This window comes from Gorilla gorilla, chromosome 9 (assembly GCF_029281585.2).
Source record: "Gorilla gorilla gorilla isolate KB3781 chromosome 9, NHGRI_mGorGor1-v2.1_pri, whole genome shotgun sequence".
NCBI classification, from domain to species: Eukaryota; Metazoa; Chordata; class Mammalia; order Primates; family Hominidae; genus Gorilla; species Gorilla gorilla.
In genome coordinates this window covers 136,135,820-136,207,908 of record NC_073233.2, presented here as the reverse complement: position 1 = coordinate 136,207,908, position 72,089 = coordinate 136,135,820, and the positions used below count along the sequence as shown (strand labels likewise).

The 72,089-nt window shown below is 38.2% G+C and overlaps 1 long non-coding RNA gene across 1 annotated transcript; it reads right to left on the bottom strand.

The window, feature by feature from the left end:
- Window positions 1-32,315: 32,315 nt before the first annotated feature.
- Window positions 32,316-64,604, bottom strand: LOC115936185 (uncharacterized). The gene is made up of 4 exons (XR_004071746.1): window positions 64,428-64,604; window positions 61,653-61,734; window positions 59,271-59,385; window positions 32,316-32,479 (listed from the first exon to the last, which is right to left on the bottom strand). It is a non-coding gene; the product is annotated as an uncharacterized lncRNA (long non-coding RNA).
- Window positions 64,605-72,089: the final 7,485 nt, after the last annotated feature.

The following is a 72,089-nucleotide window of genomic DNA, read 5'->3' as shown; positions in this document are numbered from 1 at the left end:
CTTCTCTTCAGCAGGTGCCCAGTGATATAAACTTCACTCTGAGGATCTCAAAAAAATGTTAATTATAAAGAACAACTATAATTTTCATTTCCTCATTTGTCAAAATGCAAAGAACACCAGAGAGTTGTACAATGGTCATGGTAGTGTTTATACCTCCAGCCGATTTATGTCAGCTTAGAATTCAGAAGGGGTCCGTATATCGGAAAGTAACACTGGGAATCAATCTGCAGTGTCACTTTGCTAGATAAAGATCTTGGCTTAGCTTGAGCTGAGTTCATTTGCACAGAAATTTTTCTGCTTGAACATTGTCTAAGTCTGCTTGGGTTGCTATAACAAAAAAATCTCTTAGACTGGGTTACTTACAAACAACAGAAGTTTAATGCTCACAGTGCTGGAGGCTAGGAGGTCCAAGATCAAGGCTGTGGCAGATTTAATGTCTGGTGAGGGCCTGTTTCTAAGAGATTGCACCTTTTATGTGTCCTCACATGGTAGAAGGTATGAACAAGTCCCCTTAGACTTCTTTTATAAGGGCACTAATCTCATTCATGAGGGTGGAGCCCCCATGACCTAATCACCTCCCAAAGGCCCAATCACTTCTTATTAAGTGATCTTAACACATCTCTTTGGGGATTAGGTTTTAACATACGCATTTTGTGGAGACAAAAATATTCAGACTAGCAAACGTGATGTGTTGATTCTCTTTGGGTTTGTGGGGAAGGATACTTCTTTTGAGTGGTTGAGCAATTGATTTTCACATATTATCTAAGATGCCTAAAAATGTTATTTTATTTGAACATGAAAGGAAACAGGAGGGCATGTATAGTTTTTGAAGAGTAGGTATCTTGTTCGTCATTTCCCTTTGCCAGTACTGAAGTCAGTGTTCACTGCCATTTGAAAGTATACTCTATAACATAAGAGGTTATATTCTAAACCTTGGATTCTCATTTCCAGGGGAATCTTGCAGATGAGATATTCATGTGTCAGTGAGACTTGTTGAGAGACAAAGAATCTCCTTGAGGCTATTACTCTGTAGGATGCCAAGAATGACTTCCCATAACTTTATAGTTTGCTGTTTCTGCTGCTATCATGACAGCTTTCAAAACCCAGAAAGATAGAAAATAAGAGCCTGTCAGTGACTGTATTGGGTATTTTTTGTTTTAGTTATAAAAGCAATACAAGTTCATTATAGAGGAAAAGCACACACACACACACACACACACACACACACACTCTTAACAGGACACAGAGTATGAAATAAAAGACAGGTCTGTACAGGCCCCTTCACCACCCAACTTACATATATAAGTGAGATCATACTATACATTTTGTATTTCCACTTGCTTTTACTTCTCTACTTTTAAATATATTCTGGCCATTTTTCCATTTTAATTCATGTAGGTCTATCTCATGGTTAATATCTTTACAATGGTTCCATAGGACATTTGTATCATGGATTCAATACACGTCTTTATCTAGCCCCTATTCATGGAATCTGTTTTCTTCTAATTTTTCCCAATCATTAAACATATTTTAATGAATGCCCTTTCAGGGATCTTCACTGACTGAAGTAGGTATAGAGTAACCATAAAATTGGCAGAAAGCAGCAGTAGTCAAAAGCGATGATATTTTCAATCCCTTTCCAGTGAGAATTGAAATACAAACAAAAGTCTGAAGAACATTTGAGTGACTTGTTCTACAAACAAACTTTATGTTCAGATTTCAAAATGGGACAAACTTTGTAGATGGGAGAGAAATCAGACAGTTCTCTTCTCTACTACAAAAATAAGACAATTTCAGCTGAGAAGAAAAAAACAGAAGTAATGAATTGCTAAGCAACAGAGATCCTGTTTACATGCAAATATTGGTAGTAATAACAAAAAAAACAGGGTGCAGGAATAACACAGGAAATATGATCTGAAAGCAAAATTGCATATAATAAAATATTTGGGTCTTGTTTTGGAGTTTGGTTTTCCACAACAAGTCAACAGCTATTTATGTTGACACCATCTGAATTAACTGACCTCAAAGCTAACCTGACATTTTGCGATCTGCCATCTGTCTAGGAAGGAAGTTTATTCTGACAAAGACAAAGACTAAAAGGTGTTTGTGCATCAGCTTATCTCTTCTAAGGACCTTAATAAGAAGGTCAACTTTGTGGTGCTTCAAACTTTTCTTACTAGCAAGAACTGAGGCATGTTGGAGCATAAATATTTCTACTAGGATATGAGCCCTTTAAACTATAGTGGTTTATTCTTTTTACTAGGATGGATTTTTAACCTTCCAGTGGAATGTATAAAGGCTAAGTCACTTTTCCTAAGCAAAGTTTTAAGATGATTTTTAGAACAGGTTTAGGTTTACAGCAAAATTGAGAGAAAGGCACAGAGATATCCCATATGCTCCTGCCCCCATATACACACAGTCTCCCTCACTATGCTGTAGCCATATTTACAGCAACTTTTCCAGAAATGTAGGATTAGAAGTTAGGCTTTCTGTATTTTTTCCTTTAATTTGTTTTTAGATTTTTTAAATATGTGAAGACATTGCTTTTCTTCCGTTAGATATGTTAGGTTTGTGATTATAGAATTTTTTAGACTAAAAATCAATTCCCTCAGAATTTTGAAGGCCTTGTTCTAATGCCTTTTAGTTTCCAGTAACACTATTAAGAAATATAATTAAATTTTTATTTATGATTCTCACATTGTGTTTTTGTTCTTTATTTCCTCTTTCTGTAAGATGTTAGAACTTCTCTTTATCGCTGGTGTACGCAAATCTCATGATGATGTACTACATTTGTTTGGGTATTATTTTTTAAAAATTCATTTGCTGAGTACTTGGTGTTCTCTTTCAATTAAGTTACAAGTGTTCTTCAATTATTTTGAAAACTTCATTAAGAAAGAAGAAAGACCTCAATAATCTAACCTTTCATATTAATACACTAAACATAGAAGAGCACACTAATCAGAAAGCAAACAGAAAGAAGAAAATAATAAAGATTACAGCAGAAATTAATGAAAAAGAGAACAGGAGAACAATAGAGAAATTTAGTGGCACCAAGGAATGGTTTTTGAAAAGCTCAATAAAATTAACAAAACATTAGCTAGATTGACCAAGAAGAGAGACAGAGAGAGAGAAGACACAAATTACTAGAACCAGCAATGAAAGGAGACAAACTACTAAGCTTAGAAGCACAAAAAGAATTATGAAGAAATACTAAGAACTCTTGTACACCACATATTAAATCAATTAGATTAGCAGTCCCTAACCTTTTTGGCATCAGGGACTGGTTTCATGGAAGACAATTTTTCCACAGATGGGGGGTGGGGTATGGTTTTGGGATGAAACTGTTCCACCTCAGACCATCAGGCATTAGTTAGATTCTCATAAGAAGCATGCAAGCTAGATCCCTCTCATGCACAGTTCACATTAGGGATCCACTCCTGTGAGAATCTAATGCCACCGCTGATCTGACAGGAGAGGAGCTCAGGCAGTAATGCTCCCTTGCCCTCCACTCGTCTCCTGCTGTGTGGTCCAGGGTTGGGAACCCCTGAATTAGATAAAATGGACACATTCCTTGGAAGTTATGTACCACCAAAATTGACTTGTGGAGAAATCACAATCTGAATAAACCTATAATAAGTGAAGAGATTAAAGTATTAAAAACAAAACTATCCACAACATAAAGCCCTGACCCAGATAGATTGACCACTAAATTCTACCCAAAATTTAAAAAATAGAATTCATACCAGTTCTGTTTTCAAAAATTAGCAGAGAGAACACTTCCCAACTCATTCTATTAATCAAAACCAAAGATATCACAAGAAAACTACAGAACAATGACTCATGAATGTAGAGTCACACAACCTCAGCAAAATACTCACAAACTGAATCCAGTGTCATATAAAAAGAATTACACACGTGACCAAGTGGGATTTAGTCTTAACATCTGAAAATAATTAATGTGATACATATTATCAATATTTTAAAATCACATAATCATTTTAATAGACGCAAAAAAAGTTGACAAAATTCAAAACTCTTTCCTAATAAAAACAATAAATAAGAATAGAGGGACTCAATCTGATAAAGGCTATCTACGAGAAACCCACAGCTAACATCATATCTAACACTGGAAGACTGAACAATTTACCTCTAATATCAGGAACTAGACAAGGATGTTTGCTCTCAGCACTTACATTCAACATTATACTGAAGGCTCTTGCCAGGGAAATTAGGTAAATAATGAAATAAAATGCATTTAAATTTGAAAGGAAAAAGTAAAACTGTTTCAATTAACTGAATGTGTGATCCTGTGTAGAGAAAATTCTAAGGAATCTACTAAGAACTATTAAAATGAATAAATGAGTTCAACAAATGAACAGAATTACAAAGCCAATGTACAAAAAAATTGCATTGATGCATACTTGCTATGAATAGTAAATAAAATAAAATAAGCAATTTAATTCACAGTAGTATCAAAAGAATAAAATACATTAAAAATATTTAACAAAGGTAGCATAAAATTTATATTCTGACATGTACAAAACATTACTGAAAGAGATGAAAGAAGATATAAGCCAATGAGAAAGCATACCGTGTTTATAGATTGGGAGACTTAGCATTGTTAATAATACACCCCAACTGATCTGCAGATTCAATACAATTTCTATCAAAATCACAGATTATTTCTTCTTAGAAATAGAAAAAGTGATTCTGAAGTCTATATAGAATGCAGAAAAGCCAAAACAATTCTGTAAAAGAAGAATAAAATAGAAGGACCCTCATTTTCTGATTTCAAGATTAAATACAATATAACAATCATCAAAACAGTATGATACTATCCCCAGGATAGACATATATGTCAATGAAATAGAATCAAAAGTTCAGAAATAAACACATATGTCCATGGTTAACTGATTTTAAACAAGAATGCCAAGACTATTCAAAGCTGAAAGAATAGTCTTTTCACAAGTGGTTCTGGGAAAATTAGATATCTACATGCGAAAGAATGAAGTTGGATCATAATTTACACCATACATAAAAATTAAATGGATCAAAGACCTAAATGTAAAAGCAGAAAACTGTAAAATGTTTATAAGAAAATATAAGGGTAAATTTTCATGACTTTGGATTTGCAAAGAATGTATAAGATGCCACCAAAAACATGAGCAACAAAATAAAAATTAGATAAATGAGACTTGATCAAAACTAAAAATTTATACTTCAAAAGACACCACCAAGAAAGTGTAAAGACAACCCACAGCATGGGAGAAGATAGTTACAAATCATATATCTGATAAGGGACTTGTATCCAGAACATATAAATAGCTCTTACAACTCAATAATAAAAAGACAAATAACACAATTAAAAATAGGTGAAAGATCCAAATAGACATTCCTCCAAGAAAGGTATATAAATGGCTCACAAGTACATGCAGAGATGCTCAGCATCATTAGTCACCAGGGAAATGTAAATAATAACCATGGTAAATCAAGGAGTTACCACTTTACATCTCCATTAAGATGGCTAGAATAAAAATGTTAGATAACAAGTGTTGGTGACGATATAAAAAAATCAATATCTCTGTACACTACTAATGGGAATATAATATAGTGCAGCCACTTTGGAAAACAGTCTGGCAGTTTCTCAAATGATTAAACTTACAGCTACCATATGCCCCAGTAATTTAATTCTTACTAATATATCCAAGAGAAATGAAAACATGTGTCCCCCACCACATAGAAACTTGTATACAAATGTTTATAGCAGCAATATTCACAATAGCTAAAAGGTGGAAATAACAGAAACATCCATCAACAGACACACGAATAAACAAAATATGGTATATTCATATAATAAAATATGATTCAACCATTACAAGGAATGAAATACGGACAGTCCTCAACAATGATTTGACTTACAGCTTTTCAATTCTTTGACTTTAAAATAATGAAAAAATGAGTGATACACAAACAGTAGAACCTGTACTTTGAATTTTGATTCTTGATCTTTTCCCAAGCTAGTGAATATGCTGTACAATATTTTCTCCCCATGCTGGGCAGCAGCAGTGAGTCAAAGCTTCTGGTCAGGTACGTGCTCATGAGAGCAAACAAATGATACTCTACAGTGTGCTGTGTTGCCAGATGATTTTGCCCAACTGGAGGCTAATTTAAGTGTTCTAAACACATTTAATGTAGGCTATGCTAAGTGATGATATTTGGTGGTTAGGTATATTAAATACATTTTGACTTCACGATATTTCCAATTTACGAGGGGATTATCAGGACATGCCTCCATTGTAACTCAAGCAGCATATATGTACTGATATATGCCACATCATAGATGAACCTTGAATAAATTCTGCTAAGTGAAAAATGCCAGTCACAAAAGACCATGTACTGTACGATCTCATTCTCATGAAAGCCCAGAAAGACATATAGATACAGAAGGTAGATTTGTGGTTGCTCAGGGCTGAGGCAGCTAACGGATGGCATTTAGAGGCTACGGAGTTTGTTTTTGAGATGATGAAATGTTCAAAAATGGACTGTGGTAAAGGTTGAACCTATTGGTGATTATGCTGAAAGTCTACTGAATTTTACATTTTAAATGGGTGAACATGTGATATATAAAATATATCTCAATAAAGCTGATAAGGGGAAGAATGATAGGAAATGTTGCAGGGCAAAGAGACTTATGTTTAGGTAAGGCCTCACTGAAGAGGGGAACTTTAGGGAAAAAGATGAAGAGGAGGAGTGAGATATTTAGATATCTCTGAGAAGAGTATTCCAAGTGTAAAAATCCTGAAATACGAAATCCTGTTACAAATTATCTGTGTTTGTAAACTGACTTTAGTTTTGCCTTCTATGTCTGTGTTTAATGTGCAATATATCCAATTAACAACACTGTTTGGGTGATATTCATTCCCAGACTAGAAATGAATTGCATTGTTTTAGTTGCTAAGGAAAAAAAATAATGAACTAAATGTACATGATCTTTATCCAATAAGGAGAAAGGCACTATTTAAATGTAGTGGAAATTTGTTGGATGCCTCCTTAGCAACCATTCCTTACTTTCCCATTACCAGAGCTTCCAGTCACTGTTTAGAAATCCATTTGGTTCTGGGTAATTCGACCATACCTCCAGATCAACAGACGCACCCTATGACCTGGGATAAGCCAAGCAATACAATCTATTCCCTGTACACAGAGTAGGTAACAAGGTAGAGAAGTAATTTAAGTTGTTTAAAGAAAGTGAATCTCTGGATGTTTGCTGGTAATGATTGGCAAAGGCTCACTTTTATGCAGAGCTGAGCAACAAAAAAATGCAGCTCCAGCACCTATTGGCAGTCATTATAAGACCTCCAGAAAAGCCAGTCTTAGGCTAAAGCCAATAATGCTGAAGGCAGAAAAAAGTCAGGTCCTCATTAACTGCTGAATCAAGCTATACCTTAAGCCAGTATTATCTTTGGAAATATACTTACATGAATAATAAATTAGTTTTGTGTATAAGCCACCATTAGTTGGCTTTCCCAACATGTGCAACCAAAAGAAGAATAACAGTTTCAGAATTTTGTGCCAGGAATGGGCATTATAATTAACAGAAAAGTGTGAAATGGATCTAGTCAAAGAGGTAGGATTGAAAGCAATAGGAAACCTTGTATCCTAGTCTGGAAAGTATACAATTCTTGTTATATAGAATCAAAGCAACTAGTTAAACTGTGAACTATTGTTTCTTGGCATTTAAACTTTGCTGTCCAAGGCTGTAGTATTGGTTATTTAGTAAAAAGTAAAACTGTATTGGAGAGTGCTGTCTACATTTTGCAGAATTGTGGGCTTCTGGGATATCCGAATGCATAAAAGAAAGAAAATATGACTTTCTAAAAGAGGCTCTTTCTGCCTGTCAACTACAATATAAATTTATTAAGAGTATAGTAATTTGAAGACCTGCAGGCTAGATGAATGTAAATTCTATGCCCCAAAGGCAGAAAAATAAACCCAAGGTGGAAATAATATTGAGATTTCTGAGTCTTCAGGTCTCCCCCAAATGCCTCTTATTTGCTTTATCTCATGAGGAAGACAGTTCCACCCATTTGAAGGTAGAGCAAAGATGCATTTTGGGGGCAAGGCAAATATAGTCAGTGCCTTGGCCACTGAGGCCATTGTCGAGAGATAGAAGTATCCAGGTTTGTCTTGAAACTCAGAACTATGAATTTGGAATGTATGTGGCTTTAGCTGCTGGATTACGGATCCATATAGAAACTACTTTACTTGAAGGGAGTTGTGAGATGGCTTATCATGGAACTATATAACAGCAATAGCTAACTAATACACTTTTATTTTCATTTTTCTCATCTTCTGTTCAATAACTTATGTTCCAAGTATGAGAAACTACAAATCTGTTCATTGACTTTCTCTTGACTGTAACTATGGAGGCTCATGGGTAGGTCCTTTTAGAGGAAACCCTATTGTTCTTTTTTCCCCACTAAAGTTATCTAAGAGAAGGAGAAGTATTATTAATGTGTAACTCTAGAAACATATTTAGAAATTCCATAAAATCACTCTTATTTTATTTAAAACATGCAAGAAGTATTTTTGTTCACCCACTTGACTGTAAGCTCCTTAAAGCAAGGATGTGCTTTGCGTATGACCTTCTTTCCACATTCCTATTCCTGTTATATCAATTTCAACACTATAAAATCAACTGCAATCTTCTCATAATAATGCTAAGTTATATAATTGAATAAACACAGCTGGACAAGTGACTGAGAACTGACGATTAGAAGGGATAAAGGAGTTAACTTCTGTTGAGCACCTGCTATGCTAGATACACAGCACATTTAAACACCAATCCTGAAAGGTATTATCTTTCTGATTTTACAGAGGAAAAAACTGAGCCTCAGAGAAATCAAGTATGTTTCATATTCAATGGCAGACTTATGTTTTTAATGCGAATTCATCCAGCTTCAATGCCAAAAAATGTGCATTTTGCTATAGGTATAAATACATTGGGATTGGGATGATCTATGAGTCTCTGCCTTGATACTGCCTCTGAGATTAAACATCCTTATACATGTTGATGCTTCAATCACTATTTTTTTCTGTTTTTTTTTTTTCCAAACTTGTATAGAAATTATAACAAGAAGGCAATTACTTTTCGCCCTGGGGAATAGATATTGGCACTAATCATGCAAATTAATTCTAAAGGTCAGATGAGAGTGTAAATGTGGGTCAGTACAAGCTGTAAAGCAAACATTTTGGCACTGGAAGGGGCAAATAAATTAGTGTTAGAGAATAGAGTCTAAAAAGAAATCTGAAAGTACATGAGAAATTAATATGTGATAAGTGTGTCTCAAAATCACTGGGAAATATATTAAATAATGTTGGAGATATTGGAAATAAATTTAGAAGAATATATCCTTAGGTTTTGATATTAAATGCTATACATAAAGGAAATTCTGGTTGGTTTATAATTTAAATTAAAAAATCTATAAACATAAAAAATATACAATACATTTTTAATCTTGGATAGAAGGCAAAGGGGAAGACAATCTTCCTGCATATATGATATTCTTATATCTATTTTCCTATTATTCATCTGTCTATCCATCTATCTACCTGCCTACACATGCACACATTAGCATTTGGATGTGTGTTGCATCTATATCCATATTCAAAATTGGATTATTGGTGGCTTATTTTTTGTGTGTATTTGTACCTTTTTTTAGATAAAGTTAAATCTATTCCTCATCTATTTGCTCTTAAAAATTTTCTTGTTTAAAATATAATAGTTATACATATTTTGGGGGATAGATGGCATTTTGATACATGTGTAAATTGTGTGATGATCAAATCAGGGTAATTGGGAAACCCATCACACCAGACATTCATCTTTGTTGCAATATGGATAGACCTGGAGGTCATTATGTTAAGAGAAAAAAGCCAGGCACAGAAAGACACATACTGCATGTTCTCTTTCATGTGGAAGCTGACAAAAATGGATCTCATGGAGGTGCTGAGTAGAATGGCGGTTACCAGAGGCTGGGCAGGGTATGGAGGGTGCATGAAGAGAAGTTGGTTAATGGGTGCAAAAATACAGTTAGTCAGAAGCAATATGTTCTAATGCTCTATAGTACAGTAGGGAGACAATAGTTAACAATAGTTTCTTGTATATAAATTATCTACAATATAATTGTATTTGAATTGAAATATTCTCAACATAAACCTATATTTTTAAATGAACAAAAGTCATCGACAATATTCAGTCTGTGAACAGGTACCATGTCTTTATGTGCAGCTATTAAAAGTGGCCAAATACAGAGCCTCCTTTTGAACTGAAGTGATATTTTCCACAAACTGAAAAAGAACAGATGGCCCCAGCTTTCCTGAAGCAATTGAGCCCATTTCTGGATACACCAAGGGTGTTCCTCTGCCTACCTTGTTCTGTGTTCTTCATCTACCATCCCTGCAGACATAGCCAGAGTGGGATTCCCCAGGGCAGAACCTGACAATGTGCTTCTCATCAGTTAAAACTCGTGCAACGGCTTCTTTTCCATCTCTCTCCTTCCCCATTCTCTACTCATGTTTTCTCTGACTTGGCACTTTCATGCATAAAACACTGTAATGGTAAGCTCAAGCTTAGTATACCAAATCTGTTTCTAAGAAGTGTTGAAGCTCAGTTGGGTGGGTTTATAAGCGCTTTCTGAAAATCCAAATCTTGGGGCTTAGAATGTATTCATTCTGTCTGAAGAGAGTTCATTTACCCCTTCTTCCCTTTTTCTCTGTCATTAACCTTCCTTCCTCTAGCCCAGCCCCCCTCCCTATGTCCTGTTTCTCTTCACCACCTCTGCCCCCACTACTCTGCATACACAGAGATAGAAAAGGATGATTGTATTCACGTGGCCAGCATAGTCTGTTATTTCTATCGTGCGAAAGTCAGGAGTGAGCGATTAGAATCCAGCAGATCAGAGGATGCACAGAGAGAAGACGGTGACGGACTCATATTTCTGGGTCATGGAAGTGGGAGATGGAGAATAAGAGGCATAGCACAGCAGATAGGAGACAGTTTTGGTTTGGATTTAGGTCAGGATTTAGGCATTTCACACAAATGGGAAAGGGAAGACATTCTAACAAAAAGGATTCATTTAGATCAGGATTTGATCTTTTGGGTTGAGAATCAAAGAAGTCAAACTGTAGTGGCTGCCTGAAGGGATAAAGGGAGATGGAAATAAAAGCACTTTACTAATTCCTGCCACTGAAATGTGGTATTACTGTTTTTTCCCCATTGAGATCCTGTTTATTTCCTCTCAGGTGAACCTCTTGTGCTACCTCTTATCCAATGACTGTCAGCTTCTTCAGGCTGGAAGTGTCATGTCAATCAGAAATAAATGGGGGTGGATGAAAGAAGAATTTGAAGCAGAGTTGTCTTAAGCTTTACTCAAGCCAGACAATGTCCGAATCACTATGATTTTTTTTTCAGAAGAGGAAATCTCAGTAATAAGTGGAAAAGGTACAGCAGTATTAAACAGGAAGGTTTCTTGTCATCTTTTCTAATGAGTTTCTTTGATCCCTGGCTATGCTCTTCCCCGCTAAAACCTGCTACTCTGAAGGAACATGAGCTGTTGCATTTACCTCCTTGTTGTCCCATGGCTTCAGGGCCTGCAGTGGATGGAGCTAACTTCATTTCTTTCTTCTCAGTGCTAGGGATGATTTCTATTATGTACTTCTTGTGAAGTCTTATGCCCTGATGGATATCATGTATTTTCAGAAGTCTTCTGGGAACATAATTCCATATCCTACTGATGTTGCTGATACGAACAGAAGGCAGGGAGATACTGGGTAGAAGAGGGCAGTTCCCCAGCAAAGCCTCAAGCCTGGAAACCTACGGCCCTAAATGGGAACAGGCATTCCTGTTTCTGCACCCAAATGTTGCCTTTTGGCCTGCCACGCCGCCCTATCCTGTACCCATATAAACTCCAAACCCCAGGCTCCATGAGCAGAAGAGCAGAGGAACAGAAGAGTGGCAAGGCAAAGAAGGAGAGAAGAGAAGAAGCATCTGAATATCAAGAGGAGTTCAGCTGGGGGCAGTTGGAGAGAAGATCAGCCGCAGGCTGGCTGAACTCCAGGTGAAGATCATTTTCCCACTCCATTCCCTTTCATCCCGCTGAGAGCTACCTCCATCTGGCAATAAAATTGCCCGCATTTACCATCCTTCAATTTGTCTGTGTGACTTAATTTTTCCTGGATGCCAGACAAGAACCCGGCTACCAAGAGGGCACTGAGCTGGTTAACGTTTAAGCTGTCTGTGGACGTCAGAGCTAAAAGGAGCACTGCAACAAGCCCATCGAGGTTTCAGGAGTTGCAGGTACTCTCCCCAGACGCTACTGTGGGGCTGGAGCCCAAAAGTGCTCATCCCGGCTCCTGCGCCTGCCTGTCTGAATGGTCCCCCTCCTGTAAGGGGTTTGGGCGTGTGGTGGCCAAACAGATAAGCCACACCCCTCTAGAACTTCCTGTGAGGGGGGTCAGGGAACTCTCCCATCTCATTGCTTCTGGTTAAGATCTTCCATATGTAATTTGAATTCTACATTTTTGGAGTAAGCTCAGATCATGTTAATTTTGCTTTTGCTCTAGAATATTTTCTGTTTCCTATTTATGTGAGGAAACATTATAGCAGAATGTCCACATTCTAGACCTAAAGTATCTCCTAGCTGGTATGCCACAGTGGCTCATTTTCAAGGAGCTGAGTTACAGATAGGAAAAATATTGCCTGAGGAAAAATATTGCCTGACTATTACACCTTTCTCATAAAATCTAAGCATACCCTGCCTGGCCCTGTTTTTGTGGGAATGCAGCAGCTCATATGAATATCATTAGAAAAAGAATAAACTCTCTCTACATCCCTTTCACTCTCATGGCATTAAGCAAGATCAGGCCTTGATTATAAGGCACGGGGGCTTTTGTCCAAGGAGCAAATTAAGTAAGTGACCCTTTCAAGGAAAAAGAGGAATACGGTAGTACTCAATGATATCACAGTTTCTGAGAGCAGCCTGTGATCAAAAGTAAAGGCGGATTTTGAGGAAAAAATGATGCAATGAATGTGTGAATAAAAGTAGTCAGAAATTTGATCTAAGGTTTCAGATAGTAAATCAAAATAATTTATTTGAGTCTCTACATGATCTCTCTCTCTCTTTCTCTCTCTTCTGTTGGAATTAGATACTTGGATTTCATTAGTTATTTTATTTTCTTGTTTACTCTGTGGCCTTTCCCTGTAGCAGGAACACTCAAGCTATTCAAAGGAGAAGAAGCCAAATAAATCAAATTCCTTAATTCACAGCTTAGAGATACTTGCTGATTCCTGTAGACCTTGAAACTCCAGAAAGATCTGGGATAATTTAAATGTGAGAGTAAGAGAGATTTAGAACTTTGCAACCATAAAACTTATATTTGACTGAAGATATGGGCCAGTGGATACAACTTCCTGAGGAATATAAATATGTCAAATATGCAAAAGAATATTTGATCACCCATGACTGGAGGAAAGCTACTAAGTGACTCTGCCAGGCCATACTGTTGACTTATTTGTAAAAGGAGGAGGCTGAAAATATGAAAGACACCTTTAGAATTAAGTGACAGCCAAGAAAATACAGCAAGAGAGGAACGTATTCTCATCCACTGACTCCCATAGCACACAGACTTTGGAGACAAAGGGTTGAGGGCTGTGTGACCTTCTCATAGTTGTTAACTGTTCTAAGCCTTCGCCAACATGATTGAGAATGAAAATCATCATAGACTGGTTTCAGTGTGTTGTTGGTGCCCCAAAGCAACAGAATTCTGGGTGTACACAGGCTGCTAGATGTGCCCAAGTGTGAGCGTGCTGGAAGTTAGAAAGCTGATGAAACATTTTAATCTGAGCTTTGTGCCTTGGATGAGCTCTGTGTTCCTCCTGGTAGCGTACTTTACCCTAGGTATCAAAATAGAGCTTTGAACCATTTTCTTTATAAACTGTCCTCCTAACCCCCATCCCCTGCAGTTCCCACACACACTGAGACCAGCTTTGGCCCACTTTGCCTTTCCCAGGCTTCAGGAGCCCAAGAGACACTAAAACCTGGATTTGTTGGAGTCATCTATCCTGCAATTTCCCCAAACACATACTGAATAAAGAACTCTAAAACTAGTTTTCATGGGCTATTTGTTCTGTCTTCCCCCAATCTCTTTATACTTAAACTATGACTGAAGTCAGCTCCAAAGTACTTAAGTGCCAGTGATTTTGCTATTTGTATGCTATGTTGCTATTGACTTTAAAACTAATCTGATCATTCAAAAAGCTGCCAAACCCAGCCCAGAGGAATAAAGAAATAAGAGGCAACCTTTAAATAGGGGAGGGTGGGCATCCATGGCTGCCGGCTAAGAGAGTGCTTCCCCCAGGTGTGACTATATTAAAGCCATATTTCACTTTAATGGGGAAAGACTGGAGGGGAATTGGGAGAAGGTGACCCCTCCTGACGCATGGGATTCCATTTGGGCTAATAAAAGACCACTTAGCTATGAGGGCTCATTACAATTAAATTGTCTCTAAACAGTTGCTGGCTTGGTAAACTTCAAAAGTGGAACAGCTGGGGCATATGTAGGTTGGGGGGCTGAGGTCTGTCCCTGCCCTGGAGCCAGCAGTGGATTTCAGGGGCCCTTGTAAATCTAACTGCATAGGAGGTGCTGTTGAATGTCCTTGTAGTCTTTTTCTCTCAGCAGAGGACTCCAAGCCAAGTACCAAATCTGCCCCAAACCTGATATAAACTTTTTCCTTTCTCATGCTACCCTATTCTAGTTTGGTTTCAAGGTAATATTACCCTTGTTAAATGATTTGGGGATAGTTCCCTCCTTTTCTATTTCCTGATACAATTTATAAAATAGAGACTATTTATTACTGGATAGTTAAATTGAACTTGCTATAAAACCTTAACACAGTGACTTTGCTTATAGACTTTTATTTTTAATGTAAAATTGGAAAAGTTTTGATATATGTGTATACTTGTGAGGCCATGAGCATGATTAAGATAGTGAAAGCATCTGTAATCTCCCCAAATTTGCCCTCGTCCCTTTGTAATTTATCTTTCTGGCTTCTCAAATCTCTACCCTAACCTAGGCCCCAGAGGACCATTAATCTATTTTCTATCATAGTTTGCATTTCAATTATACATGCATTATAGACTTTATGTTATATTTTTATTTGTCTGTTTAAACAACCAATTATCTTTTAAAAATCTTTAAGTAATAAAAAATTGAATGTATTTACCCACATAATTAGGATTAAATAGTATTTTATTGCTTTGGTTTATCCATATATCCATATGCTATCATTTTTCATCTGCCTTAAGGACTTTTTGTAACATTTCTTGTAGTTGAGGTCTTTTTGTGATGCATTATTTTAACTTGTAATGATACATTACATTACAATGATACAATACATTGTATCATTTTTAAAGATTTTTTTCTAGACACAACATTCTAGGTTTAGAGTGTTTTATTTCAGTACGTAAAAGGATGTTGCTATACTGTCTCTGTGCTTGCATTGTTTCAGACAATAAATCCGCTGTTAACCTTATGTTTTATGTAATGTTCCTTTTGCTTCAGGCTCCTTTTAAGATTTCTCTTTATCACTAGTATTGATCAATTGGATTATGATAAGTCTTGGAGTAGTTTTCTAAATAATCCTTGTGCTTGACATTGATTATCCTTCTTAGATTTGTGGATTTGTAGTTTTTCCCAAAATTTGAAATGTTATGACTATTATTTTTAAAATATTTTTTTCTGTCACTGGCTTTTTCAGGAATTTAAGATACATGTGTCAGCTTACTTGAAACTGTTTCAGAGCTCACTGATGCTTTTTTCATTTTTGAAATTATTATTTTTTCTTTTATATGAATCACTTGCATATTTATAATGTCTTCTGGTTTACTTATCTTGATATTTAATCTGTGTTAATCTCATTCAGTGTATTTTTTAATTGATACATAATATTTGTACATATTTGTTGTTCCCTTTTACCTGAGTCCTCACCAGCATCTGTCGTTTTTCAGTCTTTTTAATAGCCATTCTAACTGAGGTAGGGTGATATCTCCTTGTGGTTTTGATTTGCATTTCCCTGACGATTAGTGATGTTGAGCATTTTTTTAATATACCTGTTGGCCATTCATATGTCTTCTTTTGGAAAATGTCTATTCAGGACCTTTGCCTACTGTTTAATGGGATTATTTATTTTATTTGTTTATTTATTACTGTTGACTTATTTTAGTCCCTTGTCAGATGAATAATTTGCAAATATTTTCTCCTACTCACTACATTGTCTATTCACTTGCTGATTATTTTCTTTGCTGTGCAGAAGCTTCTTAGTTTAAAATAGTCTCATCTGTCAATTTTTTTATTACCTATGCTTTTGAGGTCTTAGCCACAAAATATTTGCTTAGATAAATGTCCTGACGTGTTTCCTCTATGTTTTCTTCTAGTTTTATAATTTCAGATCTTACATTTATCTTTAATCCACTTTGAGTCAATTGTTGTATATGGTGAGAGTTAGCAGTCCAGTTTCATTCTTCTGCATATGAATATCCAATTTTCCTGGCACCATTTACTGAAGACGGTTTTTTCCCCCAATGTATGTTCTTGGTGAGTTTGTCAAAAATCAGTTGGCTGTAACAAATATGTGGATTCATTTATGGGTTCTCTATTGTGTTCCATTGGTCTCTGTGTCTGTTTTTGTATCAGTATCATGTTGATACAAACTATGCAAAGTTACTACAGTTTTGTGATAAATTTTGAAGTCAGATAGTGTGATATCTCCAGTTTTGTTATTTTTGCTTAGGATTGCTTTGGGCATTGAAAATCTTTTTTGGTTTGATGCAAATTTTAGGATTTTTTTCTGGTTCATGAGATATGACATTGGTATTTTGATAGGGATTACATTAAATCCATAGATTGCTTTGGTTAGTTTGGTTATTTTAACAATATTAATTCTTCTGATCCATAAGCATGAAATGTCTTTCCATTTGTGTGTGTCCTATCCATTTTTTTGAATTAGTATTTTGTAGTTTTCCTTGCAGAGATCTTTCACCCCTTTGATTAAATTTATTACTATGTTTGTTTGTTGTTTTTTGGCAGCTACTGTAAACGGCACTGCGTTCCTGGTTTCTTTCTCAGATAGTTCATTATTGGTATAATGGAAATGCTACTGACTTTTGTATGTTGATTTTGTATCCTATAACTTTAATGAATTTGTTTATCAGGTCTAAGTGTGTTTTGGTGGAGTCTTTAGTTTTTTTCTAGATCATCCTGAGACTTGAGATACTTGTGAACAGTTTGATCCTTTTATTTCTTGCTTTGGAGATTTGTTGGGTAGGAAAAGAACAGCATTTAGTCTAGGCCTAGTTATGTTCCACTACTGAGATAAGACTTTCTGAGACTTTTACCTAATGCCCTATAAATTATAAGGTTTTTCTCTCTGTCTGGTTGGAACAATCCAGGCGGTGTTCCCATACAGTGAGAATGTGAGCTACTATTTCTTCTAATCATTTTGGATGCTCTTTCTCCTGTGTCATGTAATTTCCTCATACACATATACTGAAGAGTGCTCTGTTGAATAATCAAGGATAATTTTCTGCTTGTCTCTAGTTTTCTCTCTGTGTGGCTCCCTCCTCTCTGGTATTCTGTCCTGGGAAGTCCAGCCGTACTGATAATCCCAGATTTTCAGTTCTGTCTTCTCAACTCAGGAGTTTTTCAGTCTTCATCTGGATTGCCTCTTCCTGAATTAAATCCTAGACAGACTCTCGAAAGAGTAAGGTGGGAAGGTCTTAGGCCTCAGCTCATTGCTTTCCTAGATCCCTCTGACAGATCATAATCTTTTGTTGCCTGATATTCAATGGTTCCTGGTATTTTGTCTGTTTTATTTTTGTTTGTTTGCTTCAGGTGGCTAGGCAAAAATGACTTCTGTTACTTTTTCTTGGTGGAAAGTAGAATCTACATTAATTCATTTTCTCTAATGGCTAACGAGTATATTTTGTTTTGTCTGTTAAATTTTTTCTTGAGTACTTTTAAAATAATCTTTTAGTAAAAATTTCATTACATTTAAGTTGTCAAATTTATTACACGCCAATGTTCCTTATATTGTCTTTTAATTTTTAAAAGCCTATGTCATCTGCAATTACATCAAATTTTTACTCTTAGATTAATTACTTGAAAGTTCCATTTTGCATTGACCAACCTGTCAACATTTTATATATTTCATTTTCCTACTAATTTTTTCTGTTGCTTTTGATGGTTTGTTTTGTTTAATGTTTCGTTAATGTATTCTTTCATGTTTATTATTTTCTTCTTTCTATTTTTCTTGGAATTACTCAGATTTTCTAAATTGCAGAAGTAAAATTTTAAGAAATACTTTTTACTTCCTAAAACAGACACTTAAGACTATATGTTTCATTTTAAGAACTTTAGCACTGCTTTTATTACAATTCATTGTGGAACATGTTATCAATTCTCATATGATTTCTATACTGACCCACGAATTACTTTAAAATATTTTAAAATAACCCAAATACAAAGAGTTAAGGTGAGAATACAGTTGTCTACCTTTATTGGGTTTGGTAGCTTTATTGTCTTATGATCTGAAAAAAATCTAAGCTTAAAGTTAAACATATTTTGTTGCATAGTTTTCTTAAATCTTATCAATTGTTTGGTTAATCTGTCAATTACCAATATAATTTTTTTCATTGTCTTCTTAACCTTCCTTGTTTCTGATGAGAAGTTAATAGTTATTTGAATCATCATTTTCTCTTTGTATGCAATGTGTTGTATTTCTCTGACTGCTTTCAAAATATTGGTTTGTAGCAATTTTTTTGTGATATGTTGAGGTATGATCATCTTCATGTTTAGCCTCTTTGGGTGGCTGAATTTCTTGATTCTTTAAATTTCTGAATTGCTTCAAATTTGTAAACTTCAGTTGTTAATTCTTTGAAAAATTTTTTTTTGCCATTCTGTATCCTCATTGTCTGATATTTCAAATAATCATATTTTGAAACATTTAATATTGTCCTGCAGGTCTCCAATACTTCCGCCACTATTCTTTTTCTCTGGGTTCTTCAGATTGGATACTTTATATTGATTCATCTTGATGTTCTTATGTTATTTTCATTACTTAGTTCAAACCACCTCATAATTTTTTAGAATTTTTGGTATTGTATTTTTTATTTTTATAAATTTAAGGGGTACAAATGTAATTTTGTTCCATAGGTTTATTGCAAAGTGATGAATTCAGAACTTTTAATGTATCTATCACCCAACTAACGTACATTGTACCCATTAATTAATTTCTTGTCATCCATCCTCCTCCAACCCCTCCAACTTTCCTAGTGTCCGTTATCTATTATTCCACATTCTGTCCGTGTGTACACATTAGTTAGCTCCCACTTATAAATGAAAACATGCAGTATTTGTCCTTCTGTTTCTAGTTGTTTTACTTAAGATAATGGCCTCTTGTCCCATCCATATTGCCACAAAAGACATAGTTTCATTCTTTTTTATGGCTAAATAATAGTCCATTGTGTATATGTACCACATTTTCTTTACCCAATTATCCACTGATGGACACTTAGGTTGATTCCATATCTTGGCTATTGTGAATGGTGTGGTAAGAAACATGCTAGTGGTGGTATCTTTTAGATATAAGTAATTCTTTCCCTTTGGGTAGATACCCAGTAGTGGGATTGCTGGATTGAAGGGTAGTCCTATTTTTAGATGTTTGAGAAATTTCCATAGTGTTTTCCATAGAGGTTGAAATAATTTACATCTCCACAAATAGTGTATACATGCTCCCTTTTCTCTGCATCTTTGCCAACATCTGTTATTTTTTGTCTCTTTAATAATAATCATTCTGAGTTAGGATGATATCTCATTGTGGTTTTGATTAGCATTTTGCTGATGATTAGCAATGTTCAACATTTTTCATATATCTGTTGGACATCTATATGTCTTCTTTTTAAAAATGTCTATTCATGCCCTTTGCCCACTTTTTAATAAAATTGTTTCTGGTTTTTGTTTGTTTGTTTTTGAGTTGTTTGAATTCCTTGTAAATTCTGGATATTAGTCCCCAGTCAGATGCATAGTTTACAAATATTTTATTTTGTTGTGTAGGTTGCCTATTCACCTTGTTAATTATTACTTTTGCTATGCAGAAGCTTTCTAGTTAATTAAGTCCCATTTGTTTATTTTTGTTTTAGTTGCCTGTGTGTTTGAAGTCCTAGTCATGAATTCTTTGCCTAGACCAACCTTGTTCAACCTGTAGCCCATGAGCCACATGCAGCCCAGGTCGGCTTTGAATGTGACCCAACACAAATTCTTAAACTTTCTTAAAACATTATTATTTATTAGTGACTTTTATGAGCTCATCAGCTGTTGTTAGTGTTATTACATTTTACGTGTGGCCCAAGACAATTCTTCTTCTCCAGTGTGACCCAGGAAAGCCAAAAGATTGTACGCCCCTGGCTTACACCAATGTCCAAAGTATTTTTTTCTAGGTTTTCTTTTAGTATTATTGTAGTTTCAGGTCCTACATTTAAGTCTTTTATCCATCTTGAGTTGATTATTGTATATAGTGAGAGATAGGGGTCCAGTTTCGTTCTTCTGTATATGGATATCCAATTTTCCAATTTTCCCAGAATTATTTATTGAGAAGGGTATCCTCTACCTATTGTATGTTCTTGTCAACTTTGTCAAAGATCAGTTGGCTATAGAGATATGGCTTAATTTCTGGTTTCTCTGTTTGGTTTCATTGATTTATGTGTCCAATTTTACACCAGTGCCATACATCGCCCTGTATTATAATTTGAAGTCAGGTAATGTGATACCTTCAGCTTTGTTCTTTTGCTTAGGATTTCATTGGGTATTTGGGCTCTTTTTTGGTTTCATGTGAATTTTAGCATTGTCTTTTCTAATTCTGTAAAAAATAACATTGGTATTTTGATAAGGATTGCATTGAATCTATAGATTGCTTTGAGCAGTCTGGTCATTTGAATAATTTATGAACATGGAGTGCTTTCTATTTTTTGTGCCATGTACAATTTCTTTCATCACTGTTTTGTAGTTTTGCTTGTAAAGGTCTTTCACTTCCTTAATTAAATATATTCCTAGGTATTTTATTTTATTTTGTTTTGTTTTTGTAGCTATTGTAAATGATATTGCCTCTTGATTTGCTTCTCAGCTTGATCATTTTTGGTGTGCAGAAACGCTACTGAGTTTTGTCAGTTTATTTTGTATCCTGTGAATTCAATACATTCACTTATCAAATCTAAGAGGTTGTGTGTGTGTGTTTGTGTGTGTGTGTGTGTGTGTGTGTGTGTGTGTGTGTGTGTGGAGTCTTTCCAGGGAAGGGCAAGTACAAAAGCTCTGAGGTGGGAACACAGATGGAAGACCAGAGGAACACCGAGGAGTCAAGAGCAGCTGAAGCGGATGCAAAGGGAAAAGTAGGACAGTAGGCACTGAGCAAGTTTTGGGGCCATTCCTCTGGGGAGGCAGGAAGCATGAGGGATTTGAACAGTAACAGTTTAATATATACAAGTAGGGGATTAACAGGAGACTGGAGTGACAAGGGATTGACTAGTACAGGGAAAAGAGAGGCTAAAGAACACAGAAATAGTAGCTCCAGGGAGAAGCTACTGCCTATAGGACTGAGGCAGTGTACCTGTATTAGTTCATTTCATGTTGCTGATAAAGACATACCCAAGACTGGGCAATTTGCAAAAGAAAGAAGTTTAATGGACTTACAGCTCCAAGTGGCTGGGGAGGCCTCACAATCATGGTAGAAGGTGAAAGGCACATCACACATGGCAGCAGACAAGAGAAGAGAGCTTGTATGGGCAGACTCCTCTTTAAAAAAACCATTGGATCTTGTGAAACTTATTCACTATCATGAGAACAGCATGGTAAAGACCTGCCCCCATGATTCAGTTAATTCCCACTGGGCACCTTCCACAAATGGGAATTATGGGAGCTACAATTCAAGATGAGATTTGGGTGGGGACACAGCCAAACAATATCAATACCCAAGGGAGGAACAAACCTGGAGAGGGGCCTTCCTCGTAGGGCTGAGAGCTAGACCTCGTGGATTTGCAGGATTTCTAGTGTTTCTAGATGCTTCTCTGTCTAATACATTTCTATGGTCAATGTAAAAATGCAGTCCTCTACAGCAGGATTTAAATAGCAGGCCCTGACCTGATTTGCCTGCATTCCAAATTGCAGATTCATAGTTTACTCCTTTCATTTCTTAAGCGTCTTGCACAAGATAGTTAAATTCTCTGTACTTCTGTTACCTTATCTGTAAATAGGGATAATAATATTAAATCACACAGAATAACTGTTGTGATAATTTATAAATTAATCTCTACAAAGTACTGAGAAGAATGCCTGGTGCCTAATCAGCGTTCATTCAGTGTTACTCTTATGAACATTATTGGACAGATTTCACGTAATTTCTATGCCTCACAAAAATGAACAGATTTTTATGGTCATGATGATTAATTAGTTACGATAAATCTTTTGAGAAAAAATACCCTCCCCATTATGTTTCGATGCAGGGACAAGTTCAAGTTAATGCAGAGTTGATTGAAAACAGTCACTCCCTCCTCCAACCAATTAGTGGGAGTGAGTACAAGAGAGTATTTTAGGATACCCACATGTGAGTATTCCCCTAAATTTTTTGTGGGATGGGCTGCTGGTTTCCAATTGTACCCACTGGGTTAAAAAGAGGGGAAATGGAGTGAGATGTTATGGCTTGGTATCATTGGAGAAAAACTGGGGAATAATATATATTTTAGAAAGAGGATGACTGCACATTCATGAACCCTGGGTACAGCCCCTTAGAAGGAGTAAACATTGAACCCAAGTGCATTAGCCCTTCTCCATGCACTCCCAATCAGTGCTGCAAAAATAAACAGTTTATACATTCGACGTAACCCTAGAAGAACCCCTCACCAATTATTTTGTAAGTATTCCTTGGAAGATAAACACATTTCTCTAGCTTTTCTGTCCCCAGCAGGCATTTCTCTGCTATCAGCTATGGAAGTGGGATGGTAGCCCGCTTACCCCGGCACCCCAAGGCCCAGAGCTATTTTGGGAAATAGGGTATCTATATATTTACCACCCACTGGTGAAGTGTTTTATCATCTTAAATTTCCATCTCTATAAAGCTCTCCTACCTCTCCAGCTGACTGAGGTTTTCTGTCCTGGAGTATTTGAGCATGTTTTGTTGTCCATGGAGGGTACTGAGGTGGGGCCTAATGAAGCAGTGTTAGAGGTAATACTGGAACTTCTCTTCTGTTCTGTTCCATGGAAGTGATAAAATATCTACCCTCTGTTGAATACATACTATGAGCCAGAGACTGGTGTCATTTGATTTAATTCATATTACTGTCATGCCTGGTGGGTATTATTAGCCCCTCTTTAAAAAGAGGCAGCTGAGTCCAAGATTACAGAGCAGGTCAACGCATGGCATGTCTCTGAAACTCCACCTACCTAATTCCAATGCTGTACTCTTTCTACTGTGACATGTTGATTTCCTATGAGGACAGGTAGCATGCATTTCATAATTCTCATGTGCTGGGAATGGTTCACAGAGATTAATGAGACCAATTGCCAATCATTGCAAGGAGCCAAACAGGTGGCATGGAACAAACAGGGAAGATAAAGTTCATTTTATTAGGCAAATGACTCGAGGTCACATAGTAAGTAAAAGATAGATATGAGGTTTGAACTCAGGTCTCTTTTCCAAAACACACTTGTCATATTGCTGCTTTGCTCTTTGAGTCAACAATCTTTTAACCCTCTCTGATCTCATTTTCTTCAAACTTACCATGATCAATAGCGGTAGGTCTAAGCACATTACTTTTCCCCCTATGAGCCTGCCTCATTGGGCAAATTTAATATGGTCTTGTTTCCCAGTATTTTTTCCTTTCATTATATGGGAGGGTTTTTTTTTAACTTTGCTTCTTCTTAATTAAAAAAAAAAGATTATATGGAAGGTTTTCCTTTGAAGAACTTATTAAGCAACTATTTCTTCAAGGACATTTTGTCCTTTGTTAAGAGATTCTTTAAAGTATATGGAGTTTCAAAGTTCTATAGACTTTATGGTGAAGAACTAGATTTATTTTATTAACTCTTGAGTAAATATGAGCTCTGGGATAAGATGCCAGAAGCTAAAACAGGCCCTGGGACTGAAAAAAATATTTTGTTTTTCCTCTGTACACCTTTGTACCCTTTACCCTCTGGAACATCTGTAGGTTAAAGTGAGCAGGGTCTAAGAGGGGGATTGAGATTATCAATAAGTGAAATTATATCAGAAATTATATCTGAGTTAGTTGGGAAACTGAGTGAATGAAAATAAAGTGACATTTATTTATAGAAACCTGACCTATGAGCTTTTTATTTGAGAGAAAGAGGCTTTCTAGAATCCAACCCAAGTTCCAACCAAAAGCTGAATTAAGGTTGTGGAGTGGAGAGTCTCCTTAATAAAATATTTAGGCTTCAAATTTAATGCCAACCTAAAATTAGATTAAAACCTTTAGAGACGACACTACATAAAATTCTTTTTGTAGCAGCTTTACATGTAGGGTTTGTTGTGGAAGCAGTAAATCTATCGGTTGATACTTTAAGTACCCAAATCCCTCTTCTCTCAAAACCTACTAACTTTGGGTGAGAATCAAGCCAATTACATCCTCAGATTGATGTAAAATCAAATAATATTTGATTATTGAGAGAAAGTTGATAATAATATTGGTTCTTGATGTCAACTCAGTGGTAACTATACTTCTCAGTAAATAGGAATCCTTTCTTGAACTCTCTTGTAAAAGAGTCTGGGGCTGGAAAGAAAGCTCCTCATCTCCTTCCTCTATGAGTGGCACCTACTACTTTACCACTTATTTCACCTTCTTCACCCCATTTTAGTGCTTGTCTCCCTCACTAGACCATAACTCTAGCATTGCCCAGATGGAGCACATAACTGTTAATGTTGATCAAACTCTAACCATATGCCAGAGTTTTCTAAATAATTTTTCGGGGATTAACTTATTAAAATCTCTTACGACCCCTTTTGGGTAGCTAATGTCATTATATCTATTTCACACATGAGGAAATCACGACCCAGCTAGGTGAAGTAACTTGCCAAGGTCACACAATAATTAAGTGGATTTGAACAAGATTTGAACTTGAAAAACCAGGTGCCAGAGCCCAAATTCTAAACTACCAAGCTACAGTGCCTTAAATTGCTGTTGAATGAATGTCACTAGTATATACGAATCTATTATATATTGATTATTCTATACATTCTAGAATATAATTTTATATTAGTTTTATATGCATCATTTCAACATGTTTGTATATATTTACATTACTCATATAATAGCTACATACTATATATAGTTTATTATACATTAGGGTTATTATTATATATTGTCTCAGTATTTGTTGAATAAATGTGTGTATATATATATATACATATATAACCTGTAAGACATATGAATGTGTAATTATTCCACAAATATTTGTCAGGGTGGGATATTACATATTGTTATATATAAGGTACATAAGAAATGAATGTTGCATTATTGATATGGAATATATGAATATTAAATTAACATGAATACTTCTTGAGTTAATAATTCTCTTCCCCTTGTACCCGTGACGTGGGTGTTCCTCAAAGGATTCAGGGGCATGCAACATTCAGGCTGTTTTTGGAGAAGGGATGAAATAAAAGCATTATATTCTCCATTATGACAAATAAACAACCTTTGGTTCCCCATTTCCTGAAAGAACAAATTCTTTTTATTATGGTAACTTCCTATCACTAGGGCTTTTTTTTTTTTTTTATGACGACACAGCTTGTTTTTCCAGGATCTTCTGGACTCTGAAGCTTTTTAAATTAATTCTTCCCCCAACTTAGCAGTGACCTGTAAGATATAGGTAATGGCTTCCTCATTATGGTCAAATAGACTTCTCTGAAGAAGAAGAAGGATATTCGGCTGAGGATGTACCATCACGTCTCTGTAGAAGATCATCTGTGTGCTCTGCTTGAAGGCTGAGCATACCACTAGTCTTCTCTGCTAGAAGACAACCACTGTCTATTTTTCATCTTTTATTTTGACAATAAACTGACAAAATCCCCTACATTATTTTTCCAATGGGAAACAAAAAAATCTACTGTTGTGATCAGACAATAAGCTGAAGCCAAAGACAGGAGTCTGAGAACATCTACTCTGTTAATTCAGATTGTGGATGGAATTCAGGCAACATTCCCACATTGGAAATTGGGCAAGAGATGACCATCGGAACTAAGAATTAAGGAATTAAGAGTCCGTAATTATATATTGCCTCATCCAGGAACCAGTGTAGACACAGAGATCATTCATGAAATAGCTCCAGCTTGCATATGGAAGGATATATATATATATATATATATATATGTATTTCTTTGTTGGTCCAATGAAGTTGTTTGCATTCATGCTGTTGCTTTAAGACCCTAGCCTTTAGTGAGAGCCTCCATTTTCCCAGAACAGTTCAAATGAACATGGAATTGAAAACAGATGTGGGCTCCAGCATGTTATTGCACAAGGGCAAATGGGGCATAGGGAGGGAAAGGAGGGGGAGGTGGCAGGGACTGCATGAAGGGACCTTCAGCAGCCCCAGGACTCTCATCACTCGAGGGGGTCTGAACTCCGAATTCCACCAGCCTGCACTCTGAAAATGAACTCTTAACAGAAAACAGATGGGAGTGGACCTGGAGTTGGGGGAGGGGAAATGGAGGGAGGCCTGAGGAGGAGAGTGTGGTGAGGAAGGCTACAGAACAAGCAGAGTCGAGCAGTGTAGAGTGTGGGCTTGTTGACATTCTTGGTGTTAAGGACTCAAAAGTGCTTGAGGAGGTGATGCGCATTGGGGGCCACATATGCCTGGGACACCTACAGTCTCCTGCAGATAAAATGCCTGTTGTTTTCGCTCTGCTGAGAAGCATCAATGACATTCAGAAGTTCCAAGAGCAGTGAGAATCCGGCCAGATTTTTTTCTTCGTTTTGCCTGGGAAACATCTCATCCAAACAGACCACTTGCTTTTGCAAATGCCAGTAGTCCTGATAAATCAAACTCACTGGAGTCAGCACAATCCTCATGTTACTTTCCATAAGGGCTCTGTCTGAGCCGAGGCATGCCAAGGTCCTCGGCAGCGGGGGAGGAGGGAGCGGGGTTGGAGCATTGTCTAGACAATAATACCTCCTAGGGCTTCCCATCCTGGGAGGAAGAACTAATTCACTTCTGTCTCTTTGGACCGGCTTATCAGAGATTTGACAGTTCCCAGACTTGAATGAACCTTTCCACTTTTTTTTTTTTTTTTTAAACAGCTTGAACCTCCCTGCTCAGTAAGTGAGAAGAAAAGGCAGATTGCTATAGGACTGTGGTTAACCTAAGGAGAATGTCATTTTGAGGTCCTGCTATGTTAGAGTTTGAGAGTGCTGCTTGTGGGTGGTGGTGGTATTTGGCCCTTGATGTACTTGTTTGGCAAGACAGCTTAAATGTTCTTGGACAGATGGATACTATATAATGACAAAGCAGTGGTTCTCAATGGGAGAGTGGGATTGGAGAGGAGGATTTTGCCCCCCCAAGTTTGGAAATGTCCAAAGACATTTTTGGTTGTCACAACTGGGGAGAGAGTACTACTATCTTTTCATGGATATAGGTCAGGCTTGCTGCCAAATATTTTATAATCTACAAGATAACACCCCACAAAAATGAACTAATTATCTGGACAGAAATGTAAATCATGCTAATGTAGGGAAACTGTACTATAACATAATTTTTAAACCTTGTGATAATTTGAGGACAAGGATGGTATAGATATATAAAATTCAAGGATTATTCTTGAATACCATTTTAAGGACATAATTTTAGATCCTACCCCACTAAAAAAAAATTCTTTATGATGATGATCATACAATAAAAATAATAGCTATTAATTATATTGTGCTATATGCCAGGCACTATTGCAAGCACTTTACACATTAGTAAACTTGTTTTCACAACAAATTTATAAGATAGGATAGGTAAGATCATTTTCCTAATTTACAGAGGAAGAAACTGAGATACAGAGAGGTTTAGAAATATACCTGAGCTCCCACAATTAGTAAGCACAGGGCTGACTTTATGGGTGGTTAGCCTGTCCAATCACACAGGGCCCCATTCTCAGAAGGGTTGCATGTTTGGTCTAATGCTCCGCTGTTACTGTCCTGGAAGTCATAATAATTTTACCTTTGAATTTGTGTTTTATAATTGAAGCTCAATGTGACAAGAATGTGCGTGTGAGCAGAGGAAGTATGGGCAATGTGGATGTCCACTGTTTTTTATTGCTCCATCCACATGTAGTGTTGATGATGTTCCTTGAACACAGAACTCCAGTGGATCCCCAATGCATGAGAGTGCAGAAAGACTCAAAGCAAGCACAAAGTAAGCATGTCATATCTATGACTAAGCATGGGCACTGCAGCCCTACGAGGCCTCGCTTTCTATTCAAAGCAGAACTTGCACTGGACACAGAAGGCAGTGGCATGTCTCTAAGAGACATGAATGCCCAGGCACTTTATCACATCCCTGCTTACTCATGTTACTTCCCTGTAGTAGCCAACTACTTATGCTTGTAATGATGACATGGAAAGGGAAAGATGGGGCGAGCCATAATTCCTTTTTCTTTTTGTCCTTCCTTACTTATCAGTAAGCCAAAGATAGAGAGTGTTGGTAGAATGTGCACATATCGAGAAGTACAGTTGAGTTAGTTAAGTGCAGTTTCCACTGTTCTGGAAAGAAACAAAACACATATGAATATCTGAATTGTGGAAGACAAATTGTGTAATTTAAGTAATTCTGCACACAAGTTGAATGGTCTTAGATTTGCATTTAAACTGGTATGCACAATGTAAAGATGAATGGTAACATTTGTGCTAATAATTTACAATTTTAATTTTTTTCTCATAATGACACTTTACCCCTGATTTTTGGACAAGAGACCCTGCATTTTCATTTGGAATTGGGCCCTATAAATTATATAGCTGGATCTGAGGAAGGCAGCCATGATTAGAATTTTGGCAGTGCAGACCTAGCATCAATGTGCTTATCCACAAGAATATCCATTTCCATTCTAGGATCCAATGTGATAAAAATGAGCTAGACTTTAAGAGAAATTTCTCCATCTGTGACCAGACACCTTCCAGGGTACAACCATCACCCTTCTGTTGGAGGGGTGAGAGTGGGGTCAGTTTTCTCCCAATTGGAATTGTTGGTTTTTATGTGTGATGAGTCTGCTGCAAGGACGACCTCCTGAGCAGCATGCTAAAAACTGTCGAAAGCAGCAGCTGAACTCTTATGTGCTACCCTCCAATTTGTATGTTTTGGTATCACACTTTCTATTGGTCTAGAACTCTAGTTGGTCATAGTAGTATATTTAATTTATACATCCATGTGATCGATGTGCCAGGCATTTTACATAACTTATCTCAATTTAATCTTCTATACATTCTTAAAAGTTGACCTCTGAGTCAATGAAGAGCAGAGGTCTCGTAGAAGGCAATTGTGCAGCCATTATTGGAACCCACATTTGAATGATTTTCATAGCTCATTTAGTCCTGACAAGCCCTGCCTCATCTCCCCTCTGCTGTAAAGCTGTCCATGCTTGGCTATTTTCCATCAGGTTTTTAGTTGAACATCTTTTGCAAGTTGAAATATTATTTAGAACATTTCCTTTCATTTTAAACATACCCAGTAAAATTTGACATCTTTAGAAAGTTGAATTTTTAAAAGCCTTCTTAATTTATAGCATCTTGATTTAAAATCAAACCTTGTGAAACAACTTAAAGAGCCCATCAGTTTTACTCAGTAACGTTTGCTGAAATAAGCATAAACAAAATGTTTTCCTCTGAAGTACATGAGGGTTAAAAGTTTGTGGTAAAAGAATTCTCAAATGGAACATTGCTTGGGACCATTTTGATTGTGTTGGTGATGCTACTGGTCTTATCTTGGATGAGAGCTGGTATAAAATTGTTTAACTTTTGCTTTGAACTCTTTTAAAACTCCAAGCATAGGTTTTAAAAGAGAAATAGCTAAAGAAAGACAACTCTAAGCAAATTTGATCTTCATCCACATTTGTACACGTCAGCATTGCTAAGATGATCACATGTGTCTTCAGGAATGATGTTTACAGCCTTTGATCTAGCATGTAAACGAATGGATACATTGGCACACAGCCTCCTTAGGGTCCATGATATGAATGTGTGTTTTACCTACAGACTCAGCTACTCAGAGGTCTGGTTGAGGATACTCACCTCAAAACACAAGACACTAGAGCAATGGGAGGGAGGAGAATGGTAAAGATTAGTGGCACATTATACCCTTCAAAGGATACATTTCCATCAACTCTTCAGGAAAAATACCTGGAAACATATGGCCTTTTAGTGTATGATGATTCCTTAGGTATAGGAGTCTATGTGCACATCTTGTGTGCATGAGATCTCTTTGTTTTAGTTTTGCTCCTTTTGTTTGTTTATTTTTAGCCAGCTTGTGCAAATGACAATAGCAGAGACGTTATCATAGTCTAAGGAGTCATATGCAGCTGGGTTTCATTCTCAGAACCTCTACTTACTATACTTACTACCTTTTTTCTTCTTTTTTAACTTGAGTACAGTTACCTTACCTCTCCAAAACTCACTTTCATCTATAAATGTAAACAAAAATAATCTGTCTACTCCACAGGCATCTTAAAAGACTACGTGACAACGGTGTCAATTGACTGGCACATGGTAAGTGCTCAATAAATCAATTCATGGTACTTATTATACTGAGGCCTTTCCATGCTGATAACAAGAAAAATGGCATTTTCAGTTAATTTTCTCTTAAATGTAATGAACTATAATAAAATGTAACTTAATGTGCTGAAATCTGCCCAATCTCTTCTGATACCCATGCATTACAGTACTGAAACACAATTGCCAAGCTACTACAACTGTTTTTGCAACACTGTATTTTATTTTAAAATGATAAACATGCTTGGCCAGCCAAAACACATAATTGTGAGTTACTGGATTTATTTTTTCAGTGTAGGATTTCAGTTTATTGGGAAACTATAAGTTGTCACATTAAAAGTAAATTGTACACAAACAAATATGCAGTAATGTAGTTCTGTGATTTCTTTTTTTTTTTTTGTGAGAGAGGAAGAGGAGAGGGTCTTTCTCTGTTGCACGTGCAGGAGTGCAGTGGCACGTTCACGGCTTACTATAACCTCCACCTTCTGGACTCAAGCCATCCTCCCAGCCTCCTGAGTAGCCGGGACTACAGACGTATGCCATCACGCCTGGCTAACTTTTGTAGTTTTCTGTAGAGACGGGGGGTTTCCCCATGTTGCCCAGGCTAACTCCAGGGCTCAAGTGATCCACCTGCATTGGCCTTCCAAAGTGCTGGGATTACCGGCATGAGCCACCACACTTGGCCAGTTTGTGGTATCTTGAACTCCTGAATTAAAGATTCATGAATAGAAAGCATCCCAAATCTCTGCGTAGGGATTTTTTTTTTTTTTTTTTTTTTTTTTTTTTGAGACGGAGTCTCGCTCTGTCGCCCAGGCTGGAGTGCAGTGGCGCTGTCTCAGCTCACTGCAAGCTCCGCCTCCCGGGTTCACACCATTCTCCTGTCTCAGCCTCCCAAGTAGCTGAGACTACAGGCACCCACGACCAAGCCCGGCTAATTTTTTGTATTTTTAGTAGAGACGGGGTTTCACTATGTTAGCCAGGATGGTCTCGATCTCCTGACCTCGTGATCCACCAGCCTCGGCCTTCCAAAGTGCTGGGATTACAGGCGTGAGCCACCGCGCCCGCCCAGGGATCTTTGTAACTGACATTAAAACGTAAATACTGATGTTCACATTGAGAAGCGTTTTGGCATATCATCATTACTAATGTATATTTTGCCCTTTGATTTGAAATCAATGAGTTGGAAAAGCATTTGTGTGTCTCACAGGGTAGTATCTATAACAGCATGGATTAACATTTTGGGGTAAAACAAGTATGGAACAGTTTTTATGAGTTCTTTTTTCCTGTTAACTAATATTCACATCAGTGAAAACGTTCGAATTCTCATCAATCTGTTTAAATTTTCTTATTATAATTAAGCACAACACATTTTTCCTTTTTTTAATTGATGTATAATAATTTTACAAGGTACGTAGTGATGTTTTCATCATGTCATGTATAGTGATCAGATCAGGGTAATTAGCATATTTATCATCTCAAACCTTTATTATTTCTTTGTGTTGAGAACATTTTCTTACAAACAGTTTTTCATGAGTTGGGTGGTTTTCTAGGAGAGACACTGAGTTTAGGCAGACCCGAGGAAAGTAAAATGAAAAGATCAGGAGTAGTATCTCTTGATGAGGCTGAAATACAAGCATAGTGAAAATTTAAACACGAGGCATTTTCTTTCTTTCGATGATATTATAAAAAGAAAATCATGAATGAGTGATTCATAAATGAATAAACTTATTTTATTCACTTTTTTTTTTCTGTACAAAGTCCTGATTCCTGATTTTCCTATGACCTTATGTTCTTCAGCAGCACTTGTTTTTACAATTGAGAGCTAATTACTATCCTGGACCCCTGGAAACTTGTGAACTTTCCAAAGGTCATTATAACTTAGTATCTGCTAAATGCAGCTCGAGAAGGCCCAAATGAAACAAAACTTAGAAACTGTGTTCTTAATCTTGTTTATCATTAATCTGGAGACAAATGGCCTTTATCTAGTTTATACGAAAACTCAGGCACTGGAGTCTGTGCACACACACACACATGCACGTTCATGGTCAAATGTTTTGCCGAATCAGCTGAATGAAATGATTCATGGGAGGCAAACTTCTCTGTCAGCTACACATCAGATAATTGATGCTATTTATAATAGAAATGAAATAGGAGGTTAAAAACTAACAAAGAAAAGAATTCCTTGGAATTGCTGTTGTTTTCTTTGGAAGAAGGGAAGGAACCAGTGACTCAGTTTGGCAATACATTGATCTCATTAGAGAGAACAATGCCAGAGCATGGAGTAAAACTGAATATATTGCAAATAAATGTAACATTGAGACATATTTCACAACGGACTGTTTCCTAGTAATCAGATTCAGTATAGGGAAAGGGCTGTGACAAATTCAAACAGGGGAGAAAAGAGACCAAACACAGAATGAATCTCTTCTTCTTCTTTTTTTTTTCTTTTGAGACGGAGTCTTGCTCTGTCGCCCAGGCTGGAGTGCAGTGGCGTGATCTCGGCCCACTGCAAGCTCCGCCTCTCAGGTTCACGCCATTATCCTGCCTCAGCCTCCCAAGTAGCTGGGACTACAGGCGCCCGCCACCAGGCCTGGCTAATTTTTTTGTATTTTTAGTAGAGATGGGGAGAATGAATCTCTTCTAATCCCTTTTAACCAAACCCAAGAATCATGCCAATATTAAGAAAATGACAGAATGCTTTCCAGGTTATTAGAAATGTACTGTGAAGATGACATTTTTGTATGACTATGCAATGCAGATTATACAATATTTACTACACAATGTAGCCATAAGACTAAAAGAAAATTTAACTATGATAATAGGTTTTATACATTAAGCACCTTTTATTGTTTTAAATATCTTATGTAATCTAAGTAAATTAATCCTCACAACAGACTTGAGAGTTTGCAGTATTACTTTTGCAATTGTTGGGTAGGAGGTTTGGAGATGATAAGGATAAAAGGAAAATAATGTAATCTTTAATTCACAACACACCTGAAATGCAAGGGATGTGGTATTCCTTACAAATACCCAGATGACCATAACGAAGACACATGTATCTGAAATAACTTTGGTAGAGGAAAAAGTTGTTTCTTTGTAGATGAAAAATATTTTATAGAGACTTAAATTTTCATCCTGGGTTCATTCATTTCCAAACCTGCTTTTCCATAAAGTCTGTGAAATAAGAGACGTAGGAAGCCTCACGTCTACCGTTCAGTGTGCCTTTTGACCCCCTAGTTCTCAATCCAGTGCTGGATGGGTGGGGTGTTCTGAATCAGAACCACCTACAGGAGCTTTTTCAAACCACACAGTCCCCCCATTGGTAGGAGAGATTCCATGCTCTGAGAGGAAGACAGAACCAGCTGAGTTATTGTATCAAAGGGGCTTCTGAGGAATATGAGTGTGCACAGCAAGGACAGTGCTATTCACCTCTTGTTCTTCATAAATAGAAATCCTGATAGGACAGAGTGCTGATTCGCTTCTAAGTGCCCCTTCTGACATCAGAAGGTGGGCTTTGTTTGGGCCCAGGACGAGTCTCTCAACACTAAAGTATTTCCTTAGTGATCTCATCACTCAGGGCCACCAGAAGACCCCATTAGAAAAGCTGAGTGGCACATTCTCACTGAAAAAGCCACAGGGAACTGCAGGTGGGGGACTCAGAAACATTCGGGGAGAGATGACAGACAACCTGAGACTATATAGAAGGGCTAGAATTCTAATTTGATACATACATCACCTGGAATTAAGTGTCCTGTTAATAGAAGACATTTGGAAGTTTCAGAGTGAGAGAGAGAAAAAGAGAAAGAGACATAGAGCAAGCAACTGTATGTAGATGGCAATTATAATCTTGATTTCACAGACATCTTCCTTGTTTTATGACTGTTCCTTATTCACAGCTTCCTGTTTCTGTTATGAGTGAAATATGTATACTTGAATTTTGAAGATCTCGATTTGAGTGATCTTAAATTCCTTTCCTATTCTTCAATTAACTCTTTTTTTCTGTGTATTGGGTATCTGCATGTGTGTATGTATATGTTTGTACAGAGATATTATTTCATTAGTCAGAAAACCTGATCTAATTAAAAAACTAAATTGCCTCTTTATAAATGCAAGGACCAGTGATGCTGATGGTGCCCCTTTCACAACTGGCTTCTAGTTTTTCACATGATCTTTGTCTCTGGTGTTAGCTGGCTATGCAAGGTCTCTTCAGCTCACTGTTTCTTGGTTAGCTCTTCTATATAATGTGCCTGGTGAAACCTCTTCTGGATGTAAATAACTAGGGTGTCTCTGAAACATGTGACACTTGCCACTATTAACAAGGTAACAGTCTGATATTAACATTTATTTCTTAGTGTTTGTGGTATTACTTTTATCCTGTCCTGTTAAATCTGGGCATCATTTATATACATTAATAGTCACTGTGGGATCGGATGACCACACAGTTCATGATCCCTTTTATCATTTACTGAGCTTACATTTCATGAAAGATATTTAAGAACACATTCTATTTAATTTAGTGATCTTTAAAGTCATATTGTGTCCGGAATTGGTGGGTTCTTGGTCTCACTGACTTCAAGAATGAAGCCGGGGACCCTCGCCGTGAGTGTTACAGCTCTTAAGGTGGCACGTCGGGAGTTTGTTCCTTCTGATGTTCGGATGTGTTTGGAATTTCTTCCTTCTGGTGGGTTCGTAGTCTCGCTGGTTCAGGAGTGAAGCTGCAGATCTTCATGGTGAGTGTTACAGCTCATAAAAGCAGGGTGGACCCAAAGAGTGAGCAGTAGCAGGATTTATTGCAAAGAGCGAAACAACAAAGCTTCCACAGTGTGGAAGGAGACCTGAGCGAGTTGCCACTGCTGGCTCCCACAGCTTGCTTTTATTCTCTTATCTGGCCCCACCCACATCCTGCTGATTGGTAAAGCCGAGTGGTCTGTTTTGACAGGGCGCTGATTGGTGCGTTTACAATCCCTGAGCTAGACACAAAGGTTCTCCACTTCCCCACTAGATTAGTTAGATACAGAGTGTCCCGCACAAAGATTCTCCAAGGCCCCACCAGAGTAGCTAGATACAGAGTGTCGATTGGTGCATTCACAAACCCTGAGCTAGACACAGGGTGCTGATTGGTGTGTTTACAAACCTTGAGCTAGATACAGAGTGCTGATTGGTGTATCCACAATCCCTGAGCTAGACATAAAGGTTCTCCAAGGCCATACCAGAGTAGCTAGACACAGAGTGTGGACTGGTGCATTCACAAACCCTGAGACACAGGGTGCTGACTGGTTTGTTTACAAACCTTGAGCTAGACATAGGGTGCTGATTGGTGTATTTACAATCCCTGAGCTAGTAGACATAAAGGTTCTCCCTGGCCCCACCAGACTCAGGAGCCCAGCTGGCTTCACCCAGTGGATCCCGCAATGGGCTGCAGGTGGAGCTGCCTGCCAGTCCCGCGCCATGCGCTCTCACTCTTCAGCCCTTGGGTGGTGGATGGGACTGGGCGCGTGGAGCACAGGGCGGCGCTCATCGGGGAGGCTCGGGCCGCACAGGAGCCCACGGAGTCGGGGGAGTCTCAGGCATGGTGGGCTGCAGGTCCCGAGACATGCCCCGTGGGAAGGCAGCTAAGGCCCGGTGAGAAATTGAGCACAGCAGCTGCTGGCCCAGGTGCTAAGCCCGTCACTGCCCGGGGCCCGTAGGGCCGGCCGGCTGCTCCGAGCGCGGGGTCCGCCCAGCCCACGCCCACCCGGAACTCACGCTGTCCCACAAGCACCGCGCGCAGCCCCAGTTCCCGCCTGCGCCTCTCCCTCCGCACCTCCCCGCAAGCTGAGGGAGCGGGCTCCGGCCTTTGCCAGCCCAGAAAGGGGCTCCCAGAGTGCAGCGGCGGGCTGAAGGGCTCCTCAAGTGCCGCCAAAGTGGGAGCCCAGGCAGAGGAGGCGGCGAGAGCGAGCGAGAGCTGTGAGGACTGCCAGCACGCTGTCACCTCTCAATATAAGGTAACTGTTCAAGCCCAATTTTATAAAAAAATGAACTAAGATTTGGATATATTGAGGAACTTTCCTAAGACAGCAGAGCTAGTAAGTGACAGAACATTGAGTCAAATTGTGATCACATGAACCAAAAAATTCATTCTGCTCAGCCTTAGAAAATGCAGGTCATAAGTTTTATTATTCATTCAACAAGTATTTGTGGAGCACAATGCCACGCAATAGCCATTGTTCTAGGCACTAACATACAGCAACAAATAGGAAGAAGCAGCAATGAGGATTCTACTCCCTACCTGAATTGCCTGATCAAAACTCTCTACCACTTTGCCTCTGCTATCCCTGGGATGTTGCTAAGCAGTGTTCAGCTTCTACTCAAAATCCATTATTAAGGATCAACAGTCGTCTTTGATTTAAATTCAGTAGCTGTGATTTCCTATCAGCCCCTTCAGAGGAGGATACTGTCATTCCCGCAGGGTCCGTAGAATTTCCCATTTTTTACATGCCGTGTGATTGCAACTTTCAGTTCTGCACAACCAGAAAAGCTGTGAATGGTGCATTTTCTCCATCCTTTTCACTCTTTCCACCTCTGCCTCTCAACAGGGACAGCTGTTTTCTATTACAAAACAGGCTGACAAGGTGCTGGTCTGGAGCAGAGTCTCTTTGGCAGGTAATTTTGATGAGGCCCAGAGGTAAGGGGGTGGGTGTCTCTGATGGGTTTCCGGTCCTGTTATCAGCCACGTCCAGCAACCCCAGACATGGCTGCTGTCTGTACATAGGGCTGATTTCTGGCTTGGAGCCCATGCCTGCTGAGAGCCTCAGTCATTCATCAGGGCTAATCCATTAACTTTTTCTACTTAGGCCGAGGAAGCCTGGGAATGAGGCAAACATTCAGTCCCCCTCTGGCAGAGAACTTGGTCATTGAACACTCGGTAGTAACCCTACCAGTTCTGACTGGGCACTCATACTTTGATTTTTTGGTTGTTGTTGTTCTCATTTTAGAAAAGTAAAGTAGCAATTCTAAACACTAACAAATAGACTTAGTACAGAGAGAAGGTAAATACCATGTGAGAAAATACTCCCCTCGACAGTGAGCTATCTGCAGAAGAGAGGATCCAGTGATATTTTTTGCACAGGGAAGTTTTCTCTATGGCTTCAAACCAGACTTTATATTGCCTTTGGTTTTCGGGAAAATACAGGTATCTTAGCAACAAGGCCCAGCTAAAACCTACTGAGGTTTGTAACCTGAGTCCTATTCTGCTTACTGCCCTTCTAGTGGGTACTTCCAGAAACTGGCTTTCCCCTGCACTCAACTTTACTGTTTAGATGGAAAAAACACAGCTGGAAAAGACCTAGTAAGATTTGTCATTAAGAAAAAAATTGTTCTTAGCCTTAATTGGTTTGCTAGATTAGAACGCCTTCTTTTTCTGAAGAACACCAGATGTCAGGAGACTTGGTATGTAGTCCAACTCTGTGATTAACAATAACATTAATAATAACAAAACATAACAGAAGCATTTAACATTCAGTGACATTTAACAGTAACAATATCAGGCTATTACTCTGTGTTAATATGGACTAGTGTATGCATGTAACATACATTGTGTGATTTAAACTTCATCACAGCTCTGACAATGTAGGTGTTATCAGCATTGTCTCTTTTTTACAAATGAAGAAACGAAGCCTTAGAGAGGTGAAATAACTTGTTCTAGGACAATACTTATTAAAATATGAAGGTAGAATTTATACCCAGCTTTATCTGTTTCCTCATGTGGAAAGTAGGGATGGGGACAGGGATTAGAGCATGTTTGTAAGTTTCCTTAAAATGCCATCACCCTCAAGGAAAGAAAATGACAGGATATTGTATCAGGCTCTAACATATTATATGAAGCTTACATTAGTAATGGTGGTGATGATACCAAGTGGATTTACAGAGTTCTAAATAACTTATAAAACTTTCATTTTATTACTGATATGAACTGAATGTGACCCCCTCAAATTCATATGTCGAAGCCCTAATTCCCATCATGATGGTATTGGGATTGGGGGGTTAGGCCCTTCAGACATGAATTCAGTTTAGGTAAGGTCCCAAAAGAAGAGTCCCATGATGGGATTAGCACCCTTATAAGAAGAGGAAGAGACTAGAAGGAGCTCTATCTCTCTGCCTTGTGAGGCTGCAGCAAGACAATGGTTGTCTGCAATCTAGGAAGAGAGCCCTCACCAGAAACCATGTCACTGGCACCTTGATTTGGACTTTCAGCCTCCAGAACTGTGAAAAATGGGTAAATGTCTTTGTTTAAGCTACCCAGTCTATGGTATTTAGTTGTGGCAGTCTGGGGAGAACAATGCAATTACCGTATTTGATTGCCACAATTAATCACCTTTTCTGTGTAATGAATAATGACATAGGGCTTTGTGCTTTTATTTTACTTTTTTTTTATTTTTTGAGACACAGCCTCACTCTGTTGCCAAGGCTGGAGTGCAGTGGTGCGATCTCAGTTCACTGCAACCTCCACCTCCTGGGTTCAAGCAATTTTCCTGCCTCAGCCTCCCAAGTAGGTGGGATTACAGGTGTGTGCCACCATGCCTGGCTAATTTTTGTATTTTTAGTAGAGATGGGGTTTCACCTTGATGGCCAGGCTGGTCTCGAACTCCTGACCTTAGGTGATCCACACGCCTCAGCCTCCCAAAGTGATGGGATTACAGGCGTAAGCCACCATGCCCAGCCTGGACTTTGTACTTATAATTCTGTAATTTTGAGAAATTTGAGTAGAATCCTTTTCCAGAATCAGAAATTTAAGCTCCTGCCAAGAACACTTTTCTCTTTCAGTCACTCTTGCTCAGATGCATAAAATCTCCTCCGTACCCAGCCCTGATTGCTCTCCGGGCTTAGTAGAAATCCCTGCTGAAGAGCCATTTCGACCGTGAGGGCAGCAGAGTTGTCCCAGACAGAGAAGCCCAAAGGTCCAGAGTGCCCTGAACATTCTGCACAGCTACCTCTCTGGGCTTGGACCAACTGGCTTCTTTCGGTGGCTGTCTGGAGATGTACTCCCTGGAGACCACAACTTTGGGATCCGATACCTACCCTGATTATATTTCCATGCACATATTTGGGGGAAATTAAGTTTTCATTAGCAAAGTCATTTGAATGACCTCTGACATGCTCAGCATCCTAATCATGGTGGAGGTGAGAGAGAGAAAGGGAAGGAAGGCAAGAGAAGCAGTGCTAAGGGAGCTTCTTGCCTGCAGAGCTGGAGAGGTTGTGTTTGTTCCCATTTGTCCTCCTTCGGGCTGTCCCAGAACACTAGTGATGAGCTTTTCACTGGATGTGGTTGAGACAAAGCAGCACCCACATCACCCCTTCCCACCATTTTATCTCTTATTGCACAAAACACATTTAGTTGTGGGTCTGACCCTTGACCCCAAATTCTGAACCAGAACTCACTGAGTCCTTCAGGTTCTCTTTGAGGAATCTGCATAGCCACAAGGGTTCAATGAGAGGTACTTTTTGGTCTGGGTTTAATTTTCTTGTAATTTGTTTCCTCTACCTGGACACAATATTCTTGGGGAAGTGCCCTTCTTAACCAACATAGACACGGAGGCTAAGTGGACAAATTCCACATCATCCCCAGAGGGTCCCCCTGCCTGGGGGAGTAAGCGAAACTTGGTGTTGCAAACACCTACACTTCTTTCACACTATAGGTTACAATTCTGGAATATTTGACTCATCTACCTCTCTCTTATTCAGATATAGATAAAATGAATGCCAGGCAGTTAGCTGTGTGGGAAGGGTTTGGTTGAGGCTATGAGAATATAGAATATTTCACAGATTTTTCAAGTGATAAGGATTGAGCATATGGCAGGAGTAGAGTAAGGGGTACATTGAAAATGTGGACTGTGTAGGGTCATGGGATCATTGAATGGTGAAACACCCACACCCACAGACAGCGAATGTCTCAAGAACTGGGCTTTGTACTTATTTCTTCTTTTGTACAAATCCCTTTACCATTGTGTCAGGTTTTATTTATTTATTTATTTATTTATTTTGCAACTTCCTATTATGTTGCAGAGTCAGTAACATTCATAGCATTAAAACTAGACTTTACAAGACCAAATAGTACCCTTTGAAGTTTACTTTTAAGTGGTTTGCCTTCAGGGACTCTGAATTGGCCCAAGCATCTTCAAGACATCTAACCTTGGTGAACCTTAAATTTCACAACTAGAACTCTAGTTCTTTGATTTCATAAATCTTGACATTCTAGTGGTCGTAAGGAACTTAATGACGTGTTCAGGCCTTACAGTCAGAACAATCTGAATTGAAATCTCTACCACGCATGTGATATTCACCTTCATTTGTAAAATGAGAATAATGAAGTACTACCAACCTCTAGTGTGATTTTAAGAATTAAGTAAGGGAGTTTTTGAAATGCTCTGCAAAATGCCTTGTTATTGGAGTCAACGGTGTTATCATGCTTGCCATTCTCCCCATAGCCGAACTTCAAACTATGGCAAGCATTACTCAACTCCAAAAGCTGTATTCATACCAGGTTGTACTCACACTAGATTTGACTAACTTCAGTGATAGCATCTTACTACCTCCTGAGATTGCCAAGTAATGTTTCAAAATTGTAATTGCTAGAGAATTCTTTCTTAATTTGAGGCTAATCTTCTAACGTCCATATATGGATTTTCATTAGAGACCTTGGAGCAAAAGAATGCAAGTCAGTGACAGCTGTTCTAGTATCTGAGAGAATTTGTGTTGATGGCCTCCTTTCTTCCTTCTCCTTGTTCTCTCACTTCTTCCAAATATGATGTGCTTGGGTGCCCTTACCATGGTAGCTGTTCTGCTTATAAATATGCTACTTCTTGTTTGTTGTTGTTTTTTGAGACAGATTCTCGCTATTGTCGCCCAGGCCTGGAGTGCAGTGGCACGATCTCAGGTCACTGCAACCTCCGTCTCCTGGGTTTGGCCTCCCAAGTAGCTGGGATTACAGGCGCCTGCCACCACACCCAGCTAATTTTTGTATTTCTAGTAGAGATGGGGTTTCACCATGTTGGCCAGGCTGGTCTCGAACTCCTGACCTCAGGTGGTCCAGCTGCCTTGGCCTCCCAAATGGCTGGGATTACAAGCATGAGCCACCACACCCATCTATATGCTATTTCTTTAAGATCCTTTTTAAATTCTCTAGGTTTGGAAACCCTGTAGCCCTCACTAATTTAGGTATTTTCCCTTAATAAAAGAAAAAAAGTTAATAAATACTCACTTATCCATTACCAAAATGGAACAACTGTTAATATTTTTCCAGTTTTCTTTACACTTTTTCAAAGGCAAAGAACGTAGTAGGTAAAATTGAGACCCGTGTGATGTCCTTCCTAATTTGCATTCCCTTCCCTTCCAGAGCTAGTGATTAAGAAGTATTTGATGTGCATCCAGTTCTATATATGTACCCTTTAACTATAACATATGCACATATACAAAAATATATATAGTTTATACATATTTGCAAAGCTATATCATTCATTTGCATTATTTAAATACAGTACATGTAAAGTTTTCTAACTTGCTTTTTCATTCAATATTATATTTTCAAAGCAGATTCATGACAATACATACGTAGGTTATTCTTTTTAACCACAGTATATTTTATTATATGAACATATCACAATTTATCCATGTATCTAACTATGTAACTTTATTCACTACCACTTGACGTTTGCATTATTTCCCCTTTTTGCTACAACATTGTTGTATGGGACATCCTTGTATATAGTTATCTTTACTCTGTAAGAGTTCATAGATTTTCTCTAGGCCAAACACACACACAGGGAAGCATTCTCACCTTGGATGGCTGGGTTACAGAGTATAAACGTTTTGGGGTGATGCCACTGCTCTTTGTGATGATTCTATTAGCATACTCTCACCAGTATTAAATGAGAGTTCCGATTTGCTCTCATTCTTGGCTAAACATTGATATTTTTGCCTGTCTGGTGAATTTTAAAGTGTGTCTTACTTCTTAAAAATGTTCCTGATCATTTTTTATAGGTGAGCATGTTTTCATTTGCATTTAACATATGCAGTTTTCCATTTCAGTTTGTCATTTTCCATGAATGACACATGAAGATACTTTGCCCATTTTTCTATTACATTCTTCCATATTTTTGTATTGAATATATTTATTTTCATATTCTGAGTGTAGACTTATATGTGCTGAACATATTTCCAGTCAGTGGCCTTTAATTTTGTTTTATATACCATTATTTATGCATAAATTTTAAGTCTAAATTGGTCGGGTTTATCAGAGTTTTTCTTTATGATTTTGTCTTTTTGTGTCTGCTTTGATAAATCTTTCCCTACTCTGAAATCTTAAATATGTGCACCTATATTTTATCCTAATAGATTTAAAGTTTTTTAACATTTATATTTTAATTTATTTTATTAATAATATGAAATAAAAAATCATTTATGCATACTATATATTACATATAATATATGCAAAATACATATTATGTATATGGATAGACAGCTCTCCCAGTGCCACTTACTAAATACTTCATTCTTTTACTGTGCTAATTATATCTTCATCCATGTCCAATTTAGACTTTGTTCCCTCTATCAAGTTTTTATTTTAATGACTGTATTTTTCACTTTATGATTTGGGATTGGTTGGTTTTATCATCCACCTGTGTTCAGTATCTACGTCTGTTGTTCCATAACACCATTTTTATTTCATGAATTTTCACCTCCAGTTTTTAAGGATCTTGAAGATTTTAATGTCAGTATTTTCAATACTGTCAGGAGTGAATTTTTGTCTGAAATGTTTTATTTTGTAGGCAATCTCTTCTGAGTCTTTTTCTTTGTGTACTTTGTAATTTCCATTTGCAAGCTCTTCTTGTGTAAGGAGATGTTTTTCCTCTGCCTGTCTGTACTTTTACTTCCCTGCTTTCCCCTGGGGCCCCTTTCCTATCCTCAGCAGGGCAGAACCATTCTTTCCATCATTGCCCATTCTGCCCTGTGACTGGGATGGCAGGAGCCAGGCCATGGGCCGGCAGACCAGCACTTGAGTGACGCAGCTCTGTGTAAACTGTGGGCTCAGTCTCCTCTCTTTACCACTGCGTCCTGTGCCAATGAAGTTTGTTTTTGTCCTATACGGTTTGTGGGTTGTTTTGAACACCATGGTCCCTAAGAGTCAAATTTATTGCTTATGTATTTTAGTTATTTTCTGGCTGATGATGAGGTTTCTTTCATTTTGTAAAACTAGTGTGGTTTTTCTTTTCACTTGAAATATGATTTTGCAACATCACATATTCAGAGGATATGCACTGACCGGAAATTGGGTTCGGTGTGTTTTTCCCTTTTTTGACCACTGCCAAAAAACTGTCTTTCAGGAAGTAGAATCTACTCTGACTAATCAATCACAGTGAATGAAAGGATGAGTAGAGCGAAAGCATTGCATTTCCAATTCTGGTACAGTGGTCTGGAACAGACCAGAGCAGTGTGTCCTCAGCTTGTTGTACAGAATGACCTAGAGATTCAGGGTTTTTTTTTTTTTTTTTTTTTTTTTTTTTTTTTTTGAGACAGAGTCTCACTCTGTTGCCCAGGCTGGAGTGCAGTGGCGTGATCTTGACTCACTGTAACCTCTGCCTGCTGGGTTCAAGCGTTTCTCTTGTCTCAGCCTCCCGAGTAGCTGGGATTACAGGTGTGCACCACCACGCCCGGCTAATTTTTGTATTTTTAGTAGATATGGGGGTTTCGCAATGTTGGCCAGGCTGGTCTCGAACTCCTGACCTTAGGTGATCCGCCCACCTCGGCCTCCCAAAGTGCTGGGATTACAGGCGTGAGCCACTGTGCCCGGCCAATTCAGGTTTTTTTTAAGGGTTCCAAAGTTGATTCTTATGCTCAGGAAGGCTTGGGAAGCACAGATCTAAAGGAATGTGCTCTGGGTGAGGAAGTCAGAAAGCATGATGTTCAGCTCTAACTCTTTTTCTTAAAATCTAAATTTTATTGAGCCAAGTCCTTTGTGGCTTCTGATTCTCTCACATGTAAAATGAAAGGGCTGTATGGTACAGTCCCTGAGAACATTTGACAATCTGAATACACTTAATTCTTACACTAGTGAAACTTTTTTTTTTTTAAGTAATTTTAGCATCCACACTCTACTCTTGACTTGGGTTGAGATTGTAGTTAATTAAAACCTCAGGCCTTTTTCCATGTGTTGCTCTCAAGCCAACATCTCTCCAGTCTGCAATTAGCTTTTGCATGCAGGTAAGGACTTACTATATTTTTCTGCCTAAATTTACTTTAATATTTGTAAACATTTTTAATGCACTATAATATGCATAAAGATAAACGAGCATATTCCAGGAATATATTTGCTAATTTTTTACCAGCTACACCTGTGCATCCGGCACCCAGCTAAAAGAACAGACTATTTGCACCACCCCAGAGCCCTTCTTTGTATTCCTTTCTAGACATTACCCATCTCCCCATGAGAAACCTCTACTATGACTTCTAACACATTTGTTTTGCTCTTTTGGGATGTATATAGAGTCACAAATATATACTGGCTTCCTTTGTTTAATATTATGTTTTTGACAATTATGCATCTTGGTACATAGATTTATAGATCGTTAATTCTCATCATTGTGTAGTATTCCATGGTGTAAAATACACCATGCTTATCCATTCTACTGATGGTGAGCATTTTGGTAATTTCCAACTTTGGCTACTATGAATAATGCTGCTATGAAAGTTCTAGTAAATGTATTTTGGTGAACATACGTTTGCACTTCTCTTGGGTATATAACTAAAAGTGATATTACTAAGTAATAGTTCACTTACATATTTAGTTTCAGTAGATACTGCTACACTGTTTTCCAATGTGGTTGACTCAACTAAACCTCCCACGCACAGTGTATCAGTCTTCTAGTCGCTCCACCTCTTTGCCACATTTAGAATTTTTCATCGTAGTTATTGTAGCTTTTGTGTTGTGGTATCACATTGCGGTTTTAATTAGTAATTACCAATGATTAATCCAGTTGAATGATTTTTTTCACATGATTATTGGCAATCTTGATGTTATCTTTTGTGAAGTATCTACTCAAGTCTCTTGAGCATTTTTTCAATTGGGTATTTGTCTTTGTCTTATCAATTTGTTTTAGTACTTCATCTATTTTAGGTATAACTCCTTTTAAAATATATTTATTGTAAATACGTTCTCCTGCTCTATGGATTACATTTTCACTCAGTTGTGTCTTTTGAGAAACAGAATTTCTTAATTTTTCTATAGTTTAATTTATGATTTTTACCTTTATGTTTGATGTCCTGTTTAAAAATGGCTATTCTGAAGTTACAAAGGTACTCTTCTAGATTGTTTATTGTTTTACTCTTAACATTTAGATCTGTAATCTATAATCCATCTGAAATTGAATATTTTGTTTGTTGGTTGCCTAATTGGCATGATATGAGGCATGACTGTCTCTCTCTCTCTGTATACATACTTATGTATATATATATATACACACACACACATATATGCGTATATATGTACACACACATACACATATGTACATACATACACATATACACACATATTTTTCTTTTGCCAGAATTATTTTCTTACAGTCTGGCATCCAAATTTAGCAATTACTCCCTGCCTCATGTCTCCTACAAATATAATTAGCATGCCATTAATACCAGCACAGTAACTTTTTATTAAATAATTTAAATTAATTTAACATTGAAGTAGACAAGTATTCTTAGGAGTCTTCTGTTGAAATGCAAATACATTTGGAGAAGAAGTACACTGAAATTTTGTAACACATATACACCTATTAGTGATTTATAAATCAGAAAGTCAGGCGCTTTTAGCAGCCCTATGGGAATTAGGTGAGAAATAGTTCTGAGAAACAGGATGGTGGTGAGGGTTAGCCAGCATGTGGTGCCTGGCTGGAAAGGGCCAGCCTCGGCAGGATGATGAAGCCAGGGCAATGTGCTAACTTAAGGCCAGAAGTGTTAGTGAGCTCTGAGAAGTGGGATGGAAAGGCAGGAAAGAAAAGTATTTCTTGCCTTTAAATTGCGTGCAGGACTGACTAAGAGTAACTAACTGTGATAATTTGTTTTTCCATAGAAGTACTAGCAAAGGACAATGAATGTTTCCATTACCCTCACCCCCTCAACTTGTCATGCCAGTCCCCACGAGTCACCCGGCTTTCCCCAGTCTCAGTTTCTCCTCTTCATAGAGGAGATGGGTGGATGGCTGTCTTATCACTCTCTGTGCTGGAGCCTACTGCAGTTGTAGGGTTGCAAGACTCAAATGAGACTCTATAACCAGATATAAATTATCCTCACTGCATCTCAGAAGACTACTTTGTTACCCACTTCAACCTCCACACCTTTATGTGTGAGGCTGAATGCGAGAGTGTGTGTGTCAGAATTTAAGACCAATCTACCCGAATGCAAGATTGGCATTTAAGGATATTCTCTGGAGAGAGGGTCCATGATAGTGGAATCACCCCAGCAGAGGCTGAGGTGACAAACATTGAGGGGGGACATCGAAGAAGCGTCAGGGGAGGTAGTATAGAGTGTACGAAGGATGTTTCGACTCCTGGTTTTATATAAAAAGTTGGCTCTGTGCTCACTCCACATGGGAAGTTCATCTGGCCCTTTTTGCACCTCGGTTATTAACATCTGCCTGTTCTTAGACTGAGTATATTTTAACACTCTATTTATATATACTAGTGCTGATAATTTTTTAACTGAAAAAAAATTTCTAGAGAAAATGACGTTAAGGTTATTTAATTCCTTCATCAATTTGGTATCCAGAGTTAAATCACCTCAATTTTTTTTAAAAAAAATTATTTTACTAAACGTTTTCATCTGGACAAATCCCTTTTCGTGTAAATTTTATAAAAAATGTCTCCTTTGAATTTAAATCAACTTTTACCCATATGCAATTGTAAACTATCTTTTGTGGCCATAAGTTCTACAAAGTCCAAATTTCATGTCTAAAAATGTTAGATCTAAATTTCTGAGAATATTTTAATATTTTAACAAATATTATTGTCATCAATATTTACTGTGTATAATTTTACTTATTTTCAGTCTATCTAAAATGATTTCTATCAAGTTTATTTTTTGTCTGTTTAATCATAAGGTGATTCTTTGCTCAATGTTTCACTTTCAACAATTTTACTATGTGGAGTTTTAGCTATTGTTAATTTATTTGTGTGTTGATTGCTTCTATTATGCTTGATTTTTTTTTTTTTTTTGAGATGGAATCTTGCTCTGTCACCCAGGCTGGAGTGCAGTGGCATGATCTTGGCTCACTGTAACCTCTGCCTCCCAGGTTCAAGCGATTCTCCTGCCTCAGCCTCCCAAGCAGCTGGGATTACAGGCATGCAACGCTATGCTTGACTAATTCTGTATTTTTAGTAGAGATGGGGTTTCACCATGTTGGCCAGGCTGGTCTAGAACTCCTGACCTCAGTTGATCCACCTGCCTTGGCCTCCCAAAATGCTGGGATTACAGGTGTGAGCCACTGCACCTAGCTGCTGCTTGATTTTTTTATAATGTGTCAATTGTGTAAATGTTTACTTTACCAGCTAGTTATGATTCTTGACTTAATTTTTTATTTGTAATGGCAGGTTCAAAATATTCACATGAGTAAGTTTCACTTTTACTTTTCTAAATCTGCATTAAAATGGCCTTGTACTTGAAAAAAAATCTTTTTTTCTTCTTTAGAAATACATGTTCCATATTTCTCTACACAGATACAGAGGAGGGGGAAAATATATGCTCCTGTGGTAAGCAATCCCTTACACGTGGAGCCAAGGTAGAAAACAGGCACGAATGATATGAAATCTGAAGTGAGGACTGGCTCTGAGAATAGCCATATCTAGTGGCAGCTGTGAGAGACCTATAACCAATGACAAGTGATGTCTTGGCTTGTAAAAAAGTCCTGACTTTTTAATAATTGCCATTCTGACTGGCATGAGATGGCATCTTACTTTGGTTTTGATTTACATTTCTCTAATGACCAGTGATGTTGAGCTTTTTTGCATGTTTGTTGACTGCTTAAATGTCTTCTATTGAGAAGTGTCTGTTCACATCCTTTGCTCAGTTTTTAATGGTTTTTCTTCTCATAAACATGTTTAATTTCCTTATAGATTCAGGATATTAGACCTTTGTCAGATGGATAGACTGCAAAAGTTTTCTCCCATTCTGTAGGTTGTCTGTCTGCTCTGATGATAGTTTTTCTTCTGCTGTGCAGAAACTCTTTAATTAGATCCCATTTGTTAATTTTTGCTTTTCTTGCATTTGCTTTTGATGTATTTGCCATGAAATCCTTTCCTGTGCCTATTTCCAGAATAGTATTACTAGATTTTGTTCTAGGACTTTTATAGTTTTGGGTTGTAAATTTAAGACTTTAATCCATTTTAATTTAATTTTTGTAAATGGTGTAAAGAAGGGGTCCAGTTCCAATTTTCTGCACATGGCTAGCCAGTTCTCCCAGCACCATTTATTAAATAAGGAATTATTTCCCCATTGCTTGTTTTTGTTAGGTTTGTCAAAGATTAGATGGTTGTAGATGTGCGGTCTTACTTCTGAGTTCTCTACTCTGTTCCATTGGTCTATGTGTCTGTTTTTCTATCAGTACCATGCTGTTTTGGTCACTGTAGCCTTGTAGTGTAATCTTAAGTCTATTTGTGGGAATGTAACTTAGTTTAACCATTGTGGAAGACAGTGTGGTGATTCCTGAAAGACCTTGAACCAGAAATACCATTTGACCCTGCAATTCCATTACTGGGTATATACCCCCCAAAATATAAATCATTCTATTATAAAGATACATGCACATGTATGTTATATTGCAACATTATTCACAACAGCAAAACTATGGAATCAACCCAAATGCCCATCAATGATAGACTGGATAAAGAAAATGTGGTGGCTGGGCCCGGTGGCTCACGCCTGTAATCCCAGCACTTTGGGAGGCCGAGGTGGGTGGATCACGAGGTCAGGAGATCCAGGCCAACATGGTGAAACCCGGTCTCTACTAAAAATATGAAAAATTAGCTGGGTGTGGTGGTGCATGCCTGTAATCCCAGCTATTCTGGAGTCTGAGGCAGGAGAATCACTTGAACCCAGGAGACAGAGGTTGCAATGAGCTGAGATTGCGCCACTGCACTCCAGCTTGGCAATAGAGCGAGACTCTGTCTCTTAAAAAAAATAAAATAAGAAAAGAAAAAGAAAATGTGGTACATGGTACATATACACCATGGAATACTATGTAGTCATAAAAAGGAATGAGATCATGTCCTTTGCAGGACATGGATGGAGCTGGAAGCCATTATCCTCAGCAAACTAACACAGGAGCAGAAAACCAAACATCACTTGTTCTCACTTATAAGTGGGAGCTGAACAATGTGAACACATAGACACAGGAAGGGAACAACACACACTGGGGTCTGTCAGAGGGAGGGGGAAAAGCATCAGGAAATACAGCTTATGCATGCTGGGCTTAAAACCTAGGTGACGGGGTGACAGGTGCAGCAGATCACCATGGCACGCATTTACCTATGTAACAAACCTGCACATCCTGCACATGCACCCAATAACTTAAAATTTAAAAAAGAGAAAGAAATCACAGCCAGTTCTCATTTGTGCTGAGGGGAATTCAGCAGGGGTAACCAAGCAGAAGCCAGGGCTCCCTGCTGAAGCCACAGTGCAGGTGTTAAATGTTTGGTGATTGCCCTAGTAATGCACTGTGTGGAGAGGCTAAAAACTGCTTTCTCCTTTGAGATCCCCTTGATGCCTTATCTTTCCAGGCTAAGTCAATCCCCCATTTCCTCCGAAATGTGTGTTATATTCTGAAGTGGAAATACTCTGAATTCCAGTTGCAGCTAAGGGCTTACTTGAGCATAGAAGAGGTTAAGTCTTCCGACTTAGGTCTCCTTTGTGGCTATTTGAAAAAATTCAGAGATGAGGATCTCCTTGAGCTCAGGAGATTGGTTTCCCAGGGGGAAACCCAGAATCAGATTCCTGCACTGAGCAGACTTTGCATGGCTTCCCATGACCTGCTGCTATCTCAAGAATTTTTAAGTACTCAGAGAATGCCTTCCTGTTTATAGTGAAAAATAATTCAAGGTTTGAGGGATTTATTACTCAAGGCTGAAGGATAAACTTCTGCATTCTTCATTTTGGACCAAGGTGGCTCTCCCTAGAGCCTCTCAGCACCCTTGTTTCTTCTGGGCCGCACACTTCTTTTTTCAATAAGCTTCTGAGGCAGATAAGAAGAGGTGACCTCTGTCTCTGTCCACTCTTCTGAAAGGTGGAGTCCAGAGAACAAGTCTTACATTTATATGAAATTGAAATCATTCATTGTTTAAAAGGCATTTATTGAGCATCTGCTGTGTGCAAAATATTGTTCTTTATGTTGTGAAAAATACAAAAAATAAAAACCCAAAACAGAAAACAACCAATCAGAATACATTATCTCTTTCCTCAAGGAGACAATACAGGAGAGAGGAAAAAGATGAATAATGTTACATCTCAAGCCAAAAGCCTGGACACTACCTTGTGAATTCCAAGGGAGACATTCAAGGGTGTGGAGAAAGCCCAAACATGCGAGGGCAGAATGTATACTTTATTTATCTCTGGGGTAAACAAAGACATGGAGGCAAAGATATTTTGTAGGATAGTTCAGGCTGAGTCCACAGCATACATGTTGTGGAGTGCTGGGAAATGAGATTGAAGGTGGAAATGGTAGACTGAGGCTATGCTGTGGCATGTTTTGGATACAGAATAATACTGTCCTGCCCAAAAATCAGCATTCTTTGATTGCATGAAGAAAGTGGAATTTTATGATTAATCTGGTGCAGTTAGTAGGAAATCAGAAACAGGAAACTGACGCAGCATGGTCAGTGATGATAATTTTAATACAGGTATTAATATAATACACTGGTTAATCTTCCTAAGTCCTTTATAATATATAGGGAAGACATTATTGTCTACACTTTACAGATGAATACATTGAAGGTCAGAGGGGTTAAATGACTTGTTAAAAGTTACGCATAAGAGCCGGGTGCAGTGGCTTACGCCTGTAATCCCAGCACTTTGGGAGGCTGAGGCGGGTGGATTGCCTGCGGTCAGGAGTTCAAGGCCAGCCTGGCCAACATGGTGAAACCCCATCTCTACTACAAATACAAAAAAAAAAAAAAATAGCCTGGTGTGGTGGCACACGCCTGTAATCTCAGCTACTCGGGAGGCTGAGGCAGGAGAATTGCTTGAGCCCGGGAGGTGGAGGTTGCAGTGAGCTGAGTTCATGCCACTGCACTCCAGCCTGGCCTACAGAGTGGGACTCTGTCTGAAAAAACAAACAAACAAACAAAAAAACAAAAGTTACACATAAAAGGACCAGCCTTCACTTAGACCCAAGCTTCTTTACTCTCTGTGTGTCTTTGGTATACCAAGTCCATCTTGTTCCAGAAACAACTAATCAGACCTCTTCTAAAATGTTCTGTAAAATTTAAGTTTTTGCAAACATAAGGTGGCTCTTGATCCACAGAGGTGGGAGGTGGGCATAATTATGCAAGATATCTTTGCAGAGATTTTTTAAAAGCAGAGGAAATATATGCTGACTTTCTAAATTCCACCTTTTTATTTTTTAGGCAAGGTCTAATTCTGTCGCCGAGGCTGGAGTGCAGTTATATAGCTCTCTGTAGCCTTAACCTCCTGGGCTCAAGTTATCCTCCCACCTCAGCCTCCCGAGTAGTTGGGACTATAGGCTTGCACCACCATGCTGGCTAATGTTTGCATTTTTTGTAGAGATGGGGCCTTACCATGTTGCCTGGGCTGGTCTCTTATTCCTGGACTCAAATGATCCTCCTGCCTTGGCCTCCCAAAGTGCTGGGATTACAGGTGTGAGCCACTGTTCCCAGCCTAAATTCCACTTCTTGAATAGTCCTGTCCATTTCAGTGTCTTGTGATGAAGAGATTTTATTTGAAGACTAGTGAAAATATAGCGAAATTCATTCAGTGCTGAGATGCTCCCTGCTAGTGAGTAATTTATAAAGGCAAGTTATTTTTCTTAGGCGAATAGGGTGTGACTGAACAATTATTATAACACTTCTGTGTTCATAGATCCAAAGCTACAGCTTTTCTTATTGCTAGAGGTGGGATGTCACATCATTGTAACTTGGCAACTGATAAGTTTACCAAGTTCTATTCAACATAACTTTTTTTTTCTGGCTTCATTTATGATGCAAGGGACCGTTGGGACTCCAGGAGGAAAAGGACTTTTTATCTAGAGAAAAATTTAGCTTATTTAGAGTCAGTTCTCTCTGGGGTTTTAGGAAAAACATCCAGAGTTGCCATGATTTGCCTCTTCCAATACTTCCTGGTTGTAAAACTTTCTTTTTAAATAATCTCTTCTACTCTTCCTCTTCTCACCCTACACTGTGCCCACCATTACAGATATATGGATATAAACTCAAGGCGCACATGAGCTGCTGAGACAGGGAGAGAATTCTATTCATTTGGCAGAAGTGGATTAAGGAAGAGACAGAGGCAGTCGGTTCCTATGACACTCACCAGAGGCTTGTTTTCTGGTTTTCAATTTCCCTTTCCTTCTTGTTTTTTTCTTGGCCCTTTCACCCCCTCACCAAAATTATTTTCGTTTCACACCATTTTGGATATTGTTCCCTCTCTGTATTCTGGTATATTCCCAGATCAAGTCAACAGCTAAGAAAATATCTTGTAAGTCATTTTCTCCTTATTGTGAATTCCAGGGACTGAAAGACCAACATGAAAAGATTCCAGACACCAGGAAGACAGTGTCTCTACTTTTAATTCATTGTTGATTAACTTGTTCATTGAAGACCTGAATTCTGACAGTAAAAAAAATTATTCTTCTCTAATAACTATTTTCAGACATGTTCTTTTGTATCTTCCTTTCCCACTTCTTATCACAGCTCAAGCATATTTCATAGATTTGTGGTCACATTCTGGGATTGCTAAATCCATTGAAACCTCAAATCTCATATGCAATACTATTTATCTGCTCTATCCAAATTCAGATTTAACTCATTGTTCAGGGATCGTGTGTGTGTGTGTGTGTGTGTGTGTGTGTGTGTGTGTGTAGGGAGGGAATGTTTAATTTTCCATCATTCCTTTACTTCCTCTCTCTGCTGCTTCCGACTTCCCAGGGAGAAGGAAGGGAAAGGGATGAAGGGTTGGAGACAGGTGTATAGAAGCTGTGCTGGCTACTGCTGCACTCTCTCCTTTACAATGGTAGCTACTCCAGACAGTCTCCTGCCTTAGGAATGCACCATAAAAGAAGCAGTTATTGGTTTCCATTCTAGCCTATAACCTTTAAACCCCAGTGCATGCTTATCATACCTGGGTGAAATTTCTCAGCTCAGCAGCAGTACTGATTTAAGCATAAGTGATTCTGCAGCTCTGCTTCATTAGGCTGGTGAATAAGTTGCCAATCTTCTTGAGGCACTTCAACTCCATCTCTGTGGAGACCCTCTTGAAAAATCCCCCCAATGGCAAGGAGAGGAGAAAGGCCAGAGCGTTTCTCTCATGCTCTTCCTACTCTAACAACTCTCATTTATGAATTCCTTTTAGATTTCTGGCCTTGCTTTGTAGAAGCTGGTTGCTTCTCCAGAAGCTACCTGGCTTGAGGGGCACAGGACTAATATTACTATTTTTTATTAAGCCCTAGAAGGTATATGTTGTAATTCCAAGATATTATCTTTAGGAGAAAGGGGCAATTATCTATTGCCCCTTAATTTGGTGCTGATAGAAAAGGAAAATTCTATTTAATATTCTGTTTAACATTCTTGTATTCTCAGACCCAATATAATGTATGGCATATAGTAGAGGTCTGTTCAATATTTATTTACTGAAGGAATGAATAAATGAATGAATAAAAGAAAGATCAAATAATTAAAACTGAAGAAAAAGGAAAATCATTCTGGTTCAATGGTCCTAAAATTATATTAATGGCAATCTTATTAGTTATCTATTGTTGCCTAATAAATTTCTCCAAAACATTTATTATCTTAGAATTTGTGAGAGACAGGAACTTAGGAGGAGCTTAGCTGAATGGCCTGGATCATTGTCCCTCATGAAATTGTGGGTAAGATGTTGGCCAGAGCTGCAGGCATCTGAAACCTTGACTGGACTGGAGAATCCATATCCAAGATGGTGCACTCACAGAGCTGATGTCTCCACCACATGGCTTCTCCATAGAGCTACACACAATGTGGCAGCTGGATTTCCTCAGAGCCATAGTCAGAGAGAGACAGAGACTGTACCAGAAGCTGCAATGTCTTTTATAACCCAGTGTTGGAAGAGACATAATTGCCATTTCTGACATAGTCTATATTTCACACAGGCCAACTCCAGTATAATGTGCAAGGTGACTACACAATAATGTGAATAGCAAGAGGCAAGAATCATTGAGGCTCATCTTGGAGGCTGACTATACCACCACAGACTATTAATATGTTTTAACCCTTTGAATGCTCATAAATTCAACAGCACAGAAAAAACAGACCAATTCCTTGAAAACCACCAGCCACCCAAACTCAGCCAAGATGAGTTTGCCAATCTGAATATTTCTATAACCATTAAGGAAATTCAATTTGTAATTAAGATGTCCTGAAGAAGAAATGTCCAGGTCCAGGTGGTTTCACTGGAGAGTGCTACCAACTTTTAAGAAGGATTGACACCAATTTTAGGTAATATTTTTCATCTCATTTTTTGAGACTAGAATTACTCTGATACCAAAAACTGAAAAGAAAATACAAATTTAAAAAAATAAAGAAAACTATAGGCAATTATTCCTCATAACAAAAATCCTCCACAAAATATTAGCAAATCAACTACAGCAATATATAAAATGAATTATATACCATGACTAAGCAGGCTTTATTCCAACTATGTGGGGCCGATCTAACATTCAAAATCGATCAGTATAATTCGCCATATCAACATGTTAAAGAAGAAAAATCACATGATCATATAAATCAATATAGAGCAAAGCATTTGACAAAATTCAACATCCATTCATGATTGAAAAAAATAACTCAGAAAAATAGGAATAGAAGGGAACTTCTTCAACTTACTAATGAGCATCTATAACTCAGAAAAATAGGAATAGAAGGGAACTTCTTCAACTTACTAACGACCATCTATTAAAAACCCTTTATCTAACATCATACCTAAGTGTAGATGACTTTCTCACCAAATTTTCTCCCTAAGATTAGCAACAAGGCAAGGATATCTATCCACTAACCTTAATCAACATAGTACTAAAAGTTTCAGCCATTACAATACGGCAAACGAAACAAACAGGTTGGAAGTTTGTAAAGTAAGAAATAAAACTGTCCCTATTTTCAGATGACATAATTATTTACATAGAAAATTTCAAGGAATCTGCCTCCCAAAAAGTCCTCAAGTTTTCAGAATACAAGATCAACACACAAAAATTAGTCACATTTCTGTGTACTAACAACAAATACCTGAAAATCAAAATTAGACACACAATTCAAAACACAATCTTTTACAAAATAACTCTAAAGAAAATGAAATACTTAGCTATAAACTTAACAGGATATGTACAATCTCTTTATGCTAAAAATTATAAAATGCTATGATGAAACTTAAAGAAGAGCTAAATAAATGGGAATACTGTGTTTATGAATTGAAAAGACTCAAAATAATACAATTGTCAATTCTCCCCAAATTGATCTATAGGTATAATATAATTCCTATCTAAATCTCAGCAAGACATTTTGTAGACATACACAAGTGTATTTGAAAATTAGTATGAAAAGACATATAGCCTAGAAATGTGAAAACAATCTTGAAAGTAAAGAATAAAGTGGGAAGAGGCACTCCAGCCGATACAAAGGCTTACTAAGGCTGCAGTAATCAAGACAGTGTAGAATTGGTGGAGAGACAGACATAGATCAATAGAAAAAGAGCAGAATAGATAATGCAGATGCAGACCTAAATATGCCCATATGATTATTTAAACTTTTTATTTTGAGGTAATTATAGATTCACATGCAGCAGTAAGACATAATAAAGAAAGATCCCATGTAAACTTTACCTAGTCTTCCTCAATGGTAACATCTTGCAAAACCATTGTATAATATTACACCAGGATATTGACATTGATATGGGCAAGAGATAGAAGAGTTCTGTCATCACAAAGGTCCTGTATTGCTGTTTCATAGCCACAGTTTCCTACCACCTCCCTCAGTCTTTGAAAATCACCAATCCATTTTCCATTTCTCTAATTATGTCACCTAAAAAATGTTGTATAAATGAAATCAAATAGTATGTAGGCCTTCAGGGCTGGCTTTTTTTTTTTTTCTTTCACTCAGCCTAATTCCTTGGATACAAATTTTTGCATGTATCGGTAGTTTGGTTTTTTTTTTTTTTTTTTTTTAAATCACTGGGTAGTGAGTGTTTCGTGCTGTGGATACAGCAGAGTTGGCTGAACCATTCATCTGTTGAAGGACATCTGGTTTGCTCTAGTACTTGGTCATTATGGATAGAGCTGCCCTAAACATTCATATACAGGTTTTAACCACCATATTGATTTAGGTTGAACAAACACGTCTAAGGAAATGTTTCCATTTGTGGAAATATCTTCAGTAATTATAAAATATTACTGAGATATTTAAGAAGTTACAGGGAAGGGAAGGTGTTCCAGAAGATTTTAAGCACTCTTCTCTTTAATCCTTGTGAGAGGTGACAACATGCTGGCGGCCCACACTTGCTCTCAGCGCCTCCTCGGTCTGGGCGTCCACTCTGGCCGTGCTTGAGGAGCCCTTCAGCCCGCCACTGCACTGTGGGAGCCCCTCTCTGGGCTGGCCAAGGCTGGAGCCTGCTCCCTCTGCTTGTGGGGAGGTGTGGAAGGAGAGGCATGGGCGGGAACCTGGGCTGCGCATGGCACTTGTGGGCCAGGGCGAGTTCCAGGTGGGCGTGGGCTCGGCAGGCCCTGCTTAGAGGCAATGGCCGGCACCACCGGCCCTGGGCAATGAGGGGCTTAGCACCCGGGCCAGCAGCTGCAGTGGGGATGCCGAGTCCCCCCAGCACTGCTGGCCCACCCATGTCGTGCTCAAATTCTCGCAAGGCCTCAGCTGCCTCCCCGTGGGGCAGGGCTCAGGACCTGCAGCCTGCCATGCCCGAGTCCCCCCGCGGTGCACTCCAGTGCAGCCTGAGCCTCCCTGACGGGCGCCGCCCACTCCTCCTTGGCTCCTGGTCTCATCCATTGCCCAAGGGCTGAGAAGTGCAGGTGCACGACATGGGACTGGCAGGCAGCTCCACCCGTGGCCCTGGCGCGGGATCCACTAGGGAAGCCAGCTAGGTTCCTGAGTTGGGTGGGGACATGGAGAACTTTTTTGTCTAGCTGGAGGATTGTATATGCACCAATCAGCACTCTGTGTCTAGCTCTGGGTTCATAGATGCACCAATCAGCACTCTGTATTTAGCTAATCTGGCAGGGACTTGGAGAACTTTATGTCTAGCTAAAGGATTGTAAATACACCAATCAGCATTCTGTGTCTAGCTCAAGGTTTGTAAACACACCAATCGGCACTCTCAAGGTTTGTAAATGCACCAGTCAGCACCCTGTGTCTAGCTCAAGGTTTGTAAATGCCCCAATCAGCACTCTGTATCTAGCTAAAGGTTTGTAAACACACCAATCAGTGCTCTGTGTCTAGCTAATCTGGTGGGGACTTGGAGAACTTTTATGTCTAGCTGGAGGATTGTAAATGCACCAATCAGCACTCTGTGTCTAGCTCAGGGATTGTAAACACACTAATCAGTTCCCTGTCAAAACGGGCCAATCAGCTCTCTGTAAAGTGGACCAATCAGCTCTCTGTAAAATGGGCCAATCAGCAGGATGTGGGTGGAGTCAGATAAGGGAATAAACGCAGGCTGCCCGGGCCTGCAGCGGCAACCCAGTCTTTGTTCTTTTACTCTTTTTGATAAATCTTGTTGCTGTTCACTCTTTGGGTCCCCACTGCTTTTACGAGCTGTAACACTCACGGCAAAGGTCTGCAGCTTCACTCCTGAGGCCAGCGAGACCACGAACCCACCGGGAGGAGTGAACAACTCCAGACGCCCCGCCTTAAGAGCTGTAACACTCACTGTGAAGGTCTGCAGCTTCACTCCTGAAGCCAGCGAGACCAGGAACCCACCAGAAGGAAGAAACTCTCAACACGTCTGAACTTCAGAAGGAACAAACTCCGGACACACCATCTTTAAGAACTGTAACACTCGCGGCAAGGGTCCACGGCTTCATTCTTGAAGTCAGCGAGACCAAGAACCCACCAATTCGGACACACTCGTGCCTCTCCACAGGCCTCTCCTTTAAACTCTTTCTTCGTTCAGATGTCCCTGACACCCCATCCTTACCCAACGTTCCTTGAGACACCTTATCTCTTTCCACCAGATACTGAAGCCTGCGTGTTTAGTTCCCTTCTCATGTCTCTCAAATTCCAGTTAGGAAAAAGAAGGATGGATTCTGATTCTGTTTGGATTGATGAAGAAGAAAAGGAAAAGAAAACGGTTATCTTCAAAAGTTATCTGATTTCCTACTAAATTCCTAAACTCAAACATAGTTCACCAACATTGCTGTTAATTTCCTTCCAATGATGTGTATCTAGTTTGCATAAAAATGTATTATCCATTTATTAACATGGCTTTTGCCTTTTTTGTTGTGAAGGAATAACCAAGATTTAGTTATTCTAAAAGTATGGATACCTATATCTTGGCCTTAAATTCATTTTAAGGCTTTATTACATTGACTAAAAATGCCTTTGTCTGAGTTTTTTAGATAAATGGCACAATGCCAAAACTTAATCTAGCATTTTACACATAGATTCAACTCAATAAACATCTGATGAATTAATACTCCATTTTTTTTATTTTTAGAGCATAGTGGGGATTAGGGAGATAGTGAAAGCAATTTATAGTGCCACCTGAGGCATGGTGAAGAAAGCAGGGAGCTATTTACAAATATTTTAGAGATCATATGTGAAACTAGGATTGGATTTATAGAAATGATAGATTATCATACGTGTCTTTACAGAGCAGAGAGACGGTCAATGGATGGAACTATCAGGTTGATAGACACAGGCTATCTCGTGAAAGATCTTTCCAATAATGAGCTATTTAGAACTGAGAATCCACTGATATTTGAAGCAGTAATCTACCCATCATCAGGAATATTCTACTAAAAATTTCAACATTAAGGAAGAAGATATTGTGGCATTGAGTGAAAAGTAGAGCGACATAATCTTGAAGGCCCATGCAGTTCTAAGATTCTACATGGTTATGCCCGTTGATTTAAAAAATTCTGTAAATTTTTTAACATTCAAAAATGTGCATAAATGTAGACTTGTGAACAAGTTCCTATTAAAATATTCCTATACATAATGCCATTGGAAACAAAGTCATGTGCTCAATCACCAAGTGGTTTGGGCATCTTTAACTAAATAAACCGAAAACTAGACGCATGAAGAAAATATTGACATGGACTGGTAGAAGTGTAAAATCTGTTACAAACGCTGACAAATTTCAGAGCATTAACTCTATTTTGTGGAATCCCTAATGTTTTATTGAAAAGGGAATATTCTTTAACTCAACACTATACTAGTTGTTATGGTTAGTCTTCTGGTTAACTCAGCTAAAAAGCAGGTTGTTTAATCAAACGCTAGTCTGGGTGTTACTGTGAAGGTATTTTGCTGATGCAGTTGTCTTTAAGTAAAAGGTATTACCCATGATAATGTGGACGAATGTCATCCAATCAATTGAAAGCTGAACAGCACAGTAAGCTGAACCATTCATCTGTTGAAGGACAGCCTAAGGGATACCCTGGAGGAGGAATTCTGTCTCAAGGCCCTAGCATCAAATCTGTAGCATCAAATCCTACCAGAGTTTCCACACTGTGAGCCTGACATATGGGTTTCAGACTTGACAGTCCTGACAACTGGGATGAGGCAACTACTCAATCAATCAAACAAACAAAGGTGGGTTGACATATTCTCTTGGTTCTTTTTCTATGGAGGATCCTGACTGATACACTAGTTCTCTTATGTCCACTACTGAAATGCCTGCCTTAGGGAGAAGATGTTGTAATTTGATTGGTATATTCCAGAGTGTACTGAAGTCAAAATCATGATTGCATTAAAATGTTATACCTCTCTTTACCTCCATTTATATTTCTTTTGTGCCATACCTTCATTTATGCAAGCATTTTTTGCATTAATTCATCTTTATATGAGCCAAATGATTGTAGTCATTTGTGGTGGCCTAGTTCAAGAATTTGACAAGATTACTCACTGTCGGACATAGAAAAGATCTTAGAAATCAACCAGGCCAAACTCTCACTTAATAGACGTGGAAGAAAGATAGCAAAATGATTGCTATTGCTAGTACTGGGCTGAGCAGCCATGTTTCACACACACAATTTTATCATTCTACTCTGCCTTCCTCTTCCTCCTGCCAGTAGTCTCCTCTCTCCCCGAGAAAATGAAAACTGACTGATTTTGCTACCATAGGGTAAACCAAACTAGCGTCTGGAATGAGGACAGATGATTATGGATGGAGTATACAAAATCATGAGGAACAGAAGTTGCTACGTTCTATTCTGGATTCCTACTATGAACAAAGGCATTCAAGTCTCCAAAATTAGGGTGACCAGCCACATCCTTTGGTTTCTGGAGCCCTCTAGGAACTCTGGCACAATCAAACTAATACATTAGACTTGAAATCACATATGGTTCAAATATGTACCTTTCTCTGTCCAAATATGAAGCATCCAAGAATGAAAAAGATCTTTTGCTTCCAACAGCAACTGGTAGAATTTGTTTCCTCTCTAAATATAGTTTCATTTTTGAAACAAAACCAAGAGATTAACAAACAGATTATGATATTTGTACAGAAAAAGTGAAATGCAGTGTCTTAGATTTGATGCTGAAGTGGGACATCGGCTTTCTTCTTGAAAGTGTGACTCTTCATTGTATATGGTTGCGAATACTCTTCCAGCTGGCATTTTATACCCTGATGTTACTCATTTTTTATTGGGGAGCACAAATTTGGGTTATGAGGCAAATAAGTTCTTAATGCCTAGAAATAGATTGAAATACAGTGCTATAGATCTTACAACATTTTCCTACAGAGGTTAAAAATATTCAGAGATTCCTGAGTTTTAGTCACATGAAATTTTGCGCTTACGCCTTTCTCTCAATTTTGCACATATAATCCAAAAAATAAATGAATGACTCCAAATTAATGTCTCTAAAAGGTTGCTAGACATAGTACCTCATTGGATCTCGATGTTAACCCTATGATGCACATTAGGCTGAAAAAACTAAAGCTACAGTAGAGAGTTTTGTGATTTCCCAACATCAATTAACTAGTGATCAGCAGAGTAGGATCTTAAATCTATGTTTTTTTGTCTCTAAATGTCATGTCTTTTGATTAAGATTCTTAGCCATATAGATTATAAAAAAGAAAAGTTAAACAATGGAACCACTCTATTTCTTATTTATGATTTGATAAAGATTGGCTCTCCTGGAATTTAATTTTCAGTGTCTAAATTTAATATCAAGTTTTCTAATAAAGTTTTATTTTTATATCTGTGGAATGCATGTCTGCCATAAATGTTGAGCAATTTCCACACTGTTGTAAGTAATGAATGTGAAATTCAAGTGCTTCTGTGATTTATGCCAGGTTGTTGGCATTCAACCATGACTCACAACTCCAAGCCAGCAGTTCTAAATCTCTCCAGTCCCACCTTTCAGTTGGGGAGTTCCCAGGGTTAATGGTCTTTGGAGCCAATATGCTCCCTGAGTTAGCTTTGAAGGTGATTCATTGCTCTGGTATGAAGTTTGAGGACCAGCCAGTTTAGGTGGATTCCATTCAGCACCCAGTTCAACAGACAACACAAGACTGATTCAAACCCTGGCTCTCCCACCTACATAAATGTTACAAAATCAACAAACATTCACTTTACAATAATTTGATTTGCATTTTTAATTCAGTCATCCGTTATCTACATTGGACAATGTGGAAAAGAAAAGTTGACTTGCTTATTACTGTTGGCTTATGCTGGCAGGAGGGTTAATCTTTGCCCAGAAAGTGTACATGTCACAGCTGAGTCAGTCTATCTGTCTAGAACACTCCTCAACACTTACGCTGTTACTTGTCTGAAGAAGTCTGTTTTTCATCTTCTGTTGTGATGAATGCCCATATTTTTACTCAAACTTGAGCCTTTTTTCAACCAGTAAAAATAAACCTTCTTGTCCTAAATGAAAAAGACCACCTCAAAAGATGGTTCAAAAGGCATCTTGGAAGTCAAGTAGCACTTACGCAGCATGATTTGCTTGTATTACTGTAAGTGACAATGACTCAAAATCATATGGATTAAATTTTCTTACAAATAAATACAGGGTCACTAATATAGAGTTTGGTTTGTATTTTGCCAATACTACAGCAACTTAATAAGGATTCGTAGCCTTTCTTGAACCAGAAGGATCTGCTGTTCAACAGCAGAAAGTAAAATGGATCACAAATATGTAATGTTCCAATAGATATCAAGGCATTCTAAAGTCTTTTTTAAAATTAGGCTAGCTGTTGATTTTGGTTATAGTTAAAAATTTGCAAATGCTGTAATTTTTAAGTTAACATAAACAAATACTATAGTGGTTAATTAAAACATTTCTTTTTTCATTAGAAGGCATTGCCAGTAATGAAACTAGGGACAAATATATAAGATGAAAAGGGACAAAGAGCAAGTCACTGACAAAGCAAAACAAGAATTGAAAATTTCTTCTTCCAAGCCCCTTACTCATTTTTTGCTTTCCAACTTCATCTAGTGATTAAAGATAACATAATATTAACAGTAACACATAAGATGAAAATAGTACTAAATGCAATAATGCAACCTTAACTAAATGTAAAAAAGTAGCTTAATATCCATGCTTAGAAATGGATTGCTTAATGATTCAATAGTTGGACTTGTCCAGCTAAAACATAGGCAAAATATGGTTCTAAACTGGAGAAATTATTATCTGAAGATAATTGATAAGATCCTCCTTTTTTCAGCCATGTCACCAGTTATATGCAAATAACTATAGGTTATAGTGAATAATTCAACTTCATCTGGATAATGCTGAACAAAACTCTAGAGAGGAATTGTAAAAATCGAATGTTTTTATTTTTATAATTTTGACTCAAAGCCAAGTCTTACAAGATTTTGCTTGGAATTATATTCGTTTTTGCAAGCAAAGAGTTCCCTAGGCTTTTAGATTGGCAGAGCTAGTAAAATACTGTTCATCTGAGGCTGTTGAATCTTAGCATTCTAAAAAGTTCCAGTCTACTACTGCTGCTAAACTTAACCTCAGGTGAGCCACACCACTGAGGCATGAGGTTCACTATTCTTTCCAGTGTATGAAGTGAAAGTTCCTTCTGCCTGTGGTTTGACGAACACACTCAGACAGGATCAACCTGAGTAAGTCCAGTTCTTTAGCTTTTCATTGCTTTACCAATTATTACTTTAGTGCTTACCAGGTATTCAGGTACGGCATGAGGTCCAAGCAATATTTTTAGTTCCAGGGAACTCAAAGTCTGGTAGTGCAGAGAAATGTTGAAATAAATAATTATGGTCGAATATGAATCTATAATAGAAGTAGACATAGAGCGCTGTGGTCTTTCAGAATTCAGAATGACTAGTTATTTGAGGTTGGAGTTGGGGCGAGGCTGTATCAATTGTCTAGTACGGTGTAACAAATCATTCCAAAAAAGAACCTTCAAACAAAAGGTATTGTTCATGATTTTGCTCTGGGATCTGGGCTCAGCCACACAGCTCTTCTGTTGGCATCTCTTGGGATTACTCATAGTGTTTTGGCTGCAGCCAGAGGATCCAAGAAAGTTTCCTTCACATACTTGGCAGTAACATGGAATTTGCAGCTGAGTGTCTTGGCTCTCCTCCATGTGGCTTTTCCAGCATATTGACCCAGGTTTTTAATATGGGGGCAGCAGCTTTCCAAGAGAGTGAGAACAAAAACTGCAAGGCCTCTTGGGTGAGACTGGACAGTCACACAGTGCCACCTCTACTGCATTCAACTGGCGAGAACAATTAACTGGCCCATTCCAGAATCAAGAATGGGGAAAACTGCCTCCACCTCCTAATGCGAGGAGCTGAAAGAAGTGGCCATTCTAAACCACAGGGGTTAGTTAGGGAATATGTCAAAGCAAGCACTTTTGAACTGGGCCCTAAAATATTTGCGTGTGTTTTCTATGCTTGAATGTGTGTGTGTGTGTGTGTGCGTGCGTATGTATGTATGTGTGTGTTGGGACAAGGGATATTCCAGGAATGGCAGAGGAAACATTCCAAACTTAGTGATTAGCAGGAACAATGGGTGGTGCAATATTTGTGAAACTGCAAGTAAATGTACGTGGATGAATATAGAATGCGTCATATCCTCTGGGGTAAGGGTAACCTGAAGAAGAATGATGGTGAAAGGAGTAAGAAAAAAAATAGGTCTAGAGAGGCAGGTTGGGCAAATATTGTGAAAGAGTTTATGTGAGCGACTCAGTGATTTGGAATTTATCCTGTAGGCACTGGGCAACCAGGAATCATTTTCACAAGTTTCAGGGCTTTCAGGGAAGGCACTGACTAAATGTTTGTCACATAAATACAACCAAGTTAGTGACAGAATTTGATTTGCCATCCTTGAAAAACATTGGATAAGATTAAGAAGACCTTATAATTCTCCAGCTGACCTCTGTGTCTTTTTCCATCTGGGTCCCTGAACTACCAGTAGTAGCCCTCAATCTAATGGTGGCTTCCAAAGTGTTTCAAGGTGTGATCTAGCTAGGGAAGGATGAAGACTAGAAAAGATCATGAACAGGATACTTGGCTTTACACAACTGGTGTGCTTATTTGGAGTAGGTCTGGAGGTCTGCTCAAGATTAACAGTGGTGGTGCCAAGAAACAACACGTTGGCACCAAGACTGAGGAGCCCTCTTCTCCCAAGCTGCTCACCCCTGTGGTAATGTAGGTCAACAGTTGAAAGTTAATGTTGATGTTGATTATTGAATGAAAGAAACTTTTCCTTAGCTTAAAAAAAAACTTTCAAAGTAATTATAGACTCAGAGTGTTGTGCAAAAGAGTACCTAGGAACCCCTGCACCATTCACCCAGCTTCCTCCAAGCATGACATCATATTATAATGGTAGTACAACATCAAACAAGGAAATTGACATTGGCCCATTGCTGTTAACTGGACTATAGATCTTATTTAGTTTTCAGTACTTTTACATGTATTCATGCATGTGTGTATGTATGTAGTTCTATGCAATTTGTCCGATATACAAATTCATATAATCATTATCACAATCAAAATACAGAATTCTTCTATCACCACAGAATAACTCCTTCATGCTACCCCTTTATGTTTGTACCTCCTGTATTTGTTTATTTGTGTTTCTATAAAGGAATATCTCAGGCTTGTTAGTTCAAAAGGAAAAGAGGTTTATTTAGCTCATAGTTCTGCAGGTTGCACAAGAAGCATGGTGCCAGCATCTGCTTCTTGTGAGGGACTCAGGCTGCTTCCACTCATGGCAGAAGGGCAAGGGGAGCTGGCATGTTCAGATTATATGGCAAGAGAAAAATCAAAAGGGGGAGAATGTGCCAGGCTCTTCTTAACAACCAGCTCTTGAGCAAACTCTTTCAGGAAATAAGAGTGAGAACTCACTCATTACTGCAAGGATAGGATCTATCCATTCATGACTGATTCATCCCCAAGAACAAACACCTCCAATTAGGCCCTACCTCCAATACTGGGGATCAGATTTCAACATGAGACCTGGTGGGGCCAAGCAAACCATATCTAAACCCTAGCACCCCCATTCCTCTTAGTTTGATTTCATAAATGTGATGGTGTCAGAATGATTGTATTGGAGAAGTATGCCTTAAGACACTAGAATCTGTTTCCTGGGAGCTTTATGGATTACATATTATGAGTTACACAAAGTTTTGTTTTATTTTCAGTCCTGAGATCAGCTAGCTTAATGTGTGTGGGTGAAGAATTGGATAATTTAAATTGGTTCTAAGTGTAAAGACTTGTTTTCCTTGAATGTTATTCTGTTGCTTAATGAGAACTACCCTATAATCCTTTCTGCCCTTCCTTCTCCCCTAGTCCGCCAAAAAGATCAATCTCAAAATTTACTCTATCTTCTTTTGCAGAGGTCATTACTTTAGGTGTCACCACTGTCTTCTGAAAGCCCAATTAAATACATACATGTGATATGGTTTGGATCTGTGCACCTGCCCAAATATCACATTGAATTGTAATACCCAGTGTTGGAGGTGGGGCCTGGTGGGAGGTGATTGGATCATGGGGGTGGTTTCTCATGAATGGGTTAGCACCATCTTCTTGGTGCTCCTTTCATGATAGTGAGTGCTCACGAGATCTGATTGTTTAAAAGTGTGTAGCACATCCCTCCTCCCTCTCTTGCTCCTCCTCCAGCCATGTGAGTCACCTGCTCCAGCTTTGCCTTCTGCCATGATTGTAAGTTTCTTAAGTTTCTTGAGGCCTCCCCAGAAGCAGAAGCTGCTGTGCTTCCTGTACAGCCTGAAGAAGTGTGAACCAATTAAACCTCTTTTCCGTATAAATTACCCAGTCTCAGGTATTTCTTTATAACAGTGTGAGAACAGACTAATACAAGATATATTTATACAATATGTAGTGTATTTGAGATACAATCATCATGACTTTAGAGGTTCTCATCTATTAATTAAAAACTAGTGGAAATAGAGTGATTAAGTGATTAAGGATAGGAGAGACAGTGATGACAGATACAGTGATGGTAGTGATTAAGGATGATACAGATCAAAGTCTAGTTTAGTATCATCCAGAAACAAAATAATCCTAGATATCAAAGTTATTTGATATGGATTTTGGCTATTATGGAAAGTATTTGCTTGTGAATTAAAAATATAAAGGGCCTACCTTTCATTATTTTTGTCAGCATCTCTCTTGTCTCTCCATTAATCTATGGGTTTATTGACTGTTAATGGAAGAATATATCCCAAGAGGAAAATAGCACACCTTTTTTTAAAGAGTATCTTAGATAATTGAGACTTCACTATTCCTATTGTAAGATAGAATGCTATGTGAATTAGGATGCTGTAAGGGAAAGAAGAAACACTTAAATGTTCTGGTATAACATTTGTATTTCATAGTCTACAGAGCTAATGTGACTGTGCTGGTTACGAATATTTTAGCCAATTTTAGTATAAAATTCCTGTTTCAAAACCCTATGAATCAGTTATAGTCTGACTTATACACTCATACAAGACATACTACATTTATTTTATTTATTTCCAATCAATTCCTCAAGAAACCACCAGGAGACCTTTCATTTGAAAATGTTGAAGTTGGTATCATCTTCAGGACAGAGGTAAATGAGAAGCCTCTCATTGTAATCAGCCCTATGCCTGGACATTTTACTGGCTGGGGAGAAGTACGGATTAAAACTCACTCACAATGCCATGGTCAGGACACAAATTCTTCCTGGTATGTAAGTAATCCTGACTTATTACCATAAAACTCTCCCTGAAATAGCTGTTTTGGCAAAAGCTTATTTAATTCAGAGATGTATAATTAAGACAAACCAGTGCAACATATATAAAATACCATTATAAAACAAAGAAAATATGGAGCAACTGGTGAATTTATAATGTTCAACAGAAATACGTGGCTATAGATCAAAATCATCTTCAAATATTTCTCATGAATTTTTCAAAAAAATGAATACTGTAATGAAGCGATTGACTATATAAAATAAGAATACAAAGTAATGACACAAGAGTCAGATGACTACACACTAGAAAGAAGTGAAATGTATCAAAAATTTTTTAAAAATATAAACATTTAAAAAACGTAAAAATCACAGAAGTTAGTGTGAAAAAACAAGGCACACAGGGGAGAAAAGTCACTTCCAATAAGGCAGAAGACAGGAATGGTAGATGTAAGTAAATACAGTAAAATGAAACTAACATAATCTTAGTATGAATGATAAATGATATCTAGAGAAGGCAGAGAAAGCAGATTCAACATACACGTAATTAGGAGTCCAAGAAAAAGTTCAAATAATTAGTTTCAGGAAAAAGTTCAAAATGAAGTCTAGCATATTTTAAAAACTAAACAAAGGTTTAAAAAGCACAATTTTTTTCAGGACTGTCAACATTGAGACAGTATCATAAAACTTGATTTGGAAGAGATTTTTTTTTTTCTTTCTAGACATAGCCTCACTCTGTCACCCAGGCTGGAGTGCAGTGGCGTGATCTTGGCTCACTGCAACCTCTGACTCTGGGGTTCAAGTGATTCTCCTGCCTCAGCCTCCCCAGTAGCTGGGATTACAGGCACCCACCACCATGCCTGGCTAATTTTTGTATTTTTGGTAGAGATGTGTTTCAACATGTTGACCAGGCTGATCTCGAACTCCTGACCTCAGGTGATCTGCCCACCTCGGCCTCCCAAAGTGCTGGGATTACAAGTGTGAGCCACCACATCCGGCCTGGAAGAGAAATTTTTTTGTACAACTATATAAAAAGACTTGTGTATTCATATGGGAAAAATAAAGTTAGAATATTACCTCATGAATTATACCCAAAATAAATACAGAACTGTATTAAATATTTAAATGTAAGATACTAAATTATTAGATGAACCATGGAAATACATTGTAATATTGTGGTTCCAAAGGCCTTTTTAGGGAATTAAAACTAAAAAGACTAAAACATTTAAATACATTTTAAAAATCACTGCATGACAAAAATCACCAAAACAAATAAGTAAATAAACTTACCAATCAAGTGAAAAAATGAGAGAAACACATTTTGATCTCTGAACTGAGAGAAGAATAGCATCTCTTAATCAAGAAGCAACATAATGGGAAAATGGGAGGTAATTTAAATAGACAAGTCACAGTAGAAAAAAAAAATAAATGGATATTCAACCTAACCAAAAATACGAAGTGTTACTTTGAATAAATTAAGTAAAAATTCAAACCTAGGGAATAAATTAAGTAAAAATTCAAACCTAGATTGAATTGAAATTCAATCTTTCATCTATTAGACTAGCAAAATTTAATAAGGTGTGAGGAGACAGGCAACTATGGCTTATACATTGTTGGTAAAAGTATAACTCGAAAAGTTAAAAAAAATCAAAGCTCAAAGCACAGAATGGTGCGTAGAATGCTATTTGTGTGGAAACAGAATAAGATTATATATATGTATATAATATATAGATTATATATAGAATATACATATGTGTGTGTAGTTATAATGCATACCATATCTTTGGAAGAACTACCAAAACTCTAATAATACAATAGTTTCTTGAGAGTGAACCTGGGTGGATTGGAGAAGGGGTAGAATTAACACCTATTATAATATGTTCTTTTGAAATACTTTAATTTTTCTCTCTGTACGTTTATTTCTTATTAAAAATATAAAAAATATTTTGTATTTATTTAAAAACTCCCACTACTTCTCTCTTAAGCCTTCTCCTGTCTCAAGAACCCGAGAGGCTTACTCTTCCCTAAGGCTGGAGTCGGGGTTCATGCCTGCTGGGATGAGGGTAGGTACCTGCTTCTGGTGGCAGATGTACACAGAATGGTCAAGCCAGCTCCGTCCTCTACACTCAATGCGTAGTGTCTGCATTGAAGATATGGCACCTTCCCCAGGGTGCACTTACTGACTCACATATATCGCAGGGCATTCATGGGGCTCAAACTTGTGCTCAGGGTTATAGCTCTCTGTAGTTCACAGTCACCATGCTCAGCCTTTATTCTTCAAGATGGATTTATTGATGTTGAGGCAGGGACTAGAAACATTTCCAGTATCAGCTACACACCAAAGAAACTTGAAAGCCCCCTCAAAGACATAGACGTCTAGACCCAGCCTGGTACAAAGACTCAACACCCACCTTTATCGATATAAATTTAATCCCCAAACTTCAATGTCCTGCCTGCCCCTGGGCTTTGGCCACAGCCCCTCAGGTGTGACCTGGTCTGTTGTGACAGGTCTGCCTAGACTGTAATTATGAGAAATGATACTATGCTTTCCTGTCTGGAAAACCTCAGCCTCTTTTTGCTAACTAGTTCATTTTATCCTCCAGATCTAAGCAGTGTGTATGGAGGGGCCAGGTAGTATTTTCCAACTCATCCAAAACAAGTAAACAAACACAAAACTCCAACAATGCCAGTTATCAGATTATTGTTTCTCAACAGTCATCAAATCCACCTTCATTGACAGCTTGTGATGCTGGAGCTGGATCATGTCAATGTTTCTACTTTTCCACTGGAGAGTGTTGCAGGAGTGTCTGTTCTCAGCCTTCTCCATGGCCAGCTGTGTGGGGCACGTTCAAGTTGCCAGACCCAGGCCAATGATTCCCTGCCCACAAGCACCAGCCAGCTGCCAACTCAAGAGATTATTTCCTGCTTGTTGTTTTCTACCCACTACAGTTGGCCTGGCAACTGGCATCACCTCTGGTCTGGAACAACCCAGCAAACTTTCCCCCCATCCCGCAGGCTTTGGCCACACCCTCAACAACAGGCTCTGAAACCCAGCCTCGGATATGGGATTCTCCTTCCTAGTTTGTTCCTTCCTGGGGAGGAGGGGCTCTACCTCAGCCTTAGAATATTCTTCAGAATTTTCCTTCTTCCTTTCTTAGTAGCTAATCTTCTACTAACAGTTAATACTTTGCTAAAATTCGCAGTGCAAATTGCTATATGATTTCTGTCTTCTGACTGTATCCAAGGTAATATACAAACTAACTAGGTGGAAGGCCTTTGTGCATTGTTCTTCCAGGACATTGAGCATCAATTTGCTTTACATTTGTTTAATTCAGTGGGGCCTTCAAGCTTTATTCCAGGTTGTCCTAACTATATTGTGTAAAGAATGGTGGTTAGGTACTTGCACTAAAGAAGAAAGAAAGAAAAATACATTACAAGGAACTTAATTATTATATTATAGGGAATTTAACTATATTAAGTTGCTGAGATTTGGCAATATGTACATTAGCAGGAGCTTGGGGATAGGTGTGTGGTGAGTGAGGGTCAGAACTTTCCGCTGACTCTTACCAGCGGCAGCATGCTATTTTGTACACAGGACTATCTGCTTTCCATTCATTTAATATAACTACTAGGTAAACTTTAT